At 34.8% G+C, this 72,089-nt stretch overlaps 1 protein-coding gene across 1 annotated transcript; it reads right to left on the bottom strand.

The window, feature by feature from the left end:
* Nucleotides 1–2,270: 2,270 nt before the first annotated feature.
* On the bottom strand, nucleotides 2,271–26,011 carry LOC132561840 (leucine-rich repeat-containing protein 27-like). Its single transcript, XM_060226548.1, has 13 exons — nucleotides 25,715–26,011; nucleotides 23,765–23,957; nucleotides 22,717–22,872; nucleotides 21,944–22,196; nucleotides 20,418–20,519; nucleotides 14,955–15,113; nucleotides 14,600–14,688; nucleotides 13,591–13,673; nucleotides 12,914–12,990; nucleotides 12,583–12,709; nucleotides 10,725–10,785; nucleotides 8,724–8,750; nucleotides 2,271–2,329 (listed from the first exon to the last, which is right to left on the bottom strand). The coding sequence occupies exons 1-13, from the start codon at nucleotides 26,009–26,011 to the stop codon at nucleotides 2,271–2,273; spliced, it is 1,683 nt and encodes a 560-aa protein (XP_060082531.1).
* Nucleotides 26,012–72,089: the final 46,078 nt, after the last annotated feature.

The following is a 72,089-nucleotide window of genomic DNA, read 5'->3' on the forward strand; positions in this document are numbered from 1 at the left end:
AGAATTCCTAGTTCTTTTCCAGAAGAAATCATTTATGTTTTCAGCACATTACATCTGAGTGACCTTTAAAGTCAAAGTTATTTACAACAAAGACATTTCAAGCTACTAACGCATTTGACCCACAGGAGAGTGATAGGTAAACAAATTTGATAGCTCTCTCCTCTTCCAAGCATGAAAGAAGAATAAATTCAGCTGTTTACGGAAGACTGATGACAAGAAATGGCTGCTGCTTAGAGGTACAAATCATCAAGTTTGCATACATCAAGTACTAAACTTGATTCATTTTACAACAATTACAAAATAAGTTATTCCAATTTACGCATGAACTTCACCCCAGATAAACTAAAAAGCAATAAAACATCATCTAAGGCATTCCCTGTTTCAGTCTTTTCAAAATTTCTGGAAATTCAACAAAGTCAAAGTATTCATGTTTCACTCTTTTTCTACCTCAGTACATTCAGAGTATAGCAAACAGGTGACAGTATATCATATGATTGGAAAAAAACAACAATTTCCAGTTTTCATCTTGTTTTCTTTAGAAATCTGAATGGCTCATCTTTGGAATAATGATATCAGTCACATTCACAGGAAAGCAAAATTTGACAGACTTTGATGTCACTTTCACAACTATTGTGACAATTTAGTGACATCATTAGCAATTACTATTCAGGGTTCATATGCAAATGAGAAGTGTATCATACATATAAGAGTTTTATTGCTACTCATCATTTTATTTACCAATGAAATGCTGTGTTAAATGTTGAATAAATAACAAAATATACTAGTATGTAATCCTTATAAAAGAATGGAAACATGAGAACTATGTAATTAAATGCAGAAATGGATTCTGTCATCGCCATCCATTTTGGATACATCAAATCACTACATGCAAGTGAATTACCATTTTTCATCGAATATAACCCATAATCTTAATTAAAACCAAAGTGTTGTGAGTGGTGAGTGTTGTACATGATCGTGCAATGGTAAGTAATCCGTGACCAGTATATACTGTGGTTTTATTGCTGTAAAGATTGAGTTAGATACAGTGTTAACACCTCTTGATTAGCCGTAAGTATACAACCTACATTCATTAACTCTGAACTGGTATCTTTTAATTGAGATAAACAGTTATCAACATTTTAATTATCATAAGTATTGCTTATCTGTTACTTCAAATTAGTAAAGTCTATTTTATTACAAAAAAATTTTGTGATAAAAGTTTAATTTCATTAGGTTTAAAATGGATAAATATGCATACAAGTACAATTCAGTGGTCAAATTTTAATTTAGCAACTGGTTGTGGGTTGAAATATGATTTAAGGCAAGGCAAATAAGATATAATTGTAAGCTGTTTATTATGCTGTAATAAACTTAGTTTTATATATATATATGTACATGTCCATATAATTACATGAAGCAGAGGAATGACATATATATTTCAGAGGAAAAAACCACCAAAATAGGATTTAAAATTGTAAGTACCCAATAAAGTAACCAAGTAAGTATCAGTGCCATGTAAGTGTCTGGTGTTTATAAAGAACAACCAATAAAACACAGTACCTTCAGGAAACTCAGTTACATAGTATGTAATGCAGTTTATAAAGTGTGTGCATGCCACTTAAGTGGTTGTATACTAAAGATCCCCCAGCTGTAAACTGTGATGAAGCAGTGTAAAATATCATCTCTTTAGATCTTATTTACATTATGGGAAGAAATTTCCTGATCACAAGTCTTTTTTATTCTTATTTTCTGTTTTTTCTCCAATTTTTTATCTGGTGATTGAACTTTGGGTGATAATTTAACATTGAAGTAAACTCTGGAAAAATTTGCATAATAATTCAATTTTATAACACTTGCACTTGGAGTTGGATGTGGTCCTGAATATGTATATTGGTGGAGTCCTGTACTAAGCCTGTAGAACTACATATGTTTGATAACTGTGGCCAGTGTAGTATCCTCAGAATCTGATAAATGAACCCAGAAAAATAATGCAACTATCAGTGTTATTTGATAGTGTCCAATTAGAAATACATCAACAGGATAGATGATCAGCAAAGTTACCGTAGTAAAAGTGTGAGTATAAATTCTAACCCTGACCAACTTATTTCTGTGATATACATATATTAGGAAGATGCGCTGTTGAAGTGAAGTGTCAACATCATCCTCTCCTGAGTCGGAGGTAAAAAACCACAACCAGTGCGATGTCAGTAGACAGTTAAGGGGAGGTAAAAATGACCCGCACAAACCTGCCTACCTCAGGAGCTGACTGATCACATGTCAGACATTACAAGTTCCTGATGCTGTTGGATGGACTCAGACTGAGCATCATCTGCAGATTAACACACCAGCTAGCATTATCATACAAACAATCTACAGGCAAACAATGGCATGAATATCACAATTATAGCATTAACATGGAAAAACCTGGATCCTTCAGTGTATAGTTTTGACTGATATCAAATAATTAAAACTTTATTTTGTAAATCAAATTATTTTTTTCATTTCAAAATATTCCAGTATTAAATCTGTCTACAATATGGAAAAACCTGGATCCTTTAGTGTATAATTTTGACTGATATCAAATAATTAAAACTTAATTTTGTAAATCAAATTATTTTTTTCATTTCAATATATTCCAGTATTAAATCTGTCTACAGTATAAAACAGAATTGACAATGATAATTCTACAATATGTATCTGAAATTTTAGCAAACACAACTATGAAATAGCAAACATGAATATATCATTATTTATCTGAAACTACCATAGCCACACTTTTCACAAATATAGTATTGCAATATTTACTAATGCTTATATCATGGATCTAATTGATTAAATCATAGATATACCATGAAATAGTTGTTAGTAAAGATATCATATCAGCTGCCTGAAATGTTATAAGCTTTGCCTTGTATGTAAACAGTGGAAATTCACAAAATTTAATTAAGAACAAAGAGGTGAAAAAATTAATTTGAAGTAGATTATGTTAAGCTGGATCAACTTTTCATATGTATGGAATCAAAGTTAGTCTTCAGTGATAAACACTGCAGCTTTCTGACAGTATAACGGAACATAACAGGATTATCAGAAGTGAAACAATGGAACTACCACACAAGAACACAAGCAAGACTTACTAAAATCCCAAAATCATCACAACATGTAGAACACAGGCCTGATCTGGCAAAACATTGGAACCATCTACAACACAGGCCTGATCTGGTGAAACATTGGAACCATCTACAACACAGGCCTGATCTGGTGAAACATTGGAACCATCTACAACATGGGCCTGATCTGGTGAAACATTGAAACCATCTACAACACGGGCTTGATCTGGTGAAACATTGGAACCATCTACAACACAGGCCTGATCTGGTGAAACATTGGAACCATCTACAACACAGGCCCGATCTGGTGAAACATTGGAACCATCTACAACACAGGCCCGATCTAGTGAAACATTGGAACCATCCACAACACAGGCCCGATCTTGTGAAACATTGGAACTATCTACAACACAGGCCTGATCTGGTGAAACAATGGAACCATCTACAACACAGGCCCGATCTGGTGGAACATTGGAACTATCTACAACACAGGCCTGATCTGGTGAAACATTGGAACCATCTACAACACAGGCCCGATCTAGTGAAACATTGGAACCATCTACAACACAGGCCTGATCTGGTGAAACATTGGAACTATCTACAACACAGGCCTGATCTGGTGAAACATTGGAACCATCTACAACACAGGCCTGATCTGGTGAAACATTGGTACCATCTACAACACAGGCCTGATCTGGTGAAACATTGGAACCATCTACAACACAGGCCTGATCTAATGAAACCCTGGAAACATGACAACATCTAGAACACAGGCCTGATCCGATGAAACCCTGGAAACATGACAACATACACAATACAGGCCTGATCCGATGAAACCCTGGAAACATGACAACCTACACAATACAGGCCAGATCTGGTGAAATATTTGAAAGCCATTTGAATCATGTGTTCATGAACCTGAAAATGTTTGTCCAAGCAGCAAATTAAACTTTCCTATAACTGATACAGTGGTGTAGCCCTTCTGAATGATATCAATATAGAAACATGGAAAGCACTAGAACTTAATTCTTGGAAGAAATCAGATGGACAAAAAGGTTGATAGAATGTAATGTGCCATCCACCAATTTTTAGGGGTTGTAAACTTACGGCAAAGTCTATTGCATTCGTGTTTATTTCATACCTGTCCACTATTTCTTTGCTACATACTGCTGCAATACTTTTCAAATAATTCTAAGGTATCTTGAACATTTTTGACTAGCCAAGCTAATATAACTCACCAATAAGTTGATCAACATCTGTAAATGCCTCTGGTAAAACCACTCTTACATGTAAGTGTGGCTGACCATCCGAATCTTCAGGCAATTGTCAAAATTGGACAAGGTTAGCATTTTAGAGAGATTTAAATTTCACATAACAAGAAAAACAGTGTTGTTTGAACTTTGATACATAGTGAATTCTAGGCCTGTCATTGAGACTTAGTACACTTTTACTTCGTAATTTGATGAATGCTTCCTAACTTAAACTCCTACATACAAAGATGGATCTAAAGTATTCCTATGAGTGGGTATTCTTAGTGTTTTAAGATAAACTTTTATTTGAAAGCCTTTAAATCTGACCATTATTTTAAAAATGTTGGATAGCCAATTAGTCATTTTTTTTTTTTTTTTTTTTTAAATTTTTGAGGGCATTTTTTTATGCATCTCTTACCCAGTTGAACAATAGAATCCTTCTTTCCAAGGGGATGAAATAGGATGATTTCTGCTTAACACAAGCATTGCAATGCTGACTTGATGTTAGGTAATTGGTAATGAGATGTCAACAGACCCCCCAAACTCCCCCACCCCCACCCCTTATCCCTGCCCCCTAGGTTACTTCTAATATAATCCTATTAAATTGAATGAACTTCTCTTAAAGCTATCAAATTGATTTTATTCAAGAGACTACATCTTGAGGCTACCTTGACCTTCAGCAAAGGCCACAAAATTAATGTGATATTACCTTAAAGGGCCATTGATTTGTCTATGACTGGTATTGGAAACATCCAGTGGTATGTTAAACCTTCAGTGATGATTCACAACAAAACTGGGCCTAGTTACTGTATGTTTATTATGCAGAAATAAATAATAATCATCCTAACAAATTCATGTATTGCACATAAAATTGAGAGGTATTCCTCCTCACCAACTAAACTTTAAACTTATCTAGGTAAAATAAAGGCAATTACATCCAATCCATAGACCACTAACTTCCAAACATTAAAACTATTGACAAATAGTGAGAAAACTTGACTACATGGGTAGAGATATATGTATGTGAATTTCTGTCATTCCAAGAGGTATTTTATTTACTTGTAAACAAAAATTTGGCTGATGCCAGTGACATACATGGCAGTAAACAAGACTGACCCTATCCAAAACTTATCAGATAGTTTCAGGGATATATATCACTCATGTTCTTCACACATACCATACCTGGTATATAAAATTACTAATTAGTGGAAATATTGTTAAATACACAGGGAACAAGTTATTCACAGTGAACAGAGACCTATCCCATCATATATCTAGGGTGATGTCACACCTAATTTTTATAAGCACATACAAATCCTGGCAATAGTATGTGAGGGAGGATATGAGATGTCCTGTTGACACAAACTGACAGACAGTACAGCTCTATCCAATAGTATCAATACTTGTAGAAGTCTCAGTGTGTCATTATATAATGTTCTGTGTACCATATTATCTGTATATATTGCTACTTTATACTGAAGAAATTTCTGTATGATACTTGGAAAATATATTCTAATATACTAATACTAGTATGACACTTGCAGGGATCAACAAACTTAGAAATTGCCTATCAATGCTGATGAACAAAATGTCAACCAACTTGGTGAAATTGTACTTTAGGCAATTTCAGGTATGGATTTAAATCTGATTGGTTTGAATGTTTGTTTCTTATAGATTTCACTGTGGTTTTGGCCTGCACATTATCCATGTCTAATTTATGAGCCAACTTCTTAGAATGCTGGAGTCTTTTTCCTTTTTTCTTTTTTGACTTCAAGCTGGGCAACTTCATTTTCATTCCTTCCCCTGGAAAAATCCCGAACAGATTACTTCAGATTTAAGATCCTTCCAGGGTATGGAAACATACTTTACAGTTATCATCTTTATTTACTATAAAAATTTGAATGATAACAAAAACAACAGAAAAATAGGATTTTAAAAACTTTCTTATATGATAAAAAAATTATAAAGAAATAAAAAATATAGAAAATATTACATAATATGCAATATTGATTTAAACTTTCCTTATGATCTCCACCAATGAAAAATAAATCCCAGAATTTGATTTTGAAATCTTACTTGTTTATCCTGCTGAGTTATCAGGAACACAGGAATCAGTGCAGTTAGGCCAAGGTATTTCTGAAGTCCGGGGGTTAGTAATAAATGACCACATTCACGCAGGCATTGTAATTATTGTGTGTGCTTAACCAACTTGTGCACAAAAAGTTCAGACTAACTATATTTTGTTCAATTAAAAAAAAAAAAAAGAATTCTCATCAAGCTAAATTTTACCTATTCTTTTTCATCATTTTAATACAAGAAATTTTCAACCAATCTCGAGACTAAGTGTAACTAAAATTTTAGAAGACATTTCACAATCTACTTTCAGTATGGCTGTATTTTCAACAAAAGAATTTAAATGTAATTCCTTTCAACTAGCCATTACCTCAATCTTTAACCGACAATGAAACCAACAGGGACAACTTTTCAACACGTTGTATAATGGGTGGGTATGATGATTTTGATTTCCCTGTTGTTCATTTTCATTCCTAGTTGGTAACAATCCTGCTTCTTCTAATAATGGTGTTTACATGTCTAAGCTGATTTGATATGTACGACTGCCACAAAAACTGTTGAGAGATGACAGATACAACACCAGCTTTTGAGAGATGCAGATAAATGAAAATTATTGGTATGTTTCATGGTCACCAAAATGATCTCTTTGGAAAAGATTTTGTTTGCTTTAGGGAAATGAAATTACGTAGATGTGTTCAATTCAAATAAGAATAACTAGAAGTAATGTTGTAAACCCTTTTTTTTAAGTGGAGAATTTAACAAAAATTTACATGGCCAGTGCACTAACATTTACCAACACCTAGCTCTATTCTTGTTCTTTTTTAAGGGCTCCATATGCATTTTTTAATGTTGGCATTTTGCCCTTGTTTCATCACCATTGAGTTCATAACCAGATTCTGTTTACAAGCAGGTGTATTCTTGTTATAGAAGATTTTGGTGAGAGTCTCAAGAACTTTACATGTTAATCATTGTATCAAATAAACATAACATTTTGCTTTTGTCCTGTGTTAGAGGTTACTTTAGATGAAATTGTACTAACCGTAGTCCCTTTATAGTATAACCATCTGACAGTGAACAAGAGCATCATGACATGTCAGTGGACCTCATTTCACTTTAGACTAGTACAGTTCTGATGTCAGTCCTGACCTAACAAAAAGTCTGTATGTTCATGTACAATTTGAGGAGTCAGTAAGTCAATAAGTTATGATATTTGTTCCAATCATTCATTTTGTTGTCTCTCTAATTACTCATTACCTTTTGTTCAGCTTTTGTTTCAAATTTAAGAAGGTACGTTGACCTTTACATTATATTTTGAACTTCGAGTTAATGTTTTGTCAAAATCTCTCCAGAAATGCAACTGCTGAAGTGCTGACAATAAATTTCTAGAAATAGTAATGATGACCTTGACACTAAAACTCTAAACTATGAACCTGTCTGAGATATAATGATATAATTCTCCTTTATCTGTGTATGAAGTGTGATCAAAATCCCCCAAGGAATAAATATGCTAGAGTGTTGACAACGACAAGTGTTACATATGTATGTTATGATAAACGTAACCACATACAAGAATATCCGTATATCCCTCCCCAAAATTTGTTGTGAGGGGGATAATAATGAATGTAATGATATTCTAATTTTCCATTCAAAGTAAAATTTAGTCTTTTTTCAAATTCCATTTGGCAATAGCCCCTAAAATCGACTAAACTGATTTCTGACCAGGCAGTAGTGTCTGAACTTTAATAATGAATGGACAGATATTAATTACTACAGTAAATAACATCTGGTGACGCTTTGACTAGATACAAAGTGAACACAAAAATTATTGCATGTTCAACTCACAATTGGTAATATTTAAAAATGCATGACAACACCAGGTGGCAGAAAGATCACACAAACAGCATTTGCTCTGTGATACCTTACTGTTTGTACCCATGCTTTGGGGATGTATATAAATTTAAAGTTTCTGAATGATCAGAGTTCTGAAGTGACAACCCAGACATTCACACCATCTCAACAAACAAACCAAAATGTAGATAGAACACAACATTTAAACCATTCTATGAAGTATCAATCATCCACAGGTAAACACAGTTAAGACAAGATTCAGACAGATCGACTATTACCATTACCAAGTACTTGGGAAATTGGAGAATACGAGGATTGAGGAATAAGAAGGCACAATATACTGTTACCCATGTAGACTCAGAGAATTAGAATGACAAATAAGCTTTCATGTTTCAATGAATGTCAGAAGATTATAGAAAAATTGTCAATTAGACTGACTACTAACGTGATTGAAGCCCTTTCTTACGCTTTCCTGAAAATGATAGAGTATTCGATCTCAGACTACAGTAGTAATGTAAACATAACCATTGTACAATGTTTTAGTAACATGCCAATCAAAACTTGAGTAGATGAAAAACTCTCAATTGGCACAAAGTAATGATTGTGAGAATCTCTTAGATTTAAACATGTAAGCATTTTTTATTCTAAATTATAACACACAATAATGGTATACTGTACATATTAAGATGTATCAGTAATATCATTTGCTTTAAATTTTCTTTGCTTCTTTTTTCTGCTGCTGTCTACAATTCAAAACATTGTCCAACAAACCTTAGCAAGGCTAAACTATACTGTAGAAAAAATGTTTCCATTTTGTAAGCAGTACATTCTCTGTGAGCACACAAGAATATATCTCACCTCAATCATGAACTCTTTGCATACACAACACTTTACTGAACCAGTAAGCAACAGGTACACCAGAGCAAACCAAAGCCAAGAACAAAGACTTCCACCAAGTCAATTAGAGTTACAGGAAAGTGACTTTTTACTAAAAATGTTCATATAATGAAACTGTTTGGCATTTCTAATATCAATCACTCCACAAACAACTATCAAATCAGACTGATCACTTGTAAATCTTCTTAATTACACACTTTGGAATTTTAATTTTAATACTTTTTCCATTCATTAGATATCATTTTTGCAAGATGAAAATTCCGAAACACAAAAAGGGAATGAAAAGCAGTCTAGTTTTTACATAAAGAAACAGTAGAATGATAAATCCTTTTCACATATATTTTGGATTAATACTGTTAACTTATTGTTAAAATATAAATTAGTAATACTCCTGCTCCAGTTCCAGACAAGTTATTAACTACTACCTGTTACTATTCTTTTTCCATGATACAATGGATAAAATCAGTATTTACACATACCCAAACTTTTGATGAAAATATATATCATCAGCGTTAGATCACATTACGTATATAACATTGTCAGGTTAAGAAATATATACAATATCTGTTATTGAATATTGGGTAAATAATATAATTCTCTGTGGAAAGCGTGCAACAGTAAGATAGTAATTCTGAATTTTAAAAAAATGAATCTTCTTTTATTCATGATATGATGATGAAATGAAAATTTACAAAAAGATGAATGAAAATGGAAATGAAGTTGTTGCAGAAACAACTGCACATGCATTTAGAAGGAACTGCAGACAGAACAAGAAGATTAATTACTATCATCATGCTTAGATCTAGGATAGACAACAGAAATCTTCTCTGCTATAAATCATGCAAAGATCAAAGTAAGGTCCAGAAGAAGTCTTATTTATGACATTGTTAAAATTCATCTCAATCGATGTACCATTCTGTTACAAAATCAATTCATATTCATAATGCTATTGATAAAAATCTTGCTGCCACGTGCATGAAATTAAAAAGAAAAAATATTAAGTAACCAGAGATTTCTGCAAAGATTTTCCAGAAGACTTTAAAACAATTATGTATTTTCTTGCCAAATAGAATCAGTGTGTCTGATACAGATTATTTCTATAAAGCAAACATTTTGTGGATGATTGAGTTTTGTTAAATTACAATTTCAGAATTTTTTTTTTTTTTTTTTTTGACAGAAGTCCCTGTTTTGATTAGAATGGCACAGTGGTGGAACCTGGATCCAATCAAATTTCTGACAGAGAGTATGGGGATTTGTAAGGCATTTGCCAGGCTTTTTTTTTTGTTATAGATTTTTATTTTGGCGGGGGGCGGGGGAAATTTTCTTTCCTTTTTTTTTTGTTTTTATTCCAAAAGCATTACAAACTGATGATCAAAGATATCCATTTCCACATTGTAATTATAACAAAATTTGCCCTTTGAATCCACCACTGTGACAAAATTTACTAAGAAATACAACAGTTAAAATAAAGAGTTTTTTGTGGTTAACGACAATTGATCAACAACTAGCAAGCAGAGATATCTAAGTACAACAAGGAACGACTTTAAACCTGTGGTCCAGGTCTTCAGTTCTTGGTATCGCTTCATCAAGTCTTTCTGAAGTGATTTTACCTAGACAGAGACAAACAGATCACAACAATGTTCTTTATCAGTTATAAGGAATTTCTCTTCTTATTTTTATTCAGGCAGATGTTCATACTGAAATAAAAGCACATAACTTTAATTTTCCATTTTAAAGTTCCACAGGATCAGTTTCCAAACAGTTCATTCATGTGATTGTCTTGAAAATTCATTCAGCATGATTTTTCCTTTTTTTGACTTTTTTACTGCTTTAAAAACAAAATCACTTTACCTAAATCATCTATGATACAGAGGGTACCATCTAACACTTTTTGAAATTTCTAATCTGATTGGTATTTTTTCACAACTGAATTTTTGATAACGTTATTTTAGCTGTTTAGCTCCTTCCTGTGAAGCAAAAATAAAGACAGATTGATTCTGATTTCTTTAAAACCATCATTTTTCAGTTTTAACTTTTACAAAAAATGTCACATGCAAGATGCTGGTGTAAGTTTACATCAATCATAAGGTATTTTATAGGTGACACAAAGCTTCACAACTTCAATCCAAACTCTATTATAGAACACTTTATGCCAAAACCAAATTAATGCAATATAAATTGAGAGAAGCTTTCTGTGGCAAGGGAAGAGAAACAGTATTATATCTATTATCGGAATGTTGTCATGCACAGACTCTGTGGTCATCTTTTATGTATCGCTTGAGGTCTAACTGTGAAATACACCTATCAAGAGACCCGGTTATAATATTGCTTGATATTTTTGAAGCTGAAATAATTTTCTTAATTCTGCTATTGAACATTACATTTATTTGTTCGACTTCAGGAGGAAAACCCCTTTATTTACTGAATGCAAAAAACTTTTTTATAAAATTCATAGAAGAGATTAGACTTTGTATAGTACATACTCAAAAAAAACCCACTTTATGGTAAATCAAAATTAGATTACTTAATATAGAACATGACATGAGTTGAAAATAAACTATCTTCAAGTGTAAACCATTCGTGAAATATAGCAAAACTGGTACACCAGCAGTAATTGGAAATGTAGAAATATGAATGTCTATATCTGTTGTAGTTTATTTTTGAACATGTAGGCTATGTTCAAAGATATCAATAACATACATACAATGACGTTTTATTATCAAACTTATTGATATTACATATTTTTGTATGCAAATGAATGGGACAACAGAAATCTGAATCAAGAAAAAAAAACCTGACAAAAATGGCTAAGCTTTTCTCTTTAAAGGTAGATGAAAGTACACACATGAAAAGACACCTTCTAATTCTATCTTTCTTCATATATACTCTAACAACAAAAATTCTTCATTTCTCAAATCTGTTTAATTATATTCAAAGATCTAGACATTTTCATGCGTATCTTCACATTATTTTTTTTTAATTTCTGATTTTTTTTTTACTTCAGGGCAGATACAGCTATGGGAATAGCTGACACTGAGACCATTATGTGTCTTCTAAACCAATCTGGATTACAATAAATGATGCTAATATAGCATTTCAGTATCTGTTATAAAAAACACACTGGTACTTGGTAAATCACTGTAGTTGACATTTAAAAATGGTACTGAAAATAAACCTAATGAAATCCTACTTTCTTAAAAAAAAATGTAAATAGAATAATAATAGAATAGATATAAAAGAATGACTCTAATGCTAGCATATATTTCAATGTTTAACCTCCTCATCTGTAGGAAATTTAACAAGATCATGTTTAAGCTGAAATAGAACAATCTGCTGACATCTATATGTAAAGCCTGATGATTCCACATACACTTAATTATGAATCTCAATAACAACATTATACATACAACATCAAGTTCCCGTTTAGCAGCCTCCATTTCTTCCTGGGGTGTACCCTTTGGCTGCTTTCGCCGTTCATGCATTTGTGAAGTGTGTTGTTTGATTCGTCTTTCCAATTCTCGAATACGAGCCGCTCTAAATGAGTAAAGACAAAAATATTAATGAAACCATCCAAGTTTTCTTTGGTAGGTTTACATATGGGACAGACACTGAAAATTCTCACAGTTGAGAAAAATATTAAACAAATACCAGTCGCTTTCATTTCATTTTTCACAACTTTATAACATTACAAATTGATCAACAAATATTTTATTGCGAAAACTGTTATGAGACACCCACTTTTCATCCTCAATTTTCTGTCTGCTGGTTGGAGATAGTGTCCGCCTAATTCGCTCATGAGCATTTTTGACATCCTGCTGTAAGTACAGATATGAACGCTCAAAACATTGAAAGTCAACTTGAAACAAATATAACCTTTAAGCTTAATTACGCAAAAAACAACAGGCCTGTATTGCTCAAAGAATTTCAAATATGACAAATAATTACTGAAAAAAAATTTCCCTATGAGTTTGCTTCAGCCCAAACTTGGACAATAGCCTTGTACACAAGAAGGATTTTTAAGAACTTACATTTCCCAAATTGGGCCCAATCCTCCCACCCAAGGAGGCATGGATGCACTGGTTATGCTGAACTGATTACCGTAAATTTGTGTGTATAGTCAACACTATTTTGTGCAAAAACTATCGTGCCAAAAACTTCCCCCAACAAAGCTTCAGACCAAATTTGGACAAAATTCAGTCATTCCTACAGGAGGAGTAGGACTTTCAAGAATTTGCTCTATTTCCTGTCCAGGACCCTACCCTTCCCACCCCAGGGGCTTGACTCCCACCATATTAATACCAAATTTTTTCCCCTTCCCCCATGATGTTTCTGACAGAATTTGTTCAAAGTCGGCTATGCCGTTTACGACAACTGTCGGTTGGTGACCTAAAATTAGAACTGACACAGAATCTTACTTTAATTCTTTCTTCATTTGTTGGTAACTTCATGTGGTTTTTATCTACATCAAAAGGAGCTTTCTCCACTGGGTCAACAAAATCTGAAAAAGTATTTTAGAAGTTCAGGATATTGTTTCATTTCTGATACGAAAACAGTAGAGGATCCAAAAGTTTTCAGTGTGATATTATATGTGTTTGACTCTTGAGCTTTGGTCAGAGGAAACCTTGCTTGCTTGTGACCAATTGCTTCATAATGTCAAAACAACATTTGACCCAATGGCCATGAGCTTTGGTCAGTTGATACCTGGTTTGATTGTGACCAACTTTATAATGTCATAATAAATTGTTTAGCAGTATAAAGATATATAATCTGCTGATGACCTATGATCCAATGACCAGGTGTCTCTGATTCCAATAGACATCGTTTCATATCACAGCAAAATATTTACAGCTGAAATATTAAAAAATTTGACCTTAAAGTTTGACCTGATGGCCTAAATTTGTAGTCTGGCAACTCCTCATTTGATTCTGGCCATCTTTGTTTCATTGTCAAAAGGAAATATTTTCCAGTAAAATATTTGAAAATTGACTTTGATGACCTTGACCTGTGATCATTTGATTTCATCAGATTTCAATCAATTATGTTTCAATCTGTAATTGATAAATACTTACTATTAACATTCAGAGAGGATATAATTTTGTTTTGTTTTTCTCCATTTCTATTCATAGTAATGTTGATCTTGATCTTTGAACTATTTATACAAAAAGCTAATGAGGACTAGAGTTCCTATTAAGAAGTAATGGAGAAAGTTTGAATGTAATCATCCAAACAGAACTGATGATATTTTGCAGAAAGAAGTTTCTATTTATAGTAAGTGCCCTTTACCTTTGACCTCAGGACCCAGAAATCACTTCACCAACACTTTTCTTCACATCATACTTAGATGTTCTAATATAAAACGGTATTTTTTAGTCCAAATTGAGGAGAGATTCTACAGCAGATTAATAAACCAAAGACTGATCATACCTTTAGTTCCGCGACGTAAACTCTCAAAATAGCGTTTTTGTTGCAGTTTTTTTGTTTCCTGTCGCCATTCTTTTAATAATTCTTCATCTCTGCAAAAAGTAACAAGTTATACAAAAATAATGATGTGATACTGTACACCATTGTCTAATTACAAAAAAAATGTTATGTAATAATGAAAATTTTATGTCATCACCTGAATTGGGATGTATCAAAAAAACAAAGGAATATTGTGATCAATATATTGTCATTTCAAATCTCATATCAGCTTGGAAAAAAATGATTGCACACAAAAACAAAGTATAAGTTTTGAATGTCTTCAAACTTGGAATCTAATGTTTAAAATTGAAATTCTTACTTTCTTCTCTGTATAATGGCATCAGTTTTCTCACGAAGTTCTTTAACTTTGGCAATTTTGCGTTCTTCATTCATTTTAAATGTAATGTACTCTGAAGGTGGCGGTTCCGGGTAGGGATTGACCTTCCAAGACAGAACACTATTGGAGGCCGAGGTTCGTCTGTAAAGTAATTTTCAATCATTACATGACAACAGAATTCATTAATTCAACAATTAAGTACAATATTCAACAGATTAATAGAGAAGTTTTAAAGACAAATACATCCTATTTCATAAGCTGTTGTCACTGTGTGGTACAAGATAAAGTGGTTTTCTATATCATGTGGTTATTGGGGTATCATGTTTTAGCTTTACAGACCAGCTTGGCATCCTGCAGTTATTACATCAACTCTAAACCTGTTACCATGGACATGTATACAGCAATACTTTTACATTTCTGTTACTTGATACAGAAAAAATGTACAGGATATATCCATCGTAATTAGCTGTGATAGATTTACTTACAGAATGATATCAATGATTGAATGAGGACTTTTTTAACAGCAGCTTGCAGTAAAGCAGATATGTTTTTAATCATAAAAACATGCTTTCATGGCTTTTGTAGAAATAAACACATTTATACAGAAGAATTTTATAGAGACTTCAAATTACTAGATCGCACAAAAAATACACACAGCTTTTGACATTATAACCAAACCTACACCCATAACAATGGAAAGCACAGTTTCAAACATTAGATTTCATCACAACTTACTCCTATTTAACATTAAATATAACAATGATTTGATTTTACCAAACCTACACCAGTCATATAATCAATAAATATAACCAAGAAAAGCAAATTTTCTCCAAAAATATCTTTCAAATCATTAAATATCATTCAAAACACAAAAAATACATCAATATCCAGGTAACATGTGTTACAAAGCTCCACATACACAGTAGCTATTACCCTCAACCTTGTGTAATACCAATTACAGTTACATCAATCCTTCATTCCTGTTACTCCCAGTGGACACAAACACAGGAATGGTCATACAGACTTAAATAAAACATCTCAGCACCAGACAAAGTATTAATTTGTACACTTGTAAAGGACTCAACCTCCGAAACATTTCCATCAAAATAGATCAGAATCTATGTTGTCTATACAGGCATTAGTGTAGAATTGGTTTTTTATTAAATATTGACTGTCAAAATATCTTAACCAAGCCTTTAACATATCTTCACAAGATTGAGCTATATGTAACTTTGCACTCACAACTATTTGCAATCCACAGTATTTTTGCAGTATTTAATGCACTTTTTATTTAAACAATTTAGCTATTTTATTTAGTTCCATTTACATGATACATGAGATGAGACCTTAAGCTCATTATTCTGTGGAAAGTTTTCTTACAGTGCTTAGTTACCTGATGTCTTCTTCCAGAAACAAAGGATCAAAGTTGAAAAACAGTTTTACAATTTTTTTGGAATTATCAAATTTTAATGATTAGGCAATATAAATCAAAATACATTTTTCCTCTCCCTAAAATTGGAAAAAACTTATTTTGAGTAAAAGTACTTGATACAAAAATTTTACCTGTTATGGTTGTTATGAAAATTGTGATCACACATACTGTTTATGTCCTGTATAAACTAGAATAAAGTGAAGTATTTCGGAGAGAGCTCTTTAGTGTTGATGTCCCGTATGTACCCAATACAGATACACATGTATATACAGCCTGCTTACCCACCGGCTTTTAAAGGTGCAGACCTGAAATGTTTATTTGAAATTTTTAATCAAATGAGAATATTAACAACATTTGTTATGCTTGTAGAGATAGTGATACATGATTATTTTGTATACATTGTACCATGAGGAAAATGTCAGGTACTGTGCAGGTGGGGTTTTTTTATCTTGGTGGTTAAAATTTCCACAGATTAACCAAAAGTATTGGTCACATACTCTATTTTCAAGGCATTCAATTTTTGGTGATTTTATCCTACACGTATATGGTCCCTTTAAAAAGAGCAGCCTTTACATCTCTGTATGACTTACTCAGAAGAACAAATGTATAACTGGGGAATCTCTGAGTAATGACATAAACATTTCAGAGTGAATTGCTTGGGCATCAAAAAGGCAATTAAAACACTTATGCCCTACCAGAGTCTTGCTAGTTTGGGGAATTTCTTCTTATGTTAAAACTTGGAAGTAGTTGAGATCCCCCATCCTATAACCATGAACTGAATATTGCGATATAAATATCTTATAACATTGCTACTATTGTTAATAACATCACAAGAAATTCATAAATTTTATATGTAACATGTACCATTTATTACTATTTGTATCGTTCTTGCTTAAATCTATTATACATCTGTCATGTCCTTAGCTACCATATAACACAAATCCCATTGAAATGATACACAAGCTTCTAATAGATGTGAACACACAAATGTATGCAATTTGCCAAAAAACAAAAAAACAAAATTGCATCAGCCATAATTCTATGAAAATGTATACCAGAAACATGTCTCACTTGAACCGATTGAACCTTCATGTCACATGTAACCTTATATACTTCTCATCAATTTACCAGCTGGCAGCTTTAGATAAGGTAAAATATCACCATTTCATACAAACTTCAGATTCTAATTATCCTTAAACAATAAACAAAACATCATTCTCCACAAAACACTTCATGCAGCAGCAGTCAAGTTAGTGATGACCATGAAAATGAGCTTATCATGAAAAAAGCAGTTTTCGGGCAAAGATAATGGGAATATATGTGGATATATAACATGATTAAAGCTCATTCAGCTCTGAAAACCGCAACATAGCAGAGATATATAATGTACATTCAACTCCAAACTGTTTCATTAGTATAACCTACATTCATCAACTAGTTTTACATACATGCAAAATACTATTTTAACTTCCATGCAAGATTGAAACCAAAACTAATTACAATTAATTATAAATCAAAAGCAATCCGATCAATATTGCATTCAAAAGCATATATTCTCATCTATAAAAAACCGTGATTACAAACCTAGAGACTAAAAACTGAAATTATCTAAACACGATCTGCTGTATATGTATGCCACGTTTATTTATTTGAAATATGATGAATCACAAATGTCATAGAACAAAAATATGCAGTTAAATATGCTATCAACATTACTATGAGGCTTTGATGGACAAAAAAAAGACACAAAATCTTTAATGGAAATAAGAAAAAAAAAATCTTTGCTTCATGTCTTTCAAACTATTTTTTTCAAGGGCATTTTTCAATAATTTCACCAGGTGACAACTTACATGACAATTTTGAAGAAACAAGACCAAATCACAACCCAAAACCTAACAAACAACATAGTTAAAAAGAGTTTTGACTTAAAAAGATTTAAGTTAATTGAAAACACCTGATGGGTTAAATTATAAAACAACAAAAACAACACCAAATAACCAGCAGATGTTGGCTATCTTACACAGAATTTAATTTGGCTCTCATTCGTCGGCTACCTCTATACGAACTGCGGTCACTTAAAAGAGGCAGTCTAAAATATAACAACATATATTGACTTATGGGGTCTGTATGTACAAAACCTTGTCGGTAGAAACAATAATTAATCAAATCACCTAGAAATGTACTTTGATTCTAAAGTTCTTATCATATTTACATCTGAAACCACTGAGACAGTTTTGTAATACATTTTGCAAGAAACAAATTTTTGTGTAAACAGAAAAAAAATTCTGGTTTCTGGTTTGAATCAGAATCTAGGAAATAGAAATTTGTATATGATCAAACTAATATTACATGTGAATTATAACAATACCAAACAATGATCAGATTTGTTTTAAGAGAAACAGACACACATAATAACCAGGCTCTTTCAGAATTTCCGGTAAAAGATTATAAAACTTGTAAAAACCACAGGTAATTTGAAACAGATTTTCACGGCCTTAAGAAGATGTTACTGCTAATTAGAAAAATAATTGGTGCCATTGAAGTGTCTACAGATAATAACATTAGATATTGGTTGGAATAACTATTGATGTAGTGTATACAGAGGATAGTTAAAAGAACTTGTTGATGATGTATACAGGTAATTACTACAGAGGATAGATAAAAGAACCTGTTGATGATGTATACAGGTAATTACTACAGAGGATAGTTAAAAGAACCTGTTGATGATGTATACAGGTAATTACTACAGAGGATAGATAAAAGGACCTGTTGATGATGTGTACAGGCAATTACTACAGAGGATAGTTAAAAGAACCTGTTGATGATGTATACAGGTAATTACTACAGAGGATAGTTAAAAGAACCTGTTGATGATGTATACAGGTAATTACTACAGAGGATAGTTAAAAGAACCTGTTGATGATGTATACAGGTAATTACTACAGAGGATAGTTAAAAGAACCTGTTGATGATGTATACAGGTCATTACTACAGAGGATAGTTAAAAGAACCTGTTGATGATGTATACAGGTAATTACTACAGACCTGTTGATGTGTATAGGTAATTACTACAGAGGATAGATAAAAGGACCTGTTGATGAATACAGGTAATTACTACAGAGGATAGTTAAAAGAACCTGTTGAATTATACAGGTAATTAGGCTACAGAGGATAGTTAAAAGAACCTGTTGATGTGTGTATACAGGTAATTACTACAGAGGATAGTTAAAAGAACCTGTTGATGATGTATGTAATTATACAGAGGATAGTTAAAAGAACCTGTTGATGATTACTACAGAGGATAGTTAAAAGAACCTGTTGATGATGTATACAGGTAATTACTACAGAGGATAGTTAAAAGAACCTGTTGATGATGTATACAGGTAATTACTACAGAGGATAGTTAAAAGAACCTGTTGATGGTGTGTATACAGGTAATTACTACAGAGGATAGATAAAAGAACCTGTTGATGGTGTGTATACAGGTAATTACTACAGAGGATAGTTAAAAGAACCTGTTGATGATGTATACAGGTAATTACTACAGAGGATAGTTAAAAGAACCTGTTGATGGTGTGTATACAGGTAATTACTACAGAGGATAGATAAAAGGACCTGTTGATGATGTGTACAGGCAATTACTACAGAGGATAGTTAAAAGGACCTGTTGATGATGTATACAGGTAATTACTACAGAGGATAGTTAAAAGAACCTGTTGATGATGTATACAGGTAATTACTACAGAGGATAGTTAAAAGGACCTGTTGATGATGTATACAGGTAATTACTACAGAGGCTAGTTAAAAGGACCTGTTGATGGTGTGTATACAGGTAATTACTACAGAGGATAGTTAAAAGGACCTGTTGACGTAGCATATACAGGTAGAGTACAATACATGTTTATTATTGTACATGTGGCTGTATTAGTGACAAGTAATTACAATAAAGGTTCATTAGAGTACCTTTTGATGTAGAGTCTACAGATAATTACAGTAGAAGCTTGTTAGAGTACCTGTTAATGAAGTTTCTACAAGACAGGGAGCTGTGACTTTGTTTGATGAAGTATATGCTAGAGTTGGTATCTGGTGTCAGTTCCCTCCGTACTAACCAGTAACTACGTGATGAAATACCATGAGAAAACAAAAGAATGAAAGAATAAAAGATGGGAAAGATTGAAAATCTGAAGAAAATATGAGGTTTAAGATCAAATGTGTTTCCATGAATAGCAGGCTATCATTTAGTTATAACACTAGTTTTTTTCAAAAATGTTTGTCTGCATTTGAGTATTTATAAACCATAAGAGTGGCTCTTAATTTGAGGATAACAGATAAGTATCAAAAATGGAAACACATTTGAAATGATATTAGAGCAAATAGACTGAGCATGAAAATAAAGATCCTCTATAAAGTAAGTAGAAGTAAATATAACATGAAATGTACAAAATTGCAGTAAAAAAGTGAAGCAAATAGTTGAGTTATTTAAAAAAAAAAAGAAAGAAAAATAAAATGGGATTTTCATTATATATATGTATGAGAATAATAATCAGAAACACGATGTGCATTTAAGTGTAAAGCATGAGCGTTTTCATGTATTAATCTTCAGACGCTTTACATCATGTACTGTCAGGCTTACATGGTTGCCTACATGGTCACAATCTATGACGTCATCAACAACTTGATTATACATTGTGACGTCATAGAAACGGGAGGTATATATATATATATATATAAAAGATCACGTTCAAGTAAAATGGTTTCAGATCATTTTGTTTTCTGATAATCTAAGAAAACTAGACAGAAAAAAATCAAATGCCTAAGTTGAGTTTCACACAGGCTGCTTGTGTTGATGATATTTTCACTAATCTACAAGTGAATACATCTGACTCAATAATCACTCTAACTGTCAGTGTTTTTATAAAGGCCAAATAATACAGTACTGTCTTTCTTCATGCTAGATAGGGAAAAAAATAACTATCTAATGTTGACATGTTTTTCATTACCGCAACCATTTCCTTTGATATGTGACATGTCTCATGCCAAACTCTCGCCTGGAAGAGTATATATAAACTATTAAGGAATTCATGTACAGCTCGTTTTACATTATAGTTTATTACAACAAATTGTAACCATATGTTTAAGTGAATCTCCAAATTTACTACTTTGGACAACATTCCCATACCTGGTAATTTCCTAAATGCTCATTCATGTTTCCCCCAGAATTTTGGTAAAGATTTTAGTCTTATAAATCTGGGGACAAGATCTATCTGATTGAAACATAACATACAGAGAATTCATTGCTTTCTATTCCAAAGCATAAATTGTAAATATTTTCTTTTTTCTTCAATAAATATTTCTTGTTTAAAAGGTTTTGTCTAGTCTGTTCTTGGTAGAATATGATATATATATAGACATATTTATACTGGAAGAGATTAAGGTTGCAAGAACACAATAAGAATATACAGCTCACAATTTAAGATAAAACTTAAAATTACCTTCAAAAAATATTAACAGCATTCAACTCTGTAAAATGTATAATTACCTGTCCACAGTTCCTGCTGCCCCAGCTTTCTTTAATTTCTCATTTTTCTCCTGTTTCATCTCTGTGTAACTGACTGGGCGATGGAGCTCAGCAGAATGAGGTACCACTCCAAACATATCAGATGACTTTGTGGTGGTACTCTTCGTATCCTCCATTTTGCCAATGTGTTTACGTCGAGCATAATTCCTCAGGTCATCTTCATCCTGCCAGTCGTCAGAACTAGAACTGGATTGATTTTCAGCACCATTGTCACCTACAACAGTAACACATAATTATTGTATGTTAAGCAGATCAACACTGTAGAACATCAAAATGAGATGGTTATGTCAATCTTTTGAAAAATATGGTAGAAATATTATGTTAGAAATTTGTCAAAGAATATCATGAAATGGAAAAGTTGTGATAGCCAGGTACCAAATACCTCAAATATCACATCATCACAAGTCACTATCATCATTTTGAATTTTAAGTAAATAAAGGTACATTTCAAACCCTCTACTTTCCAAAAATAGAAAAAAACAGCTCAGCTACAAATTTATCTTTGTACATAGAAACCAGCATTCCACTGATAAAAAGCTTTCAATTTTGTCAATCAGGTGTCACCTATATGTTAATCAAATCATTATCATAATGTAAACTCAATGAAGTCTCATGAAACTAACGACATGTACAGGGACATGTCAAACAAATTCCAGTAAAAAAATAGACAAGTACAGTATAATTGCTTCCTGATTGACTGAAAAGCTTTACCACATTCAATAGGAAAAACTCACCACTTCCCCCATTCATCATCTTTCCTGTTGACTTTGCATGCAACATTTCCCGTAGAAACTGGAGGATAGCTGTGGTACCTTTCTCCATTACTTCCTTAGGAGGGAACTCAATAGGGTTATTACTGGTATTTAGGCCATTTAAACTTTTTATCAGTCCTGAAACAAACCAAAAGAAATTTTTCACAATATTCATCAATGTTTATAAGCTGAGATCTATCAATTTAACACCAACATATTATTTACATACTTAGAGTACCACTCCACTGTTCTTTCAATGCATACCAATATAGATATGTAAACTTACCCAAGGACAAGATTAAGGTAATATCATTACACAGAAGTTTCTGTGTGGAATAAGAACCACTGAGTTGTAGCCTCGATAAGCACATTTTACTGATACCCTAATTTGTCATTTCATATTCAGTAACTCAGCATCTGATGATGTGAATCATACACTTGTGATATGGGATTTTAAATATCGTAAACATACATCTTTTAGCGGTAATCTTATTTTAGCATTTGTCTGCAATGAAAGAATTGTGCTAAAATAAAAATATGCTAACTGTAATTTCAATATACTGATTATATAGTAATTATATTGGATGCACAAATTCATCATTGTGCTGTAAAGTGATAATGCACTAAAATTTGATTGCCCCAAATTAAGTATGTTTACAGTATTTGTAAAAAATGTCTGCTCAAACTTAATGTAGATTGTGATATACATATCATAATGAAACTGCATATTCAGTTTATTCAAAGATAAAATCTTTTTCTTCTAAAACACAAGAAAAAAATAAGATGTAAATCATCTAATACCAATGACCTTGGGTTTATAAATGTATTGTGGAACACTTAAAAATAAGGATAAAATGGCAATAATATTTTGGTGTTCATATCTGAAATCTAAAACTTAATGAAGTTTCAATGATATATATCTAATACAGACATAAATACCAGGTATATAATGCTATCACCTAATTCTAAGTTTATATCACTAAAATACTTGTTCAATATCACCTAGTTTTTATCAGTTGTCATTACTCACCTAATTCTAAGGGAAGGCTGCGAAGACGATTGCTCTCCAGTAGCAGAGAGCGTAAATGCTGATGGCGCCCTGTGTATACACTGGGAAGACGAAGGAGGTTGTTTCGGCGCACATCCAACCACACAAGATTTGGCAACTTGTCAAAAAAGTCATCTGGTAAAGCTGATAGCTCATTACCTTCCAAGTATAGGTACTGTAAACAGAAAATTACAATTACCTTCAGTGTGATGATGTAACAACTTGTTTCAAATCTACATATAAACTGTAGGTACATCAAGTACCTGATTGTGTATCTGATTTCACCAATAGAATCTAATAAGTATTATGGGAGAGAACATGCATGATCAAAGAATTTCTCTCACTAGTCTTTATACCCAAGAAGTTGTAATTCTGTAACATCCAGAATCCTTCAAGGAACCTGTTTGGAAAATTTACATTAACAATTTCCACTAATACATGAATGACAGCACACTAAGACACTTTGTAGACATCAGCATCATATAAACGACAATACAAAAACAAAGACAGTTCACTAAAACTACATCTGGGTGCTGCAGGACAATGAGAGACAGAATGGCTTTTTTATTTCACCCAAACAAATGCAACATTAGCATCACATCCAAACACAACAAAATCACAACTACAAACCACACACTAGAACACATAGAATCAAGCAGAAATCTAGGCATTGCACTACAAAACAAACTACTACACATCAACACAGTAAATGGAAACAAGTCATAAGGCTAACTTAAACGTAGTCTGATGGGTTCTGACCAAGCATGTATCATGCATTTGATTTTTGCCTTGGTTGCAGTCGATAGTGAGAATTCCCCCAATTATTTCCTTTCATGTTCCCAAACAACTTTACTTTCCAGTATATACAACATATTTTCAATATTTGATTGCTATCACACATATGCAAGTTAGTAGAAGAATGTTTTATCTTTACATCATAGATAGTCTGAATACTTCCAATTAACTGAAATGCAACCTCAAGATTAACTCTCCACAAATATAAGAACATGCATACAAAGCACTAACACAAGCTAAATCACAAAAACTAAGAAAGAACAAACAAGAGCAGCAGGTTGCATAGACAACAAAAATCATTATACCAACTCGATTTACAGACATATTACACCAATTTCATATGCAGACACTACAAACATGTAGGCTGTAATCCAGGCTAATCCTGTTCTATAAAATTATACATCAAAAAGTTGCAATCCTCAACACTTCCATCCTTATCCCTGCTAATCCATGAAAAAAAGAACTAGATACGTACACCCCACCTCAAAAAAAATGAACATCAGCTACAAAGGATATAGATACTTCTTCCAACATACAATCTCACGACTGAATCTTCTCTCTGTAGCAGTAGTACAATGTGCTACAATTGTGGACTTTATGTCACATATCCCCTTTATCCTTTATTGTTTTTGTCTTATACCCTCACAAATTGAAAAAAAAAATCAATGAAAATACCCCGCTGCACCCTAAGCACTACAGAGCATTGATATCATTATTGATGTGGGTTTGTATTCACGAAGAGGTTGATATACACCTGGCTGCCAAATTAAGACTTTTTCAGTTTGCTTATTGTTTCAATGAAATGTACAAAAAAATCTCCTGAATGGCAATGATGACCCAGGCACATAATCCTTGCCACAAAAACTCAAGATTGCAAGTTGCTATCATCTGTCACAGCTTCATAAACTTACTCTTACCATCTGGAGCACCAAAACTAGCATTAATCAACTAGTAATGAGGTACGCCTATTTATCTATTATTGTTCTATTTAGCAAGATAATATTTTACGGGATATCTTAGCATGTTTAATTCTAGACTATCAATAGATGTCTACATTTAATTATTGCAATAGAAAGATTTTTTTAACATGATGTCGTCTACGTCGCATGGTTTCTATAGACTCCAAGTGTTTAATACCTCCAAATTAGAGAGTTCCAAAATTTCATGTGGAATCTGTAGTAATCCCTTATGACACAAATCCAACGTATTTGATCCCAGCGCCTTAGTTGTTTCAATAGTTTTAAGAATAATATTTTCCTCTCTTTTCGTTTTTGCAAGACCTCTTTCTGTCGGCGTGCCAGCGCCCGACGCTCTTGACCCTGCTCCTATTCTGCCAAGCTCGCTCGATATCGAATTTGCCGAATCTTCGGAATCTTCACCATCGGATTGTATATTCTCATCAAAATCTGGAGAAACTGCAAACTCCTGTTCCATTTTGATACTGTTCAAATTACTGACTACCCAAATGCTCAAGATGTTTTACATTTTAACGAAGAATACAACCGGTATGCACATGTAAGGGTAACATTCCAAAACAAACATGGCGGCTTCAACAATCCAATCACTATGACGATGTCTATCACGTGGCCTCGCATTGTATTGCGCGCGAAAAGATAACTTCGTTTCTATTTGCTTTGTGTGCTTCTTTTGGATTATTTCGCAAACCAATGACGTCTGAAGTATCAAGTGTAAACTTATTATAACTACATATTGAATTCTGACTTAACTAAATGGTTCATTAGGATATAAGTATTGTTTAATCAATGGTATTCATAGCGGGTGCTTACACACTGATAGATTAGTTACTGGCCCCACTTTCATGCGTTATGTAAGTAAAGGGGAAAGACTTCTGCTTTCCAGTGGAAAATTTAAGGAAGATTCATGAAAATGAGGTTTGTTAAAATAGCCTTAAAAGTTCGGCCGGAAGTTAAAGATCCATATAGGCCATAACCATCTGTTTAGAAGTAAAAGTAAAAACAAGATTAAAACAATTATCTCAGCAGAATTAGACTATAGCATACACGCATGCATTATTGCTACGCCACTGACGAGGTTCATAGATTTCATGAAATGGATGAACTAAACAAATGATTCCATAAGATAATTTTTATTACACGTCTAAGGAAAGTTACATTTTGTGGTTTTAGTGGGATATGCTTTAAAGTCAAAATGCAGAGAGAAAAAATAAGACAGACGCAGCCATTTTGTTGCGCCACTTCAATTTATGACGAAATTTCATTGTTTATATCATGACGTCACACATGCCATTTCTGATTGGGGCAGCCAATGGAAAATGTTCCATGCTATATTACAGTAGTGATATAGCGACGAATTGACTTGATATTAGGCGATTATTAAAGTTGTACCTCCCTAGCTTACCATGTAGAGTGAAGACGAGTAACTGTATGAAGTTTGTTTCTATGTTCTAGGCCAATTGTACATAATGTTTCACTTGTATGCCTGGTACGTTGGTGCATCTTATTCGATATCTTCTAAGCTTTCTTAAGATTTTCCAAGAAAATGTTGCCATATTTAAACATTGATATATGTGGACAATTACGATCAACAATTAGCGTAAATTCAAATGTCCGTGAAATATTTATTTTTAGGTAAAGACTTGATAAAGTTTGAGTATAGCGTCTTTAACGTCACCTTAAGTTATAAACTATAATGGTAACATTCATAATGTATTTGTAAATAAAAAACAGAAATTTTAAAATACCTTAAATGTTCTCACAAGGAAAAATAAAACAGAAAATATATATACATATCTAATTATCTGCATGTATGTAATCATCAATGTTCCAAAGTGTCCACAGCGGCGAATTTTGTGGTGAATTACTCAGGTCACATTTTCACGAGTTTCCTCCCTTGGATTACTTGATTCAACAAATGAGATCATAGATATCTAACCTAGATGCCGCACGGCCTATCCGCGACTGTTGACGCAACGTGTCTGCAGCGCCACCATCTTGGGAAGGTATTGCCGCTAGCTCCAAACCATAGCTATACAGTAAGCCTCATGATAGAAATCCCACTAAAAAGGTGTAGCTCGGTCACTAGCCCATGTATCATCTAATACTTCATTTTAAAGCGGAGAACAAGTTCTATGCTGTAGTCATGTTAAAGTGGAGTTATCGGGAATCAAAATTACAGAAAAAATAACGAAAATATTTAAAATGTAAAGATTACTGAAAAAAATATACTCCTCAGTTATTTTGCACAGGATAATTTTAACAATAAACTGACATATAATACCCCCCCCCCCCCCCGCTCCAAACAAAAAAAGAAAGAAGAAAAAAAAACACAATAAAATAGAACAATTAAGAAATAATAAATAGCATTTTATTCAAATTCATCCTTTTTTTAAATAGTAATAAATAACTTGATTGTGGCAATGAGAAAGGCTATATAGATATATATTTCTGATGGCTTAAATATCAAAGTGCAATTAGTTATATATCAGGGTCATTCATGCGACTTCAGACCTCATGAGTTGCTGGACCTCATTTCAAGGGGGTGGTGGTGGGGGTAGGGGTAAGGAACAATATATCACAGGATTTGCGCACTTAATTTGTAGAGTGAATAATATGTGTGAATACATATTGCCAATCTATTAAAGGTTATATCAGCATGCAGAACACTGAATGCAAAGTACCACACAGCAGCTAACAGCCTCTGACCATGAGATGCACTAATTAATAATATATCTAGTCACATGCAGTGTGACTGTGGGAGTCTTAATAAAAACATGAAACTAAGGGACATTTTCATTCATATTTTAATACATAACAATATGCAGGGTGAATCTGCAAAATGACACAAGAAAATCAGGTGCACAATAAAGGTATGCCTTGATATTTATTTGAGTAATTTATAAATAATATAATTCCACTGGCTACTTTCTTGAATTTTGGTGGATTAGGAAATAAGGAGACCACAGCAAAACAATGTAAGGTAATATACAATCGGATCTCGCTTACAGGCGATTCTAATGAAGTGCAGCACGTTGTTTGCCTTCACACTGAACATTCACATACATGTGCAGAGAAGGTAAACCTATAATCCAACAACTGTTTGAAATTGATGCAACAACAATCACAACATTCATGACAAAAATGAAAACAAGTACAGTGTGAACTTGCTTGAAGTGAAAACTACTTTGTCTTAATTACCATATTGCACCAGTCAAATACAAAGGATACACTCTCTTCATATGCAGCACTGATACCATACACCAGTCAAGAAATCATGTTCTGTATTCATCACTAATAAGCCCAAGATAACTATATATTGTACAATTTATATGCTAGTTGCTTATTTTGTTACCAAAATGAAACTACTGTCAAACTTAAAAGTTAACTGTAATCAATCACACTACTTTGCACACATGTCAGTAAGCAACAACACGTTACCGCAAAATTTTAAAAAATACTCCTTACATCAGGCGAATGACCATCTCTAAGTATAGCTGCCCAAATACTTAATGATAGTACTTCAAAAACCCCTTTCATCATTACTTGAAACACTGCCTGTTACAATGACATCTACTACTTAGAACTATATATATGTTTACAAGTCAAAATCAATAGGCCTTATCATACAACTCATCCCCTATTTCAGAGTGAGCTTTTGTTAAACTGTGTTGTTGATTTTTTCTCTCATTACTACTTGAGAGTAGTATAGTGGGAATGAGGCCGGTTAGATGAGAAAAGAAACAATGGATGTAAGTGGAAAGACAGCACCGTTCAGTGTGTATATAGTAAGGTAATAATGACAACGTACACTGGGTTTAGCACAGGAAAGACAGCACCGTTCATTGGGTAGAGTATAGTAAATATGACACCGTACACTGGGTAGAGTATAGTAAATATGACACCGTACACTGGGTAGAGTATAGTAAATATGACACTGTACATTGGGTATAGTACAGTAAATATGACACTTTACACTGGGTAAAGTACAGTAAATATGACCCCACATCTGAGTATAATATAATAAATATGACACTGTACGCTGGGTGTGGTACAGTAAATATGACCCCACACACTGGGTATACTATAATAAATATGACACTATGCATTGGGTATAGTACAGTAAATATTACAATGGGTAATGGGTAGGAAAAGTTGCGCCTTTAACTTGGTATATGACAAAAAAGATGACACCGTCCACTGAGTATCGGGTAGGAAAGAGGCCACCGTACACTGGTCAATGGATATGAAAGTTAAGAGAACACTGTACACCGAGCACCGGACAGGAAAGAGGGAAATTACACCGGGCCTTGGCTAGGAGAGATGTAGATACACTGAGTACACGTTAAGAAAGATGACATCGGGCACTTGGTGTAGAATTGGAAAATGACACTGTAGTCAGCATATGATAAAAAAAATACACCATTAACAGAATATGAATTAGCAATGATGGCACCGTACACTTCATACAGGATAAAAAAGATGGCACCGTACACTGAGTATAAGATAGGAATGACGACACCGTACACTGAGTATAAGATAAGAATGATGACTCCGTACACTTGATACAGGATAAGAAAGATGGCACAGTACACTGGGTATAAGATAGGAATGACGACACCGTACACTGAGTATAAGATAGGAATGACGACACCGTATACTGAGTATAAGATAGGAATGATGACACCGTACACTGAGTATAAGATGGGAGTGATGACACCGTACACTGAGTATAAGATAGGAATGATGGCACCGTACACTGAGTATAAGATGGAAATGATGACACCGTACACTGAGTATAAGATAGGAATGATGGCACCGTACACTGAGTGTAAGATAGGAATGATGGCACCGTACACTGAGTGTAAGATAGGAATGATGGCACCGTACACTGAGTGTAAGATAGGAATTATGGCACCGTACACTGAGTGTAAGATAGGAATGATGGCACTCTACACCTTGAAAAATAAGTAAATAACATTGTTCAGAGTGTAAAAGATATGAAAATGAAAGCCTTACACTGGGTATAGGACTGAAACTATGACACCGTTCGGTGGGGATAAGATAGGAATAATGGCGACGTACACGTGGATGCATGGTGCAGTTTTGTGGGGTTTTTTTATTTATTTTTTGACGACTGTGTTTTTAGCAGCCTTGTTTACACTGCTGGTGAGCTTCAATCCTAGAGATCCCCGCTTATCACCTTTATATTTGATATCCTTTTACAATCAATCAGTATTGAATATTTTCAAATTATGGATGACAAATACCTTACTACACGTTATTTCGTTGTCACACCACCGCTATAACGAATTTCATTTCCTTCTAGAGCCTCTAACGTCTCTCCTACCTTCGTAATAATAATTGTTCCGTCTACTTATCAATTGAATCGTGTGATGTTGAAGCACATCAAGGTTGTTGGTATATTTAGATCTTGACCACAGGAGTGTCAGGAACATTTTTACTGTTTTCACACCACACTGTTTGTTCAGCTTTAAGACTTGCAAACACATAAAACATTAGTAAATTGTGTGTTTTATAGCTTTATTTGGATCGTCATTTTATATCCACGTTCGTGAACTACTAGTTATAACTGAATCATCAATAGTTTCTGGGATAAGTTTAACAGAAATCTCTCCTTATCCTTACCACAAAGCTATCGGTATTCCAGACATGGCAATTTTGACCAATGTCTATATAGAATCTGGTAAGTAATACAGTCTATATAGAATCGGGTAAGTAATACAGTCTATATAGAATCTGGTAAGTAATACAGTCTATATAGAATCTGGTAAGTAATACAGTTTATATAAAATCGGGTAAGTAATGCAGTCTATATAGAATCTGGTAAGTAATACAGTCTATATAGAATCTGGTAATACAGACTATATAGAATCTGGTAAGTAATACAGTCTATATAGAATCTGGTAAGTAATACAGTCTATATAGAATCTGGTAATACAGTATATATAGAATCTGGTAATACAGACTATATAGAATCCGGTAAGTAGTACAGTCTATATAGAATCTGGTAATACAGTCTATATAGAATCTGGTAATACAGTCTATATAGAATCTGGTAATACAGACTATATAGAATCTGGTAATACAGTCTATATAGAATCCGGTAAGTAGTACAGTCTATATATAATCTGGTAATACAGTCTATATAGAATCTGGTAATACAGTCTATATAGAATCTGGTAATACAGTCTATATAGAATGAGGTACGTACTACAGTCTATATAGAATCTGGTAATACAGTCTATATAGATTCTGGTAATACAGTCTATATAGAATCTGGTAAGTAATACAGTCTATATAGAATCTGGTAATACAGACTATATAGAATCTGGTAATACAGACTATATAGAATCTGGTAAGTAATACAGTCTATATAGAATCTGGTAAGTAATACAGACTATATAGAATCTGGTAAGTAATACAGTCTATATATAATCTGGTAAGTAATACAGTCTATATAGAATCTGGTAATACAGTCTATATAGAATCTGGTAATACAGTCTATATAGAATCTGGTCTATATAGTACAGTCTATATAGAATCTGGTAAGTAGTACAGTCTATATATAATCTGGTAATACAGTCTATATAGAATCTGGTAATACAGTCTATATAGAATCTGGTAATACAGTCTATATAGAATCTGCTAAGTAATACAGTCTATATAGAATCTGGTAATACAGTCTATATAGATTCTGGTAATACAGTCTATATAGAATCTGGTAATACAGTCTATATAGAATCTGGTAATACAGACTATATAGAATCTGGTAATACAGACTATATAGAATCTGGTAAGTAATACAGTCTATATAGAATCTGGTAAGTAGTACAGACTATATAGAATCTGGTAAGTAATACAGTCTATATAGAATCTGGTAAGTAATACAGTCTATATAGAATCTGGTAAGTAATACAGTCTATATAGAATCTGGTAATACAGTCTATATAGAATCTGGTAATACAGACTATATATAATCCGGTAAGTAGTACAGTCTATATAGAATCTGGTAATACAGTCTATATAGAATCTGGTAATACAGTCTATATAGAATCTGGTAATACAGACTATATAGAATCTGGTAATACAGTCTATATAGAATCCGGTAAGTATACAGTCTATATATAATCTGGTAATACAGTCTATATAGAATCTGGTAATACAGTCTATATAGAATCTGGTAATACAGTCTATATAGAATCTGGTCTATATAATCTGGTAATACAGTCTATATAGAATCTGGTAATACAGTCTATATAGATATCTGGTAATACAGTCTATATAGAATCTGGTAATACAGTCTATATAGAATCTGGTAATACAGTCTATATAGAATCTGGTAATACAGTCTATATAGAATCTGGTAAGTAATACAGTCTATATAGAATCTGGTAATACAGACTATATAGAATCTGGTAATACAGACTATATAGAATCTGGTAATACAGACTATATAGAATCTGGTAAGTAATACAGTCTATATAGAATCTGGTAAGTAGTACAGACTATATAGAATCTGGTAAGTAATACAGTCTATATAGAATCTGGTAAGTAATACAGTCTATATAGAATCTGGTAAGTAATACAGTCTATATAGAATATGGTAAGTAGTACAGTCTATATAGAATCTACAGTCTATATAATACAGACTATATAGAATCTGGTAATACAGACTATATAGAATCTGGTAAGTAATACAGTCTATATAGAATCTGGTAAGTAATACAGTCTATATAGAATCTGGTAATACAGTCTATATAGAATCTGGTAATACAGACTATATAGAATCTGGTAATACAGTCTATATAGAATCTGGTAAGTAATACAGTCTATATAGAATCTGGTAAGTAATACAGTCTATATAGAATCTGGTAAGTAATACAGTCTATATAGAATCTGGTAAGTAATACAGTCTATATAGGGTTTGGTAATACAGACTATATAGAATCTGGTAAGTAGTACAGTCTATATAGAATCTGGTAAGTAGTACAGTCTTAGAATCTGGTAATATAGTCTATATAGAATCTGGTATAGTCTATATAGAATACAGTCTATATAGAATCTGGTAATACAGACTATATAGAATAATACAGACTATATAGAATCTGGTAATACAGACTATATAGACTATATAGAATCTGGTAAGTAATACAGTCTATATAGAATCTGGTAATACAGACTATATAGAATCTGGTAATACAGTCTATATAGAATCTGGTAATACAGACTATATAGAATCTGGTAATACAGACTATATAGAATCTGGTAAGTAGTACAGTCTATATAGAATCTGGTAATACAGACTATATAGAATCTGGTAAGTAGTACAGTCTATATAGAATCTGGTAATACAGTCTATATACAATCTGGTAATACAGACTATATAGAATCTGGTAATACAGACTATATAGAATCTGGTAAGTAATACAGTCTATATAGAATCTAGTAAGTAGTACAGTCTATATAGAATCTGGTAAGTAGTACAGTCTATATAGAATCTGGTAATACAGTCTATATAGAATCTGGTAATACAGACTATATAGAATCTGGTAATACAGACTATATAGAATCTGGTAAGTAATACAGTCTATATAGAATCTAGTAAGTAATACAGTCTATATATAATCTGGTAAGTAATACAGTCTATATAGAATCTGGTAATACAGTCTATATAGAATCTGGTCTATATAAGTAATACAGTCTATATAGAATCTGGTAAGTAGTACAGACTATATAAAATCGTGTTAGTAACACTGTCTATATACTTATCTAAACAGCCTTCAAATGAACATTCATAGTTAATTATATATATAAACCTTTAGCCATGTCTCTTTCAAGATAGGGACGTTTTCTCACCAATTATCCTTTTCCAAGGAAATGTTCTATAAAGGGATTATCTACTTTCCTGAGGAAAACAAGACAGATATCTTGATATCAAAATTGTTGTAGATGTTTCTGAGATCCATTGTAAAATATTCGTGTTATCATGGGTATTTCAGTTAAAATAAATATTTAAAGCTGATTGACTTAACGTTTCTTCTATCATTACCTATCTCGCTCGGATTTATCTGGCACTGTTAGTTCACTACTACCAAAAACGTCAATGAGACGATATCCTGATCTATACATACATAATTATGTTTGTGAGCGGTACGTAACCAGGAACTTTTATCAACGTTGTGAAAAAAGGTTTCACAGCTACTGACAGCTTAACGGGACGATATCATATACAATTTGTGTGTTACGTAGTCAAGGTTTTCTATCGAAGGCACGTTTGTCAACTCTGAAAAAAAAAATCACTGCTACTGAAAGTTCAACGTGACGATAGTCTGAACTTCGTGTATATTTATACGTGTGTTACGCAATCAAGGATAGAAGGAACTTCTATTTACTTCTATTTTTAAACGGTTAATTTGCTAAAATTCACCTTAATGTACAATTGATGATTTCAAGTTAAAGCATGTTCCTGGGTTGCCTTTAGATGTCCGAGTATTATTTACAGGTGGTTTTTAACAAGGGATTTCCGCCAATGGTATCGGCAATTGTTGGAAGTCGTAGACTTTCTTTTTGCTCGCGGAGAATCTGTAAATAAGTATCGATACTTTGTGGCGGATCAGACAAAGACATAACATTTTATTATCTCCTGTAGGTTTCACAAAAGCGGCTATGCAGAAGTCTGTGATTTTCATCATGAGATTCATATGTAGTCAAAGGATGGCAGCGGGACACTCCCATTTTTTCCGAGACACAAATGATCCTAATGTATCTCGGCAGATGCTCGTTTTAAGCAATTGCGGTTCCCTGTAGGATCACAAACAAATGTAATTGTAATCAAACATGTATATACATAATAGAGGCCATTTTCTTTCAACGGATACATTCAATTTGCAAGCAAAATTGGTACTCGTAGAGCTGGCGTGCTAAAACCAGTGACGTCAGTACCTATTTTCCCTGTAGAAGGATGAGACAAGCTTCAGACACCGAATAACCAGCCCGTCAAATAACGTTTATAGGATTAATCTATAGTAAATACCACATCAAATGCAGTACTCTCGAGATGGGCTTATCCATATGACATACTCTTTTGGGAAATCAAATACAGGATAGAAAAATCGATAGTCAGCATTCTATGAGAGATATTGATTACTGTTGGTCACTTACATCCTTACTTATTATTGCTGCAACTAATTCACGTAATTGACCAGAAATGTTTCGTTATCATAGTTATGATCTCTACCATCAGTCAGATTCTCTTTAATACTGATTTAATGTGAGAATATTTACTGGCTTTAAAAGCTCAGACTGGCAACTCGTGTATCATACTTTGTCAAACGCACGTCATTTACACGTACTCAAGTTATTCACAATTATATGTCTAATTCGTTTTCTATTCCGTAATGTTCTGGGTGGAGATAACGCCCCGTGGGATTACCAGATCATCTACCTATACATACACGTCACAAAGCTTTACTGTCTAGGGAATCTAACATTGAAGCCAACTCATTATTGCTTGTATATCGAGGAATTGTATTACTTTTCACATGTGATTGCATTTTATACAAAATACTGTGTTAAGTGAACATATATAGATTACATTTTTATACTAAATTCAAAGTATAGTGTACACCTGTGATTACATTTTATACTAAATACAAAGTATAGTGTACACATGTGATTACATTTTATAATAAATACAATGTAAAGTGTACACATGTGATTACATTTTATACTAAATACAAAGTATAGTGTACACCTATGATTACATTTTATATTAAATACAAAATATAATGTACACCTGTGATTACATTTTATACTAAATACAAAGTATAGTGTACACCTGTGATTACATTTTATACTAAATACAAAGTATAGTGTACACATGTGATTACATTTTATAATAAATACAATGTAAAGTGTACACCTGTGATTACATTTTATAGTAAATACAAAGTATAGTGTACACCTGTGATTACATTTTATACTAAATACAAAGTATAGTGTACACCTGTGTTTACATTTTATAATAAATACAAAGTATATTGTACACCTGTGATTACATTATTAAACTAAATACAAAATATAGTGTACACCTGTGATTACATTTGTATGTTAAATACAAAGTATAGTGTACACCTGTGTTTACATTTTATAATAAATACAAAGTATATTGTACACCTGTGATTACATTACTAAACTAAATACAAAATATAGTGTACACCTGTGATTACATTTTATACTAAATACAAAGTATAGTGTACACCTGTGATTACATTTTATATTAAATACAAAATATAATGTACACATGTGATTACATTTTATACTAAATACAATGTAAAGTGTACACCTGTGATTACATTTTATAGTAAATACAAAGTATAGTGTACACCTGTGATTACATTTTATACTAAATACAAAGTATAGTGTACACCTGTGTTTACATTTTATAATAAATACAAAGTATATTGTACACCTGTGATTACATTATTAAACTAAATACAAAATATAGTGTACACCTGTGATTACATTTGTATGTTAAATACAAAGTATAGTGTACACCTGTGTTTACATTTTATAATAAATACAAAGTATATTGTACACCTGTGATTACATTATTAAACTAAATACAAAATATAGTGTACACCTGTGATTACATTTTATACTAAATACAAAGTATAGTGTACACCTGTGATTACATTTTATATTAAATACAAAATATAATGTACACATGTGATTACATTTTATACTAAATACAATGTAAAGTGTACACCTGTGATTACATTTTATAGTAAATACAAAGTATAGTGTACACCTGTGATTACATTTTATACTAAATACAAAGTATAGTGTACACCTGTGTTTACATTTTATAATAAATACAAAGTATATTGTACACCTGTGATTACATTATTAAACTAAATACAAAATATAGTGTACACCTGTGATTACATTTGTATGCTAAATAGAAAGTAAAGTGTACACCTGTGATTACATTTTTACTAATACAGTATAGCGTGTTTACAGTGAGCTAAGATGGATGATTTGTTAGTTTGCAGTGAATTACCTTGGTTGGTCCACCGAATTTGTTAGTTGATTTGGTAGTTTACATTAAGTTATGTTGGATGTTTTGGTAGTTTACGGTGAGCTATGTTGGATGTTTTGGTAGTTTACGGTGAGCTATGTCGGATGTTTTGGTTGATTATGGTGAGCTATGTTGGTGTTTTGGTATTTTACAGTGAGCTTTGTTGGGCGTTTCAGGTTGTGTACGGTGAATTATGATAAGTGTTTCGGTAGTTTACGGTGAGCTATGTTGGATGTTTTGGTAGTTTACGGTGAGCTATGTTGGATGTTTTGGTAGTTTACGGTGAGCTATGTTGGATGTTTTGGTAGTTTACGGAGAGCTATGTTGGATGTTTTGGTAGTTTACGGTGAGCTATGTTGGATGTTTTGGTAGTTTACGGTGAGCTATGTTGGATGTTTTGGTAGTTTACGGTGAGGTATGTTGGATGTTTTGGTAGTTTACGGAGAGCTATGTTGGATGTTTTGGTAGTTTACGGTGAGCTATGTTGGATGTTTTGGTAGTTTACGGTGAGCTATGTTGGATGTTTTGGTAGTTTACGGTGAGCTATGTTGGATGTTTCGGTAGTTTACGGTGAGCTATGTTGGATGTTTCGGTAGTTTACAGTGAGTTGTGCTGGATGTTTTGTGGTTTACTGTGTGTTGTGCTGGATGTTTTGTGGTTTACTGTGTGTTGTGCTGGATGTTTTGTGGTTTACTGTGTGTTGTGCAGGGTGTTTTGTAGTTTACTGTGTGTTGTGCAGGATGTTTTGTGGTTTACTGTGAGTTGTGCAGGGTGTTTTGTGGTTTACTGTGAGTTGTGCTGGATGTTATGTGGTTTACTGTGTGTGGTGCTGGATGTTTTGTGGTTTACTGTGTGTTGTGCTGGGTGTTTTGTGGTTTACTGTGTGTTGTGCTGGATGTTTTGTGGTTTACTGTGTGTTGTGCAGGGTGTTTTGTGGTTTACTGTGAGTTGTGCTGGATGTTTTGTGGTTTACTGTGAGTTGTGCTGGATGTTTTGTGGTTTACTGTGAGTTGTGCTGGATGTTTTGTGGTTTACTGTGAGTTGTGCTGGATGTTTTGTGGTTTACTGTGAGTTGTGCAGGGTGTTTTGTGGTTTACTGTGAGTTGTGCTGGATGTTTTGTGGTTTACTGTGAGTTGTGCTGGATGTTTTGGTAGTTTACTGTGAGTTGTGCTGGATGTTTTGTGGTTTACTGTGAGTTGCGCTGTGTGTTTTGTGGTTTACGGTGAGTTGTGCTGGGTGTTTTGGTAGTTTACGGTGAGTTGTGCTGGATGTTTTGGTAGTTTACGGTGAGCTATGTTGGATGTTTTGGTAGTTTACGGAGAGCTATGTTGGATGTTTTGGTAGTTTACGGTGAGCTATGTTGGATGTTTTGGTAGTTTACGGTGAGCTATGTTGGATGTTTTGGTAGTTTACGGTGAGCTATGTTGGATGTTTTGGTAGTTTACGGTGAGCTATGTTGGATGTTTCGGTAGTTTACGGTGAGCTATGTTGGATGTTTTGGTAGTTTACGGTGAGCTATGTTGGATGTTTTGGTAGTTTACGGAGAGCTATGTTGGATGTTTTGGTAGTTTACGGTGAGCTATGTTGGATGTTTTGGTAGTTTACGGTGAGCTATGTTGGATGTTTTGGTAGTTTACGGTGAGCTATGTTGGATGTTTCGGTAGTTTACAGTGAGTTGTGCTTGATGTTTTGTGGTTTACTGTGTGTTGTGCTGGATGTTTTGTGGTTTACTGTGTGTTGTGCTGGATGTTTTGTGGTTTACTGTGCGTTGTGCAGGGTGTTTTGTGGTTTACTGTGAGTTGTGCTGGATGTTATGTGGTTTACTGTGTGTTGTGCAGGGTGTTTTGTATTCTACTGTGTGTTGTGCATTGTGTTTTGTGGTTTACTGTGTGTGGTGCTGGATGTTTTGGTGGTTTACTGTGTGTTGTGCTGGATGTTTTGTGGTTTACTGTGTGTTGTGCTGGATGTTTTGTGGTTTACTGTGTGTTGTGCAGGGTGTTTTGTGGTTTACTGTGTGTTGTGCAGGATGTTTTGTGGTTTACTGTGAGTTGTGCAGGGTGTTTTGTGGTTTACTGTGAGTTGTGCTGGATGTTTTGTGGTTTACTGTGAGTTGTGCTGGATGTTTTGTGGTTTACTGTGAGTTGCGCTGTGTGTTTTGTGGTTTACAGTGAGTTGTGCTGGATGTTTTGGTAGTTTACAGTGAGTTGTGCTGGATGTTTTGGTTGTTTACTGTGTGTTATGCTGGATGTTTTGTGGTTTACCGTAAGTTGTGCAGGGGGTTTGGTGGTTTACTGTGAGGTGTGCTGTGTGGTTTGTGGTTTACTTTGAGGTGTGCTGTGTGTTTTGTGGTTTACTGTGTGTTGTGCAGGGTGTTTTGTGGTTTACTGTGTGTTGTGCTGGGTGTTTTGTGGTTTACTGTGTGTTGTGCTGGGTGTTTTGTGGTTTACTGTGTGTTGTGCTGGGTGTTTTGTAGTTTACAGTGAGTTGTGCTGGATGTTTTGTGGTTTACTGTGTGTTGTGCTGGGTGTTTTGTGGTTTACTGTGTGTTGTGCTGGATGTTTTGTGGTTTACAGTGAGTTGTGCAGGGTGTTTTGTAGTTTACTGTGTGTTGTGCTGGATGTTTTGTGGTTTACTGTGTGTTGTGCTGGATGTTTTGTGGTTTACTGTGTGTTGTGCAGGGTGTTTTGTAGTTTACAGTGAGTTGTGCTGGATGTTTTGTGGTTTACTGTGTGTTGTGCTGGGTGTTTTGTAGTTTACAGTGAGTTGTGCAGGGTTTTTGGTGGTTTACTGTGTGTTGTGCAGGGTGTTTTGTAGTTTACAGTGAGTTGTGCTGGATGTTTTGTGGTTTACTGTGTGTTGTGCTGGGTGTTTTGTAGTTTACAGTGAGTTGTGCTGGATGTTTTGTGGTTTACTGTGTGTTGTGCAGAGTGTTTTGGTAGTTTACAGTGAGTTGTGCTGGATGTTTTGGTAGTCTACTGTGTGTTGTGCTGGATGTTTTGTAGTTTACTGTGAGTTGTGCTGGATGTTTTGGTAGTTTACTGTGAGTTGTGCAGGGTGTTTTGGTAGTTTACTGTGTGTTGTGCTGGATGTTTTGTAGTTTACTGTGAGTTGTGCTGGATGTTTTGTGTGCTGTGAGTTGGGCTGGTTTTGGTAGTTTACTGTGTGTTGTGCTGGTTGTTTTGGTAGTTTACTGTGAGTTGTGCTGGATGTTTTGTAGTTTACTGTGATGTTGTGCTGGATGTTTTGTTGTGCTGGATGTTTTGGTAGCTCTACTGTGTGTTGTGCTGGATGTTTTGTAGTGAGTTGTGCTGGATGTTTTGGTAGTTTACTGTGTGTTGTGCTGGATAGTTTACTGTGAGTTGTGCTGGGTGTTTTGGTAGTTTACAGTGAGTTGTGCTGGATGTTTTGGTAGTCTACTGTGTGTTGTGCTGGATGTTTTGTAGTTTACTGTGAGTTGTGCTGGGTGTGTTGGTAGTTTACAGTGAGTTGTGCTGGATGTTTTGGTAGTTTACTGTGTGTTGTGCTGGATGTAGTTTACTGGTAGTTTACTGTGAGTTGTGCTGGATGTTTTGGTAGTTTACTGTGAGTTGTGCTGGATGTTTTTTTGGTAGTTTACAGTGAGTTGTGTAGTTTACTGTGAGTTGTGCTGGGTGTTTTGGTAGTTTACATGTTTTGGTAGTGTGAGTTGTGCTGGATGTTTTGGTAGTTTACTGTGAGTGTGCTGGATGTTTTGTGGATGTTTTGTGGTTTACTGTGAGTTGTGCTGGATGTTATGTGGTTTACTGTGTGTTGTGCTGGATGTTTTGTAGTTTACTGTGAGTTGTGCTGGGTGTTTTGGTAGTTTACAGTGAGTTGTGCTGGATGTTTTGGTAGTCTACTGTGTGTTGTGCTGGATGTTTTGTAGTTTACTGTGAGTTGTGCTGGATGTTTTGGTAGTTTACAGTGAGTTGTGCTGGATGTTTTGGTAGTCTACTGTGTGTTGTGCTGAATGTTTTGTAGTTTACTGTGAGTTGTGCTGGGTGTTTTGGTAGTTTACAGTGAGTTGTGCTGGATGTTTTGGTAGTCTACTGTGTGTTGTGCTGGATGTTTTGTAGTTTACTGTGAGTTGTGCTGGGTGTGTTGGTAGTTTACAGTGAGTTGTGCTGGATGTTTTGGTAGTCTACTGTGTGTTGTGCTGGATGTTTTGTAGTTTACTGTGAGTTGTGCTGGATGTTTTGGTAGTTTACTGTGAGTTGTGCTGGATGTTTTGGTAGTTTACTGTGAGTTGTGCTGGATGTTTTGTAGTTTACTGTGAGTTGTGCTGGATGTTTTGGTAGTTTACAGTGAGTTGTGCTGGATGTTTTGGTAGTCTACTGTGTGTTGTGCTGGATGTTTTGTAGTTTACTGTGAGTTGTGCTGGGTGTTTTGGTAGTTTACAGTGAGTTGTGCTGGATGTTTTGGTAGTCTACTGTGTGTTGTGCTGGATGTTTTGTAGTTTACTGTGAGTTGTGCTGGGTGTTTTGGTAGTTTACAGTGAGTTGTGCTGGATGTTTTGTAGTTTACTGTGAGTTGTGCTGGATGTTTTGGTAGTTTACTGTGAGTTGTGCTGGATGTTTTGGTAGTTTACTGTGAGTTGTGCAGGGTGTTTTGATTTACTGTGAGATATGAGTTTTAGTAATTGATGAAAGCTGCATTAATAATTCTTGATATAAGTGCAATCTGAACAAGATTTCATAGTTGGACAGCAAGGAAGATGGATATACAACTGATAGATATACTATCGAACGGACTATTTGAAAGAAATTGCTCACCCACAACAGCGTACATTAACATCATTTCAAAACAGAATTACACGCGTTTTCCACGTCTGACGAAAGTTGTGCATCAAAACTTAAAACAAGAAATATACCAGTAATACTTTAATACTTCACGCCTACAAAATGCAGCAGCTGACTGTGGTACAGTATATAACACAGAACCCAGACCAAATTACACGCCGTGAAACAGTCACTCTTTATATTCCGTGAGCGACATCCGCTTTTCAAAGAAAAAATATCGGCCAACCTACCCGGGTGGTGCTGAAAGCCATATTTAGATATAAATGCATGTCCAAGAACTAGTGTTGCGCGAGGATGATGGAATACCGTGTATGTAAAACGTGAATGACACATGCCGAAATTAAGCATTTAAATCTTGTCAGATAAAATAGTTGGCAACTGTTGACACAAAAGTTGGAACTTGAAAGACTATTTAATTTGTCGATTTTCATACGATATGTAGACAATACATACATGTTCTAAAAGAGATTTATTTATGTACCAGCTAATTACATACCGTTTACATGCGTTCGAGACATAATGAACGGAATTCTTGACAGATGGCTATCAATGGAAGAACGAGCAGACTATGCTTTGTCATTACAAAAGTCACATGCACTTTAGAACATGTATATCTATATCAGGCGGATTGGACCTTAAAATAACAAGGAGAACAATCGGTCACATACATTTATAGTGTTGAATGGATGTGTATACCGATCTAGAATCGGGCTGTTCTGTAATAAGTGTGATAAATTTCTTATACAAAGGAGAAAATGTCATAAATATTGAACGTGTCCGGCTGTCGTTTCACCAATGAAAGGTAACCTTTTAAGGTTAAGAGTCCATGAACGTGATGACTTTTTTTATGTTATTACTTCCTTATCTGAACAGATGAGAAAACACCTGTACAAATTAATTAAACAGATGTATTGCTTATTCGTTTAAAGATACAAGCATGAACTTCAGTTGTTTATTTTCCTCCACAGTTTCTAGATACATGATCGTAAGTAATTGTTTTAAATCAGTAGTAAGATAATAGAATTATAATTACGGATGAACAGCATTAGAAAGTACACATATCAGTTGGGCACTACATTGTTCAGTGTGACAATAGATATTACCACAGGTGTAGAGGTGACTCTACACACTATCACAACTATCGATTATGGGAGATACACTGTAAAAATGCTATTACCCGGAGTCTCTCTTTACATAAAGTACGCACGTGGATAAATGAACGGGAAGTCAGGACTTGCGTTTTGTTGGAGAATGATATATCAATAGCAATGCTCCGAGAACTTTAGCCTTTATGTGGGGACATCGTCCTATCTCTGAAATACTAGGGCAAATTATTCTGCATGCCACACGAATATGTATTCCCACAATTCAAGTTACCGATATGACCCAAACGCTATCATCAAATAATTCAATATTTGACATAAGTCAGAATTGAGGACTGTTTGAGATATAGGTTTATGTTTATGAAATATACCATTGATTAAAGGATTTTTTTTCTACAAATAACGAGTACCGGTCTAAATAGGCGATCGCATCATGTGCATATAGAAAAGAGAAAATTGGCATTTCATTAGTTCATACGCAAGATAATATGCTACATTTTGTACCAATCAGGATGCAGGTGCAGTTTAACATTTGGATTAATGTATGCCGCACAAGGCATGGAACTGATCAAATTACGCAGAAATTCCTGAGGAATGTTCTGCCATATGTCTGACATTGTATGACGTAATGCGTTCAACGTCCCAGGAAAATTCGTCTTCTGACGAAGATGTCACTCTATTTCATCCGAACGAGCTGTAGATACATCGCAACAACACGTGCAGTACGAGGTCGTGCGCTACCCTGCTGATCATTGGAAGAAGGCGATGACATATAATAAATAACGGTAGCGCACACCGGTCAAATAACCAAAGAGACACTTGCATTGTTGTAATGCCTTCCTATGGTATAATGCTCCTTCCTCCGCCGACGATGAATTGCGCAAACGTCTCACCCGAGCACGACTGTTACTGCTGTGAACAGCACGTCAGACCAGTCCATGTTGGTGAATCTGATGTCTGCGTCACCATGCTAAGCGCACAACTCTGACGTTGAAGGAAAACTGGACGGATAACGGGACGTCGCGGGGGATGTTGGCCTCTCACAATCTGTTTCGCATGGCTGTAGATCTCATCCTACAACGCTTCTAGTTGTCAATGAAGAGGATTGGAAACGATTACTCAATGCGACGTCCATATATGCGATCTTGAAGCGGTAACGTCACACGCGGACGTTTTGTTCGTGGGCGGTCCCGTGTTCGTCTGCTGAAAACGCCCTCATGAAATATGTATTTACGTGCATCCCAAACTGTCTTGCCACATTATTCTGAGATAGTCCAGCGTCCAACATGCCAATAGTTCGCAAACGTTCCTTTTCTCCCATACATGGCATGTTCGCGACAAAATTCTCTCGAGAAAACAATTGATTTTCTGATGCAGTGCATAGAATACTACATATAAACGGGAGAACTCTTCTGGCACTGCTTACGTTTAAAACTCGGAACAGGAATTGGCCAACAAATGAAGCGTAAGGAAAGCAAAATTTAAAGTTTTAGCGATCGAACAAGATTTTAATACTGAAAAATGTATTTTTTGAAATTATCAACGAGAAAAATATTCTATTTCTCCTAAATTATTAAGTGTACGATTTTCCTTTTATATGTTAATACATATGCCTAATTAAACTGTATCGTCCTTCTAGCACGTGTCGGTTAGATACGGGTTTCGAAATCTAAGGAAAATTAAAATCGGTCGAAATGGATGTCAGATGAGAGGGGGAAGGTGCACCAGCCTCACAACTCAATAAAAAAATACCTCATGAGTTTTAATATTGAATGATTATGTCACTAATCTGATGAATTCATGCGTGACATGTATGGTATAGTTTACTATTTCTGGGAAATATATGTATACTTGGCATGTTATAGACTAAGGCTCGGATACTGTCGCTTGGACGGTTTGATGTATTTGACGACTTTCTTTTTATAACCTTTGACATCGTAACTTGATAGATTGGTAATTACTGGGATAAGATGGACGTGATAATTCAGGCCCAATCGATAAAAATGACAGAAGCGACAACGATGGTGAAAAAGAAAGGCTACAAAAAATATCAGGATAGTTGGTGATTTTAGTTCGCATTAAACCGAGTTTTACATCGGTAAACAGAAACATATTTATACAGGAACGTTGTTCGAATATAAAGGACAATAATGGTACATTAATGCTATCATTATGTCATTATGATGATAAATTCAATTTCACTTACTAAACAGGTGCCCTACACTGTTAACATTAGTGCTGAAAATCTAAACCCGCGATTGTTTAGGGTGTTAGAGCGTTGAGGTGTGTGGTTCAACGTTCCCTAAATGTCTAGGTTTGTCTTTCTCAGGAAACCGAGCAACGTCCTGTACTGACGCAGTTTTGTCATTGGACAAAACCCTTTACCGTACTTGCTTTTGACGGCATGCGACGGGTCTCACGTATGTTGTTCAGATAGGCACCAGCTGCTAAAAGGAGACCCTGTCTGAAGATAAGCTTAGCCGTTCAAGGGCCAGAATACACACAAACAAGTACTGAAAATCAATACCATTATTTATTTTAAGAAGATAAAGATATTGAACGATGTCTTAAATCTTTTTGTAGACCTGTCAATACTATAAAGTTTACCCATGAAGACCCTGTAAAAGGTTGGCGCTTTTCTGAATGGGTTTTATCTGCTAGATATACCAACCCCAGTCAATTAGACATAAATGTCTGTCTGATCGTGACGTGCCTTTTTATACAAGATATTGACTCTGCAAACGATTTCTGCATATAATAACTCAAGGGAGACATTGAAGATCTGATTGAATTAAGCCTCGTGGTATATGTCACTTTGACTGCCAGCTTTCCTATCAAGCCTATCGTATTGGTAAATCACCGGAAATAGACATTATGTTTGTAATTCCGATATTTCTCAGCTTATTTGTAGTTTTGCCATTGGGAAATATAAAATTGTATATGTTAAGTCGCTTGTAAGCATATTCCCCTTTCTATAATCTAAATGGTCAGGTCTACTTTCCTGATCAGTTCCGCCTTTAACGCACGAGAACCGTTATATCAAAGGCAATGTTTTTTTTATAATCTTATATAAAAACTCCCTATCGAGATTCCTTTTATTGTGTTTACCATTAAATTTAAACTACCTAAAGCAACCATCCTTAATTGACCAAAGCCGTTGATATGACGTTAAATACAGGTTATGTAAAATCAAATCATCCTACGATCACAGATTGACAGAAAGATTATAAGAAATACACGTGCTTCTCACAATGTTTGATCATAAGTGACTACTACAGAATATTTTTGTCTGTTATCTGAATGAAGCCTTTTTGTACGTCGAAATGTCTTGACGCTACCTCACTTTTGACCTTTGAGTCGGTACAAGCGAGGAAGGCTATAGGTTCTGTCCTTAAGACGTGACATTAAAAAGGTTCTTGAAATGATGCTTCGTGCTCCTCGCTAGTATTAGAAAACGCCCATTTGATAATTATTCAAAGAATTTATTAAAAGTATATGTTGCTCCTAATTCTTTACTACCAACAATTTTAAGATATAAATTTTACGAGTGTGTTTTTATAGAACTCTTAAGTAAACAACGAAGAAGTTATCAGCACAACAATAGAATCAAGGACAAAGCTTAAATAAAAGAAAGATTAACACTGAGATTCCCGAAAAAATAAAAGAGAATAAGACCAGCTGCTCCTGAAGAGTAAGCGTCTGATGCTTCGTCGAGGGCACTCGCCATGTAGGTTTTAGTCAATGTAAGTAAGAAATTTCACATTCTCAAATGTGAACTAGATAAACAACAACAAAGACACCAGACATACCGATTAATGGATTGTAATCACATCCAACGTCATAACTAAAAGGAAATCCTATTAACAATGCATTCTCTGTCTGAAATACCGGTATCAGGAAAACTGTTTAACAATGTTACAGTCACTACGAAATAGAAGAGACCTCACTTCAATAAGCCAAGTCCTTTAGTTAGATCAGACATTATCGAGTGTGGGCGGGTAGACGGTCGTATATACGCACGTAGGCATTAGGAAACAAACATTACCAGTAATATGAATGAAACCTTAACGAAAACGTAATTTTGTAATTAACTTATCTGCTATTAGAAGTGTAGAAGTTCATCATAACTACCATATGACTGTTTTCTAAGGCCGTCCCCATAACTCTGACCATATCTCTCGGCTCCAGACTTTTCGCTTACAGCGTTGTATTTCAAAAAACCTCTGTCATTAATTTGGGTCTGAGGAAGATTCTGACAAATGCCATTACCCATTCCGAGACTCACATGGACGATATTCCTTGGCTCACGTCTGGTTACAGATAAATGGACATGTTCTTTCTGATTGTTTCTGGATGTTGTAACAGATCATTCCATACTTAGGAGATAAATTGGTTCTGGGCTACATTTTATGTCGAACAGCTGCAAAATAGATAAATAATTATCCTGTTCCTGCATAAACAACAGAAAACGAATTACTAATTTTGTTTATTGATAGCTCAAAAATCGGAGGAAAAATATTTTGTTCGTCCCAATTAATTAGAATCAATTGTACAAGTCACTGGCTTCAAATCTGTCATCAGGAGAATTGTTTGTTGACACGCGTATCGTGTTTAAATAAAACACTTCTTGTATACACAGATGTAAACACGAGCCAATAACATCATGTTACTTAGGTTTCTGAACAGCTCCAGTCTGTCTGATTAACAGAAATGTCAGAATATGTTTGATAATTTAAGTTCACAGAGGCACTATATATCAAGTGCACTGAGGTTAGCGTATTATTATAACGAAAAGAAGACCTAGCCGGTACTCTCATATATCTTAAATGTCGCAATTTTTTTAATTTTTAGATATGAAAGTGACATAAATCGTCAGGTATGATAACAGCAATGGAAACTTCACAAATAATAGTAAACCCTAACGGGGTCATATATATTCATAAAATAGGACATTGAGATATGAGGAATGTTTTGGTGAATCATGAACAGATTAACTCGTCTAATAGTTAATCTTCTCTTGGTGTGGAAACATACCTATCAATGAGACCCTAATGTAGTGTAATATAGTGTATGTATTAGGTATATGCAATGTACTGCATGGTTCAGGAATGTATACTACAATGCATTGTATGGTACAGGCGCGTGTAGCGTATTGTAGGGTTCAAGCGTGTGTAGTGTAGAGTGTTGTATGGTATAGACACGTGTAGCGTTTTGTAGGGTCCAAATGTGTGTAGTGTAGAGCATTATCTGGTCCATGTACTGTAGCGTATTACATGCTTCAGGAGTGTAGTGTTGTAAGTTGTATGATAGAGGCATGTGTAGATTTTTTCATGGTTATGTAGTATAGAGCAATACCTGGTTTAGGTGTGTGTAGTGGATTTTCTAGTTTTATGCGTGTGTAGTGTAATGTGTTTTATGGCACAGACGTGTGTACCATATTGTAGGGTCCAAGCGTGTGTAGTGAAGAATGCTGTATGGTACAACCGTGGGTAGCTTATTGTATGAATCAGGCTTGTGTAGTGTGTTCTATTGTAGATGCGTGTGTAACGTATTGTATGGTTCAGGGGAGTTTAGAGAAGAGTGTTGCATGTTATAGGCATGTGTTGCGTAGGGTATGGTTAGGCGTGTGTAGTGAAAGTTATTGTATGGTTCAAGAGTATGTAGTGTAGTGTATTGTCTGGTGCAGACATGTGTAGTGTATGGTATGGTTCAGGTGTTTGTAGTGTTGTGTGTTGCATGGAACAGTAATGTGTGGCATATTGAAAGGTACAAGCATGTTTACATTATAAGATAGTTCACACTTGTACATTGCAGTGTAATGGCTGTTGCAGGGTGTGTTGTGTAGCGTATTGTATAGTACAGGCGTGTGTAGCGTATTTTACGGTTGAGGCGTGTGTATAGTAGTGTGTTATATGGTTAAGGTTAGTGTAGTGAGTTGTGCTGTATAATACTGGCATTTGTTCCGTATTATGTGGTTTGTATAGTGTTGTATAGTACAGGCGTGTGTAGTGTAAAGTGTTGTACAGTACAGGCGTGTGTAGTGTAAAGTGTTGTATAGTACAGGCGTGTGTAGTGTAAAGTGTTGTAAAGTACAGGCGTGTGTAGTGTAAAGTGTTGTAAAGTACAGGCGTGTGTAGTGTAAAGTGTTGTATAGTACAGGCGTGTGTAGTGTAAAGTGTTGTATAGTACAGGCGTGTGTAGTGTAAAGTGTTGTATAGTACAGGCGTGTGTAGTGTAAAGTGTTGTAAAGTACAGGCGTGTGTAGTGTAAAGTGTTGTAAAGTACAGGCGTGTGTAGTGTAAAGTGTTGTATAGTACAGGCGTGTGTAGTGTAAAGTGTTGTAAAGTACAGGCGTGTGTAGTGAAAAGTGTTGTATAGTACAGGCGTGTGTAGTGTAAAGTGTTGTAAAGTACAGGTGTGTGTAGTGTAAAGTGTTGTTTAGTACAGGCGTGTGTAGTGTAGAGTGTTTTTATGGTACAGGCGTGTGTGTGTAGTGTAAAGTGTTGTATGGTACAGGCGTGTGTGTGTAGTGTAAAGTTTGTTGCATGGTACAGGCGTGTGTGTGTAGTGTAAAGTGTTGTATAGTACAGGCGTGTGTAGTGTAAAAAGTTGTAAAGTACAGGCGTGTGTAGTGTAAAGTGTTGTATAGTACAGGCGTGTGTGTAAAGTTTGTTGTATGGTACAGGCGTGTGTGTGTAGTGTCAAGTGTTGTATAGTACAGGCGTTTTAAGTGTAAAGTGTTGAAAAGTACAGGCGCGTGTAGTGTAAAGTGTTGTAAAGTACAGGCGTGTGTAGTGTAAAGTGTTGTATGGTACAGGCGTGTGTAGTGTAAAGTGTTGTAAAGTACAGGCGTGTGTAGTGTAAAGTGTTGTATAGTACAGGCGTGTGTAGTGTAAAGTGTTGTAAAGTACAGGTGTGTGTAGTGTAAAGTGTTGTTTAGTACAGGCGTGTGTAGTGTAGAGTGTTTTTATGGTACAGGCGTGTGTGTGTAGTGTAAAGTGTTGTATGGTACAGGCGTGTGTGTGTAGTGTAAAGTTTGTTGCATGGTACAGGCGTGTGTGTGTAGTGTAAAGTGTTGTATAGTACAGGCGTGTGTAGTGTAAAAAGTTGTAAAGTACAGGCGTGTGTAGTGTAAAGTGTTGTATAGTACAGGCGTGTGTGTAAAGTTTGTTGTATGGTACAGGCGTGTGTGTGTAGTGTCAAGTGTTGTATAGTACAGGCGTTTTAAGTGTAAAGTGTTGAAAAGTACAGGCGCGTGTAGTGTAAAGTGTTGTAAAGTACAGGCGTGTGTAGTGTAAAGTGTTGTATGGTACAGGCGTGTGTGTGTAGTGTAAAGTTTGTTGCATGGTACAGGCGTGTGTGTGTAGTGTAAAGTGTTGTATAGTACAGGCGTGTGTAGTGTAAAAAGTTGTAAAGTACAGGCGTGTGTAGTGTAAAGTGTTGTATAGTACAGGCGTGTGTGTAAAGTTTGTTGTATGGTACAGGCGTGTGGGTGTAGTGTAAAGTGTTGTATAGTACAGGCGTTTTAAGTGTAAAGTGTTGAAAAGTACAGGCGCGTGTAGTGTAAAGTGTTGTAAAGTACAGGCGTGTGTAGTGTAAAGTGTTGTATGGTACAGGCGTGTGTGTGTAGTGTAAAGTTTGTTGTATGGTACAGGCTTGTGTGTGTAGTGAAAAGTGTTGTATAGTACAGGCGTGTGTAGTGTAAAGTGTTGTATGGTACAGGCGTGTGTGTGTAGTGTAAATTTTGTTGTATGGTACAGGCGTGTGTGTGTAGTGTCAAGTGTTGTATAGTACAGGCGTTTGAAGTGTAAAGTGTTGAAAAGTACAGGCGCGTGTAGTGTAAAGTGTTATAAAGTACAGGCGTGTGTAGTGTAAAGTGTTTTTATGGTACAGGCGTGTGTGTGTAGTGTAAAGTGTTGTATGGTACAGGCGTGTGTGTGAAGTGTAAAGTTTGTTGCATGGTACAGGCGTGTGTGTGTAGTGTAAAGTGTTGTATGGTACAGGCGTGTGTGTGTAGTGTCAAGTGTTGTATAGTACAGGCTTTTTAAGTGTAAAGTGTTGAAAAGTACAGGCGCGTGTAGTGTAATGTGTTGTAAAGTACAGGCGTGTGTAGTGTAAAGTGTTGTTTAGTACAGGCGTGTGTAGTGTAAAGTGTTGCATTGTAAAGGCGTGTGTGTAAAGTTTGTTGTATGGTATTGGCGTGTATATCGGATTGCAGTGTTCAGGCCTGCGTAGTGTATTTTATTATTCAGGTCTTTGGAGTGAAGTGTATACTATGATTCAGGTGTGTGATGTGTAGTGTATTTTGTATTTCAGGCTTGTGTCGTGTAGTGTGCCTTTTATGGTTCAGGTCTGTGTTTTGAAGTGTATTTTATGGTCCAGGCATATGTAGTGAAGTGTATTATGGTTCAGGTCTGTGTTTTGAAGTGTATTTCATGGTTTAAGTTTGTGTAGTGAAGTGTATTTTATAGTTCAGGTTTGTGTAGTGAAGTGTATTTTATGATTCAGGTCTGTGTTTTAAAGTGTGTTTTTGTTTTATGGTTCAGGTTTGTGTAGTGAAGTGTATTTTATGGTCCAGGCTTGTGTAATGAAGTGTGTTTTATGGTCCAGGCCAGTGTAGTGTTACGTTTTTAATGTTTCAGGCCAGTGTAGTGAAGTGTGTTGTATGTTTCAGGCCTGTGTAGTGTAATGTATTTTATGTTTCAGGCCTGTGTAGTGAAGTGTGTTTTACGTTTCAGGCCTGTGTAGTGAAGTGTGTTGTATGTTTCAGGCCAGTGTAGTGTTACGTTTTTAATGTTTCAGGCCAGTGTAGTGAAGTGTGTTGTATGTTTCAGGCCTGTGTAGTGTAATGTATTTTATGGTTCAGGCCTGTGTAGTGTAATGTATTTTATGGTTCAGGCCAGTGTAGTGAAGTGTGTTGTATGTTTCAGGCCTGTGTAGTGTAATGTTTTTTTATGTTTCAGGCCTGTGTAGTGAAGTGTGTTTTATGTTTCAGGCCAGTGTAGTGAAGTGTTTTATGTTTCAGGCCAGTGTAGTGAAGTGTGTTTTATGTTTCAGGCCTGTGTAGTGAAGTGTGTTTTACGTTTCAGGCCTGTGTAGTGAAGTGTGTTTTACGTTTCAGGCCTGTGTAGTGAAGTGTGTTTTATGTTTCAGGCCTGTGTAGTGTGACGTTTTTTATGTTTCATGCCTGTGTAGTGAAGTGTGTTTTATGGTCCAGGCCTGTGTAGTGTAATGTTTTTTTATGTTTCAGGCCAGTGTAGTGAAGTGTATTTTATGTTTCAGGCCTGTGTAGCGAAGTGTATTTTATGGTTAGGCCTGTGTAGCGAAGTGTGTTTTATGGTCCAGGCCAGTGTAGTGTTACGTTTTTTATGTTTCAGGCCAGTGTAGTGTAATGTATCTTATGGTTCAGGCCTGTGTAGTGTGACGTTTTTTATGTTTCAGGCCTGTGTAGTGAAGTGTGTTTTAAGTTTCAGGCCTGTGTAGTGAAGTGTGTTTTAAGTTTCAGGCCAGTGTAGTGAAGTGTGTTTTAAGTTTCAGGCCTGTGTAGTGAAGTGTGTTTTAAGTTTCAGGCCAGTGTAGTGAAGTGTGTTTTATGTTTCAGGCCTGTGTAGTGAAGTGTGTTTTATGTTTCAGGCCTGTGTAGTGAAGTGTGTTTTAAGTTTCAGGCCTGTGTAGTGAAGTGTGTTTTAAGTTTCAGGCCAGTGTAGTGAAGTGTGTTTTAAGTTTCAGGCCTGTGTAGTGTGACGTTTTTTATGTTTCATGCCTGTGTAGTGAAGTGTGTTTTATGGTCCAGGCCTGTGTAGTGAAGTGTGTTTTATGTTTCAGGCCAGTGTAGTGAAGTGTGTTTTAAGTTTCAGGCCAGTGTAGTGAAGTGTGTTTTAAGTTTCAGGCCTGTGTAGTGTGACGTTTTTTATGTTTCATGCCTGTGTAGTGAAGTGTGTTTTATGGTCCAGGCCTGTGTAGTGTAATGTTTTTTTATGTTTCAGGCCTGTGTAGTGAAGTGTGTTTTATGTTTCAGGCCTGTGTAGTGAAGTGTGTTTTATGTTTCAGGCCTGTGTAGTGAAGTGTATTTTATGGTTCAGGCCTGTGTAGTGAAGTGTGTTTTATGTTTCAGGCCAGTGTAGTGAAGTGTGTTTTATGGTCCAGGTCTGTGTAGTGAAGTGTATTTTATGGTTCAGGCCTGTGTAGTGAAGTGTATTTTATGTTTCAGGCCTGTGTAGTGAAGTGTGTTTTATGGTCCAGGCCTGTGTAGTGTAATGTTTTTAATGTTTCAGGCCAGTGTAGTGAAGTGTGTTTTATGGTCCAGGTCTGTGTAGTGAAGTGTATTTTATGGTTCAGGCCTGTGTAGTGAAGTGTATTTTATGGTTCAGGCCAGTGTAGTGAAGTGTGTTTTATGGTTCAGGCCTGTGTAGTGAAGTGTGTTTTATGGTCCAGGTCTGTGTAGTGAAGTGTATTTTATGGTTCAGGCCTGTGTAGTGAAGTGTGTTTTATGGTCCAGGCCTGTGTAGTGAAGTGTGTAATGTTTTTAATGTATTTTTTCAGGCCTGTGTAGTGAAGTGTGTTTTATGTAGGCCTGTGTAGTGTAGTGTTTTATGGTTCAGGCCTGTGTAGTGAAGTGTGTTTTATGGTTCAGGCCTGTGTAGTGAAGTGTGTTTTATGGTTCAGGCCTGTGTAGTGAAGTGTATTTTATGGTTCAGGCCTGTGTAGTGAAGTGTATTTTATGGTTCAGGCCTGTGTAGTGTAATGTTTTTAATGTTTCAGGCCAGTGTAGTGAAGTGTATTTTATGGTTCAGGCCTGTGTAGTGAAGTGTGTTTTATGTTTCAGGCCAGTGTAGTGTAATGTTTTTAATGTTTCAGGCCAGTGTAGTGAAGTGTATTTTATGGTTCAGGCCTGTGTAGTGAAGTGTGTTTTACGTTTCAGGCCTGTGTAGTGAAGTGTGTTTTACGTTTCAGGCCTGTGTAGTGAAGTGTGTGTTAGGATAATCGTATATATTATATAAATGTACACATACATCATTTTCCCTTCATTTTCAATACCCGCTTACGTACGAATACCATCAATATGGTGAAACCGGAAGCTGTCGGTTGATCTTTGCTTCGTAGGAGTTAACCGGAAATGGTTGTGATGCCTCATCTGAAAACACTGACGATATGGTTTGACAGGAGCGGAAGTGAACGTTGTGAGTTGCTGTCGAACAATATTATAAGGAACCTCAATGTATCGGAAGTTCGTGTTCTACCATCAAGACGGTTTAAAAGTGTAGCCTCTGGTGACGTCAGAGTACGTCTGTAATCACCATTCATACATTTGCGAGAGTCGATCGGAGACACTAACTACGTTAACAAACATATAAATCTTCCCATTCACCTGCTATAGAAATATCATTGTATTGTCAGGAGGAAGTCCCGGAGCTGAGACTGGATAGTATGTAACAGGATTGTGAAGGTTCTGTAAGTGTCACCGTCAAGATTTTTCTAATGTTAACAATTAACATAATCGCTTAATTCGATCGATGAAGTAGAAAAACTGTAAATCGAAATGAAATGGTAGTTACATTTGTGCAAAAATGTGTTTACTACCAGTAATTAGGAGTAAAAATATCTGATTTTGACAAATAATAATTCTCAACTGTACGACGACTGAAAACTAACCAATTTGGTATTGAATACACTGACAATCGATAGTTTTAGGATATGAATGACCGAGTGATCAATATATCTGCTTTGAGTTTTTAACTACACGTAGGTATTTCTTGTCGTTTTCACATTATGTGACATTAATGAAATGTCGCTTAAACCCCTAAACAAAGGTATACTATCCCTGATCTTTTGTTCTCGTCTGGCCATTGTGAGTGAAGCTTGCTCCATGTCTATACGATTTTAGTGAATATTAGGTCGCATTCAAAAATAATTGGTCAACAAACAAAAGACCATGAATCTAGAGATAAACCATTTGTCCCAAAAATAAGCCGCCACCTCTCACTTGATTTTGTTCTTGTACGTGTCAAATGAAATACCGGAAAAAGAGTCTTCTTTATTCATATCACAGGATGCACACTTGCACAACATGGCATTTGGAAACGCTATTAACTGGCATGGGAGGTCCACGTTATTTGCATCCGTAAGGACCATAGAGGAAGTTGATCAGCTATATCTGTACAGCGACATAGTTTACTTAATTTGAAGTGTTTTCCGAATGTGATTATTGTCAATGATTACAACAGCAAATCCAGAAAATATTTCATCCTTTATGTTTTGGGACAAATTAATTAGCTATCCAATGATATTGTGCGAAAGCTGTTTATCATAATTTAGATGTCGTCAGCTGACGAAAATGACGGTGGTAAGTTTTGCAGGCGCCATAATGATCTCATTGATTCTCATTCTATTTCTTTGTGCGATATGAAGCTGGACATGTTTAATGATTATTAGATGGTTTCGTTGTTGTATGTTTTTTTCTTATTTGAGAACGTGACATTACTTACTTGGATAGACCAAGATGCATGTGGAGAGTGTCATCGAAAAAGCAGAAGACAATTACTCGTCCGGAACACCTGGTCGTATTCTCCTTGTGCTTTCAGGGGTCCCCGTGTCATTATTTGATTGAATTTGAGTCTGGATTATGATTTGTTCATGTGTCAGTATATTCTTTCTCTGTTATTGTCTTAAGCCGATTATAGCTTTATGCTTTATTAAAACTAAAACATTTTAATCATCAAGTGTACCCATAAAGTAGAACAGCCATTCTGATGCTGTTTCCATGCCAACAAATACTGATGTCACAATGCCCTTGCGCTTAGTGACATTTACAGCACTTTAATCACACTTCCGGTTAGCTTTTAATTGACGTTATCTTCAATTATCACGTGTTAAAAAATCAAATTTATAGAAGAATTGGAATAATCTCTATATATCTCGATTTGTTTCGGCCGGATTGTAAGAACGTAAGAAAACTGCGATTTTATCTGATCAGGAAAAACTATGACTTCTGTCGAAGGAAAACTGCGACTTTGACAGCTGAGAAAATACCCTTATTATTAGTCAATAATGATAAAAACTGCCAGCTCAGTGGCAAATATGTAGTAAACTTAGAAAAGGGGATACAAATAGAAAGATCTTCATATGTTTCTTAAAAATGATTAAACTGGCGTTTATTACTTAAGTACTGTTGTATTAACGTCAATATGAAAAGGTGCTGTGATATTGTCAATTCAAAGGTTTTTTCCTATGTTTTCTATGAAAATATAGTATTCATTTGTCGATCAAAATAGTGTTGTTTTAAGTTGATCTCGAAAAGGTGCTTTTATGTGTTTTAAAAAATAAACCTTTTGTTTTGTTTATACAGAAACAGCACTTAACTGCCAGTATAAATAATTTTTCATTTTTACGTCAATATAAAAAGGTGTTGTGAAATTGTCAATGTAAAGTGTTTTGAACGGTACATAACAAATATAAATCTATGAAAGTACTTGGAGATATATAAACATATAGTAGAGAGTTTTGCGTGCGCCAATGTAAACGGAACGCTTAGTCCTATGTTTTGTATGTCTTTTTAAACAAGGTTTTTATGATAACCTTGAACCGAAACAAATGTATTTTTGTATTCCATACAAATTGTTAAACTTGAGACAGACAAAATAGTGCCGATTTCATGGCATCCATAGCGACATATTACGGTAGATCTTGACAGATCAAAGTCACACATCGGTCATTCATTGTGACCATTGTCCAGTACCTGTCTCAGATTTTCTCAATCAGCTATTAAATCCATTATATTGTCAAATTCTTGTGATAAACATATCTCAAAATTGTGTTTTCTTTTTTGTATTGCTGATTAAGCAGTCATCCGCTAAAATCAATAATACACTTTAATTTGGAAAAAAATATACGGATAAAATAATTAATGACGATCACAACCCTTATCTACACTAATTAACTAAACGGTGTTTATGTTGTAAACAAGACATCAGTCATATATGATTGATGACATTAATTACAGTATCAAATGTTATAGATCTGTTATCTCGTCCCCAAAACAGCTTATATACCTAATAATATCTTTAGCATTGTTTCTCGCTGTAGTAGGTCTTTAGTCTGACAGGGATATATTTAGATAGGTGGATAATACTAATACGCTTCATTACCGTTCGACAAGAGATACGATTAATTCGCCTCTCCTTGACCTCGCTCAGATCCTGGTATGTATCCAGACGACAAATTAGCAAAATAAATCAGTCAAGTAAAAAGTGTAGTTCTTGTAACGAAATTTTTATATTTTTAGGCGATAGAGTTAAGGAAGAAAAGAAATGTGAGTGAAAAACTGAAACTCGCACAATCTTTATATTGTGTCGAAAGTTCTTTTAAAAAGAGTTAACCTTAAAATTAGTCATATCAACGTAATTTTCACAAAAGCTATTTAGACCCTTAGCATCAGTGACGAGTCCTAGAAGAACGAAACAGCCGTATGATGTAGCATCACTGACGAGTCCTAGAAGGACGGAACAGCTGTATAATGTAGCATCACTGACGAGTCTTAGAAGGACAAAACAGCTGTATGATGTAGCATCACTGACGAGTCCTAGAAAGACGAAACAGCTGTATGATGCAGCATCACTGACGAGTCCTAGAAAGACGAAACAGCTGTATGATGTAGCACCATTGACGAGTCCTAGAAGGACAAACAGCTGTATGATGAAATTAAATTCACTGTTTGGCTCTACTCTGTCTAACTAAATCATTAAAATGTGCTATTCACACGTCTCTTTTGTAAAGTCTTAATAACAAGATTAAGAATGTTGCATGGTTTATAGAGCATCTCATTCTTAATAAGGCGAGATTTTGGAGTACCCTGTAGCTAACTTATCCTGAAGTTTTTTCTTTATCTAAACAACTTCACCCAAATTGAATTTCTTTTGAAGTGCAACAGTATTGTGGTCAAATGATACCCGATATTGGCTGTTCATGACTGATGTCAGACCTGGAATACAGGCTCCAGTACTATTATCGAGGGGATGGAAAATGACATATAATAAAGAAACTTGTATAAATGACATAGGTATGGAATACAACTGGCTAAAATTGGCACCCTTGTTTTTAAATACATTTCTAATAACCCTGACCGTTTATCAACTCCTATAACATGCTAACAAAGTAAGCTCGTTTAGGATAACCAATGAAAATTATTTTATAAAGATGATCGTACTGTTTGTTCAGGAATCATTAAATGTTTTTCAATATCTTCGTCGAGATGGGATGATTACTCTTGCTGTTTTGTACGAGGGGTTGTTCTTAATATCATGATCTTCTCGCAAGTCACGTGATGCAGCTCGATGAAGGTCATAGGAATTTTTTACGGTCGTCATCTCCGTGGGAGATATTTTATTTCCTTGAGTAATATGAAGTGTTTGAACTGCTTTGAATAAAACATATGCACTATCACACGTGTGCACCAAATTATAAAGATGAAATGTTAAATTGTGTTTCTGAAACAGTATAGCGTAGATTGATTGAGGACTAATCACTGAACTGTACACTATGTGTATCTAAAAGATATAAAACCATTCACTTTTTCACAAGAATCAGTAGTCTAGAAAAGGAAGTTAAAACCGTGAATCATATACTATATTCTTTATCTTGGGTTTATTTTTGTCAGTGGTACAATTTTGCAGGTGGTTGTCCTCTTGGGATCGGTTGGTAACATTAAACATGTCTATGTTCAGCTGATGTCACAGGCAATTTTCTATAAACCTGACAGTGTCTGTATTATACCTCTCTGTGGATCTATAAAACGCTTAATATATCATATGGAATTCTGTTTGAAACCTTTTTTCACAAATCTGGTGAAATCCCTTATGAAAAGTTCAAAGGTTGCATGCATTTTACTACATTTGAACATCATGTTTCAGACAGGTAATGTTGAATATAAATAATGTACACTCATTTGTCGAGTTAACATTACCTAAACAACAATTACAAAAACGTTTATAACGCACATTGCATGGATGAAAGACAAATTAATTCGTTAATCTAAACCTTCCTTGGAGCAAGGCATCAACGCCAAAGTCCTTCTATAATCCCTTCTGCCGATGGACAACGAAGTCCTTTTATAATTCCTTCGGCCGATGGATACCGAAGTCCTTTTATAATCCCTTCGGCCGATGGACACCGAAGTCCTTTCATAAGCAAGAAAACCTCTCTCAAACACCACCTTTTGATATAATTTTCTATTGTCTATGTGTACGTGAAATACAGCGTGGAAACTTAGTGTATAAATACTGTTTCCCCTCCAAGATGGGTCAATGTATTTAATGATAATGACATAGAGAATGACATTGTTATCTTACAGTAGATTGACAAATATACATAATTAACGAACCTGGCATACGTTACATAACTGTATTGTATGACTCAAGGCAAGCACTTATTAACGAGATTCTATACTTCTGGTTATATTTCTGGTACCAAACACCTTGGTGAATATTTTTAGATATGACAAGCATAATTCTGTCTATGATCAAACACCATTGGCCTGCTACCATTGCATGATGTTTATTTCACACAGAACCGATATGTTATTAGGTTATTGAATTAGGTGCTGTAATTAGTCACAAGTGACCACAGAGATGTTGACAGTTGCCCTGGCCACGCTATAGACCTATAGGCTTATTGACAAGAGACAATGAGTGGGCGATACTCTAATTAATTACTAACTAAATATGGCGCGAATGTATACGTATTCGTCATGCACAGTGAGCTATTCTGAAAAATTAATCTTTTGTGAATCTACAAATACTTTTCTTTTTAATAGTCTTTTATTAGTATTCACAATACGTGTATCACATTCACCTAAATTAGACAAGCAGAAAATTGTTATTTCCTTACCGGAAATACTTAACTGCTGCAATTTTTACTTGAACTATTATTTTTTACCATTGATAATGAAATCTTCCACCAATCTTCAAATATCGTGTGTCCAGTTTAATCAGTCTTCTCGCGCCAGCCTATACAATCATCTTCAAAAACTAGAATATCACGTCTACCTTTAAGTTGTATAGAAAACATTTCTCAAATCTATTAAATTTCCTAACCAATACTGATTTGGTCTAATAACATGTATGTCACGTTTTGATTTGTTGTTGGAAAAATATCACGGTTCAGAATATACTCATATACTTGACTTCTATTGAAACATTCATTAATTAACAGAATGGAATGTGTTAAAGTTTTAGGTGAATGAATCTCCCTAGCCTTAACATTTATTGGCCAACTTGAATTCCTTCAGTCACCTCATACAGAACATCTTACAATAATCACTAGCTTGAAGTGCTGTACCGGATATTTATAGTTTGTACAGAAAAATAGATAAATCTGCACCACACAACTGTTTCGTCTCATCGATGATATAATACCGAAAGTGTGGATATAAAAAATATATATATATAAATATCAGTCTGAATGTGAGGTCAACCATTCCTGTCATCCATAGCAATCAAGTGTCATGCAAGGTTTCTTGATTTCATTTTCTGTGTAAATCTAGCGATGTTTTTATATTTAAATCATGCTTTTACCATCAAAACACTATAAGCAGCTATTGTATATATTTGAGCATAAAATCATTTTTTTTGTGTTTGGATTAATTACAATTACCCGAAACTGATGTAAATTTCAAAACGCTTCACCTTGAACACTTGATTTTATCTGTTGCAATTATTTTGGGTTATAACTGCAGATATCGTGTTATATCATTATATAAATATTGCCATTTTATACACATGCGTACACACAACAAGAACGAATTATAAACTGAATGTGATTGAGTAGTCATCATCCTACAGTGTAAATGGGATAAGAAACATTTCTCAAATCAGTATCAACCGTGTTTATCTTAAGTGACATTTTAAAACACCTATTTGATCATCAATTACATCAGGGATTCTGCATTCACAACAGTTTGTGGTTAAATAGGTCATCCAAAATTGATATTATGTTTCCAATAGACAACTGAAAAACCTTACACGTAGAAAGTGTAGAGTTTTGGCATGAGTAAGACCGTTTATATATTTCAAATGTAAACAAATGCCTTATTGATAAATTATAATGATTAAATGTTTTGTTTGCCATGTAGTAAGTCAATTCGTCATAATAGTTAAATAGTACATCAAATTATCTCTATATTCTATGATTACCTAATACTCATCTAATGTAATAGATTTACACATATGGCATTTATCATGATATAATCGCCATATCATTACTACATTCAAAATCACATATACCATTAAGCTGACAATGCTTGTTTAGATAAGACTGGCATGTACTTTACTCTAACCTGTATAACACGTTGGCTAACGTAACACATTCTTGACCGAAATACGAGTTCAGTCTTGGCGCACAACACCAGCACTGTGACATATAATCATAATGCTAACAATGGGTATTCAAGCTCGCATTCGTGAATTGTCGAATTCCTAAGTATGTATCTACTGTAGTAGGTTAGGATCTGTATTTGTCTTTTCACCAGAACCAATAGTTTGATAAATAACATAAACGGTCTATATTGATGTACATCATCGCGAGGAACCAAAGCATTTGAACTGCCCAGAAAACAATCTAACATCATTTCACCTTTAAATGATTCATTTAGAATAGATGTAATGAAAGCCATTGTTATCTCGCGATGTTTTATCAGTAGAAAAAGGGTTAAAACATGCTTTTCGCACGTGACCAGAAACAGAAGTAAGTGTTAAGACCATTTCTATTTCGGGCGTTGTTGGTCTCTAAGCAGAGAATATAAGAATTATTGCCCCCACGTATGAAATGTGCAACTAATCTACCGATGTGTATACTGTAGAAGGTGTGTACTGTAGAAGGTATGTACTGTAGAAGGTGTATACTGTAGTAGGTGTATACTGTAGTAGGTGTATACTGTAGAAGGTGTGTACTGTAGAAGGTGTGTACTGTAGAAGGTGTGTACTGTAGAAGGTGTGTACTGTAGAAGGTGTATACTGTAGAAGGTGTATACTGTAGAAGGTGTATACTGTAGAAGGTGTATACTGTAGTAGGTGTATACTGTAGAAGCTGTATACTGTAGAATGCGTGTACTGTAGAAGGTGTTACTGTAGTAGGTGTATACTGTAGTAGGTGTATACTGTAGTAGGTGTATACTGTAGAATGCGTGTACTGTAGAAGGTTCATTCTGTAGAAGGTGTATACTGTAGTAGGTGTATACTGTAGTAGATATAGTATGGTGTACTGTAGTAGGTGTACTGTAAGGTGTATACTGTAGTAGATATAAGTATGGTGTATACTGTATATAAGTCATGGTGTATACTGTAGTAGATATAAGTCATGGTGTATACTGTAGTAGATATAAGTCATGGTGTATACTGTAGTAGATATAAGTCATGGTGTATCTTTACTGTAGTAGATATAAGTCATGGTGTATCTTTACTGTAGTAGATATAAGTCATGGTGTATCTTTACTGTAGTAGGTATAAGTCATGGTGTATACTGTAGTAGATATAAGTCATGGTGTATACTGTAGTAGATATAAGTCATGGTGTATACTGTAGTAGGTATAAGTCATGGTGTATACTGTAGTAGATATAAGTCATGGTGTATACTGTAGTAGATATAAGTCTTGGTGTATCTTTACTGTAGTAGATATAAGTCATGGTGTATACTGTAGTAGATATAAGTCATGGTGTATACTGTAGTAGATATAAGTCATGGTGTATACTGTAGTAGATATAAGTCATGGTGTATACTGTAGTAGATATAAGTCATGGTGTATACTGTAGTAGATATAAGTCATGGTGTATACTGTAGTAGATATAAGTCATGGTGTATAATGTAGTAGATATGTCATGGTGTATACTGTAGTAGATATAAGTCATGGTGTAGTAGGTGTATGGTGTATACTGTAGTAGATATAAGTCATGGTGTATACTGTAGTAGATATGTCATGGTGTATACTGTAGTAGATATAAGTCATGGTGTATACTGTAGTAGATATAAGTCATGGTGTATACTGTAGTAGATATGTCATGGTGTATACTGTAGTAGATATAAGTCATGGTGTATACTGTAGTAGATATAAGTCATGGTGTATACTGTAGTAGATATAAGTCATGGTGTATACTGTAGTAGATATAAGTCATGGTGTATACTGTAGTAGATATAAGTCATGGTGTATACTGTAGTAGATATAAGTCATGGTGTATACTGTAGTAGATATAAGTCATGGTGTATACTGTAGTAGATATAAGTCATGGTGTATCTTTACTGTAGTAGATATAAGTCATGGTGTATACTGTAGTAGATATAAGTCATGGTGTATACTGTAGTAGATATAAGTCATGGTGTATACTGTAGTAGATATAAGTCATGGTGTATACTGTAGTAGGTATAAGTCATGGTGTATACTGTAGTAGGTATAAGTCATGGTGTATACTGTAGTAGATATAAGTCATGGTGTATACTGTAGTAGATATAAGTCATGGTGTATACTGTAGTAGATATGTCATGGTGTATACTGTAGTAGATATAAGTCATGGTGTATACTGTAGTAGATATAAGTCATGGTGTATACTGTAGTAGATATAAGTCATGGTGTATACTGTAGTAGATATAAGTCATGGTGTATACTGTAGTAGATATAAGTCATGGTGTATACTGTAGTAGATATAAGTCATGGTGTATACTGTAGTAGATATAAGTCATGGTGTATACTGTAGTAGATATAAGTCATGGTGTATCTTTACTGTAGTAGATATAAGTCATGGTGTATCTATACTGTAGTAGATATAAGTCATGGTGTATACTGTAGTAGATATAAGTCATGGTGTATACTGTAGTAGATATAAGTCATGGTGTATCTTTACTGTAGTAGGTATAAGTCATGGTGTATACTGTAGTAGATATAAGTCATGGTGTATACTGTAGTAGATATAAGTCATGGTGTATACTGTAGTAGATATAAGTCATGGTGTATACTGTAGTAGATATAAGTCATGGTGTATACTGTAGTAGATATAAGTCATGGTGTATACTGATATAAGTCATGGTGTATACTGTAGTAGATATAAGTCATGGTGTATACTGTAGTAGTCATGGTATAAGTCATGGTGATATAAGTCATGGTGTATACTGTAGTAGATATAAGTCATGGTGTATACTGTAGTAGATATAAGTCATGGTGTATACTGTAGTACTGTAGTAGATATAAGTCATGGTGTATACTGTGGTGTATACTGTAGTAGATATAAGTCATGGTGTATACTGTAGTAGATATGTCATGGTGTATACAGTAGTAGTAGATATAAGTCAGTAGATATAAGTCATGGTGTATACTGTAGTAGATATTAGTCATGGTGTATCTATACTGTAGTAGGTATAAGTCATGGTGTATACTGTAGTAGATATAAGTCATGGTGTATACTGTAGTAGATATAAGTCATGGTGTATACTGTAGTAGATATGTCATGGTGTATCTTTACTGTAGTAGATATAAGTCATGGTGTATACTGTAGTAGGATATAGTCAGGTTTATACTGTAGGTGTATACTGTAGTAGATATAAGGAAGGTGTATACTGTAGATGATGTTTACTGTAGAAGGTGTATTCTGTAGAATACGTGTACTGTAGAAGGTTTATACTGTAGAAGGTGTATACTGTAGAAGCTGTATACTGTAGAAGGTTTATACTGTAGAAGGTGTGTACTGTAGAAGGTTTATACTGTAGAAGGTGCATTCTGTAGATGATGTTTACTGTAGAAGGTTTATACTGTAGAAGGTGTATACTGTAGAAGGTGTATACTGTAGAAGGTGTATACTGTAGAATGCGTGTACTGTGGTAGGTGTATACTGTAAATCGTTTGTCATTTCTACGAGACGCGTAGTATAGAAAACATTTGTCGTTTTAATGAGTATTATATCTTACATTGTCCTCATTAGCTAGATAACTGTTGAGTGTAAAAATAGAGATAAAGACAAGAAGAGGACAGCAATTCAATTATTGTACCTATTAAAATACTGGATTTGAAATGTGCGAGAGAAACGAACTTTCTGTGCGAATAGATGTGAGAAGAGATTTGATTGGCTGAGAGGGGTCATATGAGAAAGGTATATAAGGGAGAGCGAAAGTCATTCTTGCCAGACAATCTTTACATTACAAAAACTGGGAGAAAGCTGTAAGAACTAGGTATGCTGATGTATATCAGTAACTCTATAATTGTTTAATAAGGTTGATTTATTATAATTAAGAGGTCAATGGTACTATATAGTATAAGACAAAACTATAACCAGTACAGTTGGGGGTAAAGTAGCTGTTACAGATATGTCTATATAAGGAATTCTATTATATTCTAATTCATTCAGGATCTATTTAGTTCGTAAGTTACTATATCTATGTAGTACATTATTGTCTCCCACCACACTGACTTCTGACAGTATGAGTGATGTATGCTGAGTGACAGCATCCCTGTAATACACAACATCATAAAAACAAATTTTACAGTTTTATGGTGTTTCTGAAGTGTTTTCATAACCTGATGTGGACAGTTGAAGACCAAGGCAAGGCCCGTTACAAAACTCTAAACATGGCCACAAGATGGCATTTCATTTTCACTTGAGCATAAAATTTTTGACTTATTTTTCGAAGACCAGCCTTTATGATTCAGAATCATCAGACTCATACGACTAAAACATGAGTTGGCATGAGTTATTCCAATGCCAATGTCAGTTTTACGCCCCGGTTCTCTATAAGCTTGACCTATTTCTAAAGGAGACTAGGATCATGATATATCAGAAGCTATTCTTCCACAGTCATATGTTGTAGTCAGGTGTTTAGCAGTTGTAGTCAGCATCAAGTTAGATAGATTTGTTGCTGCTTGCCTATATATTTTTTTCCTAATCAAACTGAATTCATGCAAGTGTCGATACGACTTAGCATTGTAACCATTCCAACGTGCAGACTTAAAATTTTAATTTCTGTCACAGACAAATTTTTCCTCCAAGCTGGTTTCTCTCCAAACGTTTAGCCGAAATCTACTGTAATGTTCCTAATACAGGGAGGAAGTGAAACACAGGGTGGTTCGAACATGGTTGACATCAAATGGTTTCTTTACAGGTCTGCAAGTTTTGTATCTGGTCAAACTGGTGCTATTTCAACGTGTAATGGCCTTCTCTCATTAAGTAACAAAAATCCCGGAATCTCTCCTGGAAGGTAACCATGCTATATCCAGTGACTGTAACAACGGAAACAGTCGTGTACCTCCTTATTTCATTACACACTCATGACAATATGTGAATCAAGATGAAAAGGATGATAGGAAAGAGCAAAAAAATTTACAATTGCTGAAACTGCTTTATGCTGTAAATAATTTGATTTTCCAAAACTTGGTTGAACATCGTTTGATTCCCTAAGAATATTTACCCAATGACACTCAAAGGATGCTTAAATAAAATGTGATTGGTTGGTTGATTAGGTAAAGGTTTTCTGTCTCCTTGACTCTTCCTATTTCTAGGCGTTGCCTCAACGACGAAGGGCAGTGTTCTAGCGAACCTGGGCCTAATGGTGCCTTATCCTGTCAGTGACGTGAATTATATTCGCTACGTCGCATCAGTTGATTCTAACCTGTTTGGATGGAGGTGGAAAGGGACTGGGTAGGGCTTACAGAATTTTGATCGAATACAAAATTTCGACATTGATCGAATGTCCTAATAAAAGATGTATTTTATCTTAATTTTATTTCTTTAACCACTAGATCGTCGTTATCGCTCCTACTCTTTATAAAATCACAAATTAAACCAGAACAACAATTAACAGAAACAGCCTTCTCTAGTGACTATTTTCACGTTGTAAATGTAGATATGAAAGCACCAGGGACAGTTACTGTTCCGGGTGTATTACTCCAGTTCCCTGTGAACCACAAACACCGTTCTCGTTGAGTTGCTAACTTCTCAACATTATTCCGACTGGCTTCTGCTAACAGCATTTTCCCGGTTTCCTTCTAACCAATCAGCACTATTTTGGTTGCCTGGTAACCACTGAACATTATTTCGGTTGTTGTGCCAACCTGCCGCTGCCGTTTCGGTCGCCCCTATACCCAGTAACAACTATTGCAGTAAAACAACTAGTGTGTCCTTGTACAATTTATTTAAATATCACCATGATGTAGTCGGTAATCGTCATTACAGGTATCTCACTTGACAATCATCATGTAACATTGATGTCGAATGTAAAACACGTATAGTTTTACGTTTTACAAATAACATTTCACTTCTCTTTTTAGAAATTTGGAGTAAGAATATACCATGAGTCTTTTATATACCTTGATCATAAGTTAGGGACCATCCATATCTCAGATTGGGCTAAATTTTGTTTGCATTGTTTAAGTATTCAGTAACAACTTAACACACACATATAGAAGCGTTTTGGGCATCTAACGAAACTACACACAGTCGACAGGAATAGAAATTTATAGAATCGGAAGTGCTGTATCATTTGTTTTTTTAAAGCACTTGCACAAGAAGCATACTTAAAGTCTTGAAAATAACTTGACTTTAACTGTCGCTTATTAATAGTTACGTCACCAAATCACCAAAACACGTTAGTATGTCTAGAGCTTATCAACACGTTCTATTAGGAATGAAATTGTCAGTGTCGGGTAAAGTCAAAACTCTCCTGATTCAATACTTGTGCAGGTCGTCTCATACCATTGACCAAACGCCGAGGTCTCATCTGAGGAGACCTCTGCCACTCCCGAATCAATGTAGCAGGTAATTCTTCAATTGTTTGGCATTTTTTATCCCCTGTATTGACATTTTGTCCGAGATAGTCCTACACATACGCACATGGATCCATGTCTAGTAATACCGCATGCCATAAGAGCAATAGAAGCGTCTTTGTCACTTCTTGTTGATGATGCTCTTGCACTAGGAAGGCACTGCATGGCTTTTTACGTTGCCATCCATTAGGATCTGCCGATGAATAGGTATCGAAATGCTAAACAAATAAAGGTCAAAGTATCTTATCACAATACTTCGCGCCATGTTCCATGAGGGACATGCAAACGAAACTCTAAGTTTAGAGAAAATCTTCCCCCAAACAGTTACACAGCCACCACCATATGCTGTTGTGCCAGCATGTGATTCTGATGACATGCCATATTTCTTGGTCTCCAGACCAGTGAACTCTTTGCCAAGACCTAAAATTCCATGTCCGGTGCTTTCCAGTCAACTGTGGTCGTCTGTTGAAATCACACCGACTTATGCGAACATTGATGGCGAGTGGCACTTCTCGTTCTATAGACTTTCGAGGTGTGCCAGACCTTGGATTCCCGTCAGTACGCTCTGTTTAGTTTGCATTAAGGGAGAAACAGATTGACCAACATTAAAACGTGCATCTACTTGCCCGTACGTGTGTGTATGCACCACCTTGAACTTTTACAGAGGTTTGCCATCTTTCAGTATTTGTCATTTTTGATATGCCATTTTAAATACAGGATGAGAACGCGTATAATTCACCAGTAATGCACGTGCAAACTCTGCTTTAGGTGGCAAAGCAAACCTGTATTTCGTGATAATATGGGATACCTCAGTTTAATCCGGTTTGGATATGTCACTTGTTGGCATGCGGACCACACTCAAAAGGAGACATTGCAAGGAATACAACGAGGTTTACTTTTACAAAAGGAAAATTGGTTTTGAATTAAAATTTTCATACTAAAAGTGATCAAAACTGTCGTCTAGTAGACATGATTCTGTTCCTAGTGTATCAGTCATTACAACAAATAAAACACAGTATACCGCCAGTGTTAAATACGTTATGTCACCAATAAATGGCCTGACCCATATGGTTTGGATGGTAAATCAAGGCAAAACAAACAACGGCATGTTTTAATTTCATTTCATTAAAAATTTGACACCGGAAAATGGCTGACAGACTTTTGAAAAAAGTTGATTTAACATTGCATTACATAAAAATTTCTGTTTATCTTTCCTGGTAACAGTCGGCATAATGAACCTGGAAAATGTTTCATTTTGGCATTGTTTTACGTGCATGCCATCTAAACCAACATACACAGAAGTGTTGCATATTTGTAAGGTTTCATTAGTCCTATGGCTGCTAGAGATTGCATTTTTCCTATATTAAGTGTAGGAACCGCCATCCATATAACTGCTACTACTCCACTGCAATTACTATGAAAAGTTCTATCGCTCCAACAACTGCCGTAGGTTCAAGCACATCAGGAAACGCTGTCGTTTGCCTGGTCCGCATGGGAAACATCAAAATGTTGAAGATCACCATTTGTGTGAAAGTGACAATGAAATTCGTGATTTATGTATTATAAATCTGCAGTTGATATAGATAGGAAACTATCACTTTTCTTCTAGATTTTTTTGTTTCGATGTTATGAATGTCACAACGACAGCTTTCCATAACCGATATAAATCCCTTTTGTACCTTATTCATGCGATAAACATGAAAATATTTATTTACAATTAAATTCATCGGAAGAGACAATTTACTCCTACAACTCTAATATGTTAACATCACACCTATAACGTCTATAGTTTACATCACACCTATAACTTCTATACGTTTACATCACACCTATAACGTCTATAGTTTACATCACACCTATAACGTCTATAGTTTACATACACCTATAACTTCTATAGTTTACATCACACCTATAACGTCTATAGTTTACATCACACCTATAACTTCTATACGTTTACATCACACCTATAACTTCTATTGTTTACATCACACCTATAACGTCTATAGTTTACATCACACCTATAACTTCAATAGTTTACATCACACCTATAACGTCTATAGTTTACATCACACCTATAACGTCTAAGGTTTACATCACACCTATAACGTCTAAGGTTTACATCACACCTATAACGTCTATAGTTTACATCACACCTATAACGTCTATAGTTTACATCACACCTATAACTTCAATAATTTACATCACACCTATAACGTCTATAGTTTACATCACACCTATAACGTCTATAGTTAACATCACACCTATAACGTCTATAGTTTACATCACACCTATAACGTCTAAGGTTTACATCACACCTATAACTTCTATAGTTAACATCACACCTATAACTTCTATACGTTTACATCACACCTATAACGTCTATAGTTTACATCACACCTATAACTTCTATACGTTTACATCATTACTGTATCGTCTATTACATCACTTTTATAACTTCTACATGGTTTTACCGTTGACAGAAACCAGTATATCAAGAGAAATCCTATACTATCTTCTCTATAAATATTTGACTGTAATGTTTTTCATTTCTCCTTTTAAAAAGTATTTATCTCGCAATATTGGACGAGATTTTTATCACACTTTCGCCTACATGTATAGCCTAACTTTTTTCATAAATATTTTATCTTTAGCTTACGTGGTTAGTGTTGTTTCAAAACGACTTGCATATATTATATTCAAACAGACTAGAGAACCATTGTATTACATCTGCTTGATTTCTTCGTAAATTTACTATTGTTCTTATTACAAATTCATAAATATAACACAAAAAACATAAAAGTAAAAAGCAGCTTCAACAATTAATGTAGTAGTATATATATTATTTAGTGAATTATCAATTAATGTTTGTTAAGTCCCTCTAAGACAGCATGGATGCTTGAGACGAAAAAGTGTGGAAATCGAGATAACGATAAAGAAATCGAGTTAACGATAAAAAGATCAAGATAGCGATAAAGAAATCGAGTTAACGGTGTAAAACAAATTTAGATAATGACTAAGAAATCGACAGAACGATTTAATAATAACGTATAATAAGACATATAATAATCGAATGAAAAAAAAATAAACCTTGAGCTATATTCAATTAATTAGGGAAATTTTGAGATGACTTTACTTGAATGTCAAATATAGTGGGACAAAATACGGCGACGTCTGGAAGGGAAGTTAATATACCATTGACTGAAGAAAGTACTTGACAATAAATTAGCGGTACATTAACACTCATTTAACCGATTTTCTATCATCAATCAGTACGCTGAACATGCTGAATTTCGATGTGATAAATTAATTAGCATCTACTGTTATTCATAAAAGCTGACGATGACCTGTGTGTAACTACCCATCATTGACGTACATGAGCTCATTGTATCATAACCTGACAAAATATCGTGACAAACCTTCTTACTACTTTGGAAGTTCCAACCAGCGTTCATTAGCAGTATTATGTGGTGACATGGACATTTTAGTCAGCCTCTTTAATTAAGAGAATTCAATCTCTATAACTACAACATTTCACCCCTGCAATTTCCGATTAATTGCTCGACAATTGATTGACATATTAGGATCTAATAGCTGTTTACTAGAACTGAATCAATAATCTCCCTTTGGTAACAACACTGGAGTTACGTGACTTTCTATTACAACATTACTGGGCGACCGTACGGTTGTCAATAATCTCTTTCATATCTAGCAAGAAAGGCGTACTTTT

The sequence above is a fragment of the Ylistrum balloti genome, unplaced genomic scaffold, assembly GCF_031769215.1.
Source record: "Ylistrum balloti isolate Yb309-2 unplaced genomic scaffold, AGI_CSIRO_Ybal_v1 Utg371288, whole genome shotgun sequence".
Classification (NCBI taxonomy): Eukaryota; Metazoa; Mollusca; class Bivalvia; order Pectinida; family Pectinidae; genus Ylistrum; species Ylistrum balloti.

Coding starts and splice junctions, on each gene's coding strand:
- LOC132561840 (XM_060226548.1), bottom strand. CDS start 26,011: ATGGAACAGGAGTTTGCAGTTTCTCCAGATTTTGATGAGAATATACAA. Junction 22,197..22,716: donor GATGATGAATGGGGGAAGTG/GTGAGTTTTTCC, acceptor TTACTGTTGTAG/GTGACAATGGTGCTGAAAAT. Junction 20,520..21,943: donor GCAGCAGGAACTGTGGACAG/GTAATTATACAT, acceptor TTCATCACGTAG/TTACTGGTTAGTACGGAGGG.